Genomic DNA, 72,089 nt, shown 5'->3' with positions numbered 1-72,089 from the left:
CTTCATTTATACATTTCACAGTGGTAGTAAGCACAATACTTTCTACAGTTAAATACATTGTGTTTCAAATGAAATATAGTAATTTTCTGTGTATACAATTACAACAACACTCTCATGGCAATAAATCTGTCATATTTACTACACAAAGAAAGCAATAGTAAGTTCTAGCTTACATGTATAAGAAATTTATATTTCAATTACTACAGAAAAGCAGACTGGTATATTTTACATGCGCCACAATCTAATTATAGGAAAAGTTTTTGTTTTATCAGGTATGTTTTTATATTTTCCAATTTGTTCAAACAGCTAGTTATCACTGGAATTATTTAAAAATTATAAAAAACCAGTACTTCTTTTAGGTGATGTAAGATTCAGCCAAAAAATTAACTTTGAAAATTTACATTGATATATTCTGTATGTATCATATTCTAATGATGCAGACTGACTTTCCTCATTTTACATAAAGTTGTGTATTAGTTATAAAACACTAAAATCTCAAGGCAAAATTAATTATACTTGAAATTCTCATGTTCTTCAAATATATGGTAAAGTAAATGTGTATAGCCATTTTCTTTGATTCTCAAATGAAGGTAATAATGAATCACTATTTGCATCTCTGAAGTGATAACAAAACAAGCAAAAAATTGGATTTGTGTCAACTCTTTAGCTTGAGAGGTTAATATCTATAGCAAAGGAGAGTTGACAAATTTTATATGTGAGCCAAAAGCATGAATTTTTTACTTATTTTAGAAAAACAAATAGCTAACAGCAGAAAGCTTGTGTCATATTTCATGTAGATATTTCTCAAAGAGTTTGTAGGTATTCCATTCTCCATTCACTTATTCATTTACTAACATCTAATATGTACCAAGAACCATGGTAGGCACTATAAAAGTTTTTTTAAAAAGATCTTCAGCTTCTAGTAACCTTGCTGATAAGAATTACAGACTCTAGGCCGGGCGCGGTGGCTCACGCTTGTAATCCCAGCACTTTGGGAGGCCGAGGCGGGCGGATCACGAGGTCAGGAGATCGAGACCACGGTGAAACCCCGTCTCTACTAAAAATACAAAAAATTAGCCGGGCGAGGTGGCGGGCGCCTGTAGTCCCAGCTACTCCGGAGGCTGAGGCAGGAGAATGGCGTGAACCCGGGAGGCGGAGCTTGCAGTGAGCGGAGATCGCGCCACTGCACTCCAGCCTGGGCGACAGAGCGAGACTCCGTCTCAAAAAAAAAAAAAAGAATTACAGACTCTAGACAAAGTGAAATAAAACAAAACTCTTTGAAGGAATGGAAGAATGAATAAAAAGGCAGAAACTTGGCCAGGCACAGTGGCTCACATGTTTAATCTCAGGACTTTGGGAGGCCAAGGCAGGCGGATAACCTGAGGTCGGGATTCGAGACCAGCCTGACCAACATGGAGAAACCCCATCTCTACCAAAAATACAAAAATTAGCCAGGTTTGATGGTGCACGCCTGTAATCCCAGCTACTTGGGAAGCTGAGGCAGGAGAATCGCTTGAACCCAGGAGGCGGAAGTTGCTGTGAGTCAAGATGGCGCCATTGCACTCCAGCCTGGATAACAAGAGTGAAACTCTGTCTCAAAACAAAAACAAAACAAAACAAGGCAGAAACTTGAAGGAGGGGAGTTACACTAGGTGAGATCCACATTTAACCAGCTTGTCAATAAGGACTCTCCTGGTCTATTCCAGGTGTGGAGGATAGAGCTAAAGGAAAAAGTGTCATTCTTATTGGCTGACAAGCCAGAGATTGGAATATGGTGCTTCCAGAATGTCTGGAAACAAACAAACAAACAAAAAATCCCTGCAAAGAGGGATTCATAATGTTGTGAGGCTGAAAAATCTGCAAGCAAATTTTTCCAAGTTTTATTTTGACCATTAAATAGTGAGTGCACATTACAAGACCGAGGAGCCTACACTAAAAACAAAAACAAAAACAAAACAAAGCAAAATAAAAAAAAAACAGCTGGAAGGTTAGTAGAGATGAGCAGACAATTCAGTAGTCACAGTCACATACTATAAAGAGTTTGGAATTAATTCCAACCAAGAGGGACTTGGAAAACACATCACACTTTTGTAAACTGATATGTGTTAGAAGCAAGAATTATGTCATTTTCACTTTTAAAGTTGTGTCCTATAAGTAAGGATAATATTAAAATGGATACATTATATGAGAGTAAAACAAAAGGTAAGTTAAGGTACATTTACTTAATATACAATCAAAAATTAGTAGATATATGAAGAAGCAGAAAAATGTAAGCAATAATCAAGAGGACTATAAATCAGTAGATATTAAAATAATTAGTTGACAAAGAATCTTAAATAACTATGATGGCTAGAGGTTCTGCAGGGAAAAATTGAATAACATGGGTGAAGTGATGGGTAATATCAGTAGAGATAAAAAACTCAAAATGAATGAAATGGAAATAATAGGACCCAAATATATATATGGTATGCTTTGTCTGGGTCCCCACCCAAATCTCATCTTGAACTGTAGCTCCCATAATTCCCACATGTCATGGGAGGGACCCAGTGGGAGATAATTGAATCCTGGGGGCACTTTCCCCCATTACTATTCTTGGGGTAGTAAATAAGCCTCACGAGACCTGATGACTTTATAAAGGGAATCCCCTTTCACTTGGCTCTCATTCTCCTCTCCTGTCTGCTGCCATGTAAGATGTGAATTTCACCTTCTGCCATCATTGTGAGGCTTCCTCAGCCATGTGGACCTGTGAGTCCATTAAAAGTCTTTTTCCTTATAAATTACCCAGTCTCAGGTATGTCTTTATCAGCAGCATGAAAATGGACTAATACAATATATATAGATAAAATTTGCATTAGATTAAAAAATGAAGAAGAAAGGACCAGTGAACTTTAAAACAGTTACACAGAAAGCATTCAAACTGAAGAAAAAAGAAAGAAAATTTACAAATAAACAGCACTTTATCACCTGTGTGACAGTATCAAGTGATCTAAAAACACTTGATTGAAGTCCTAGAGACAGAGGAAGGTATGTGTCAGTTTTTATGGAGTACTGTGCTGTTTTAGTTAATAGAACTTTGTAGTATGTTTTGAAGTCTGGTAGTATGATGGATCCAGTTTTATTCTTTTTGCTCAGGATTGCTTTGACCTTTGAGGTCTTTTCTGGTTCCATACAAATTTTAAGATTTTTATCTATTTCTGTGAAGAAGGCAATTGGTATTTTGATAGGGGTGCATTGAATCTGTAGATTGGGTAGTATGGTCATTTTAACAATATTAATTTTTCTGATTTATGAGCATTGGGTGGATAAATTAATCTATGTGTCTGCAGCTAACTGATTTTTGACAAAGGTGACAGGAACAGTCATCTGGGAAAGACATCTCTTCAATAAATGGTATTGAGAAAACTGGATATTTCATGCAGAAGAATGAAACTAGACCTGCATCTGTCATCCTATACAAAAATCTACTCAAAATAGATCAAAGACCTAAATGTAAGACCCCAAACTATAAAACTGCTGGAAAAAAATATAGGAGAAACACTTTAGGGCATTGGTTTGGGGAAAAATTTTAAATAAGACCTCAAAGTGCAGGCAACAAAAGTAAAAATAAACAAATGATATTGTATCAAACTAAAGAGCTTCTGCAGGGCAAAGAAAACAATCAACACAGAGTGAAAAGGCAACTATAGAATGGGATAAAATATTTGCAAACTATTCATCCAATGGGAAATTAATATCCAGAATATAGAATAAACTCAAACATCTCATCAGTTTAAAAAACCCAACAATCTGATTTAAAAATGGGCAAATGATTTGAACAGACATTTTTGAAAGAATACATACAAATAGTAAACAAATATATGAAAAAAAGCTTAACATCACGAATAATCAGGGAAATGCAAATCAAAACCACAATAAGGTATCATATCACCCCAGTTTGGATGGCTATTATCAAAAAGACAAAAAAAATCCACTAATGTAAAGGAAAGGAAGTCAATATTTCAGAGAGACAACTGCACACCCCATGTTCATTGCAGTGCTACTCACAGTAGTCAAGATATGGAATCAACCTATGTGTCCAACGACAGATGAATAGATTTTTAAACACGTGATACATACATCATGGAATACTATTCAGCCGTAAAAAGGCCGGAATTGTGTCCTTTGTAGCAGCCTCAATGGAACTGGAGAACATTGTGTTAAGTGAAACAAGCATGTTAACAGAAAGCTAAACACTGTATATTCGTATTCATATGCAGAAGTGCAAGTATGTGGATCTCATAGAAGTAAAAAGTATAGTAGGGGATACTAGAGGCTGGGAATTGCCAGGAGAAGGGGAGATAGGGAGAAATTTGTTAAAGGATACGAAATTATAGCCAGATACAAGGAATAAGTTGTAATGATATATAGCACTGGAGGATGAGTGTGCTATCTATCTATCAATCTACCTATCCATCTAGTTTCAAATAATGAGAAAGAAGATATTGAATGTTACCAACACAAAGAAATGATAAATGTTTGAGATAATGGATATGCTAATTACTTGGATCTGATCATTATACAAAATATGTATTAAAACCTCACTATGTACCCCATAAATATGTAGAGTTATTATATGTCAATTTAAAAAGAATAGAAAAGAAAAGAAAGTAGCCAGAGATAGTGGGAGGTACTTATTTCATCCTACCTGCAAGGGAACAATGGTAAGAATTTGGCTGATCTCTCATGAGAAACATTCTATTCAGAATAAAACAGAGCTATATTTTTAAGCTACCACTCTCCAAAAAGCAAACAAAAACCCCAAACAATAAAAAACCCTGTCAACCTATAATTTTATATCCAGAAAAAATATCCTTCAAAAATGAAGAGAGGATGAAGTACCATGTTTGCATTAAAAGAAAAAAATCTAAAGAATTGTTGCACACTTGTACTATAAGAAGTGCTAAAAGGAAATTTTAGGTTAAAAGGAAATTATGTCAGATAAATGTACCAAAAAAGTGAACACTGGAAAGAAAATATTTTTAAACTACTATTTTTTGTTAAATTTCTTAAAAGTTGATTGGCTTATTAAAGCAAAAATAATAACTGTATTTCTAATAAGATATAAACAGAAAAATATGTATATATGTAACACATTTATATATCTGTATATTGATATCTGTATATAGTAGCAAAATATATAACAATAACAGTGAGAATTATAAAAGGGACTATAAATTGATTTATATTGTTTTAATGTTTTTATGTATTTATGAGGTATTACAATATTAATACTGGGTAGACTGTGATAATTTAAGTATGCATGTTGCTCTCCAAGAGAAACAACTGAAAATATAATACACAGTGATATGTCTAAAAAGTCAATAGATAAAAAAGTGGGATTCCAAAAGATGCTGATTATCCTAAGAAAAGAGAAAAAGATTTAAAAAGAGAGGGACAAATTGAAAACCAAAGGCAAGATGTAGATTTAATCCCAATCATATCAATAACTAACTAATAACCAAAATAAATTAATAACTAATGTAAAGAAATTGTTACAATTAAAAGAGATGTCAGTCTGAATATGGGAGCAATATTCAGCTGTATGTTTTCTAAAACAGATATCCTTTTTATATAAAGACATATATAGGTTGAAAGTAAAAAGATAGTAAAATAATTACCATACAAATATCAAGAAAGAAGGAGACATTAAGACAAAAGTATTATCAAAGATAAAGAGAGTCATTTCACAATATTGAAAAGATCAACTCAACAAAATTATTGCAATTTTGACTTGAAAGACATGGGTTTAAACTGTGTGGGTCCACTTCTATGCAGACTTTTTTCCCTCCTCTGCCATCTTTGAGACAGCAAGACAAACTCCTTCTTTTCCTCAGCTGACTCCATATGAAGATGATGAGGATGAAAACCTTTATGAGAATCCACTTCCACTTAATGAATAGTAAATATGCTTTCTCTTCCTTATGATTTTCTTAATATAATTTTCTTTTTTCTAGATTACTTTATTGTAAGAATATAGTTTATAATACATATAACACAAAATACATGTTAATAGACTGTTCATGTTATTGGTAAGGCTTCCAGTCAATAGTAAGTCATTAGTAAAGTTTTGGAGGAGTCAAAATTTATACATGGATATTCACTTGTACTAGGAGTCAGTGTCCCAACCTTCATATTGTTCAAGGGTCAACTGTATAACAAAATAATAGAACTTAAATATATATGAAACAAAATTTACATATCTACAGTTAAACAAATCAACTGTATCTATTAAAGACTTTAGCACCATTCTCTAAGTAATTAGTAGAACAAGAAGAAGAAAAAAGTGGTAGGAATATACAAGATTTGGGTAATGTCATCAACTAATTGAGAATTCCAGAACACTATTGCAACTTTCTTTTTATGTAGATATAGAACATTCGACAAGAAAGACTATATTTAGCTGTTTCAGTAAAATTCAAAAGACTCAAATCATAGAGAGTGAGTTCCCTAAGTTAATAGAATTAACTTAGAATTTAATAACAGTAAGATATATAGAAAATCTTCATGTATTTGCAGATTAGTCAACACACTTCTAAACAATTTACAGATAAAAAAGAAACAATTAAGAAAATTAAAAAATATGATTAACTGAATAATACAAATATACCAAAATTTGCAAGATGAAGCTAAGGCATTACTTAGAAAAAGTATATAGGTTGAAATGTGTATGTTTGAAAAAACAAATGTTCAAAATCAATAATATAAGCTTCCAGTTTATGAAGCTTGGAAAAAAGGAGCAACTTAAACTCAGAGTAAGTAGAAAGAAGGAAATAAAATCCTCACACTAAAACCTTATTAACCTCAATCTCTATTACCTGAAACAACAGATCTAGTTTAAAAAAATTATAAGCATGACAAACGGGAATAAATAAAATGGTCTGAAGAGAAATCAAATATCAGAACCATGCTTTATTATGAAACAGATGTTGCAATTTTCAGGGAGGGAACAAAATAACTAAAGTTAATATAATAAAGAATCTAGTGAAAAAAGTATACAACATGTAAGAACAGGTGGGTAATGTAAGCAGAAATATGTAAACTCAAAGAAAGAATTTTTTAAAATGCTAGAAATAAAAAACACTGTAACAGAAATAAGCGAGGCTGAGGCTAGAGGATTACTTGAGGCCAGAAATTTGAGACCAACCTGGACAACAGAGCAAGACACCATCTTTACAAATAAAAAATAAATTTAAAAAAGTAAAAAATTAAAAAAAAATTAAAAAGAATGTCTTTGATAGGCTCCTTAATAGACTGCACATGGGCAAAGAAAGACTCAATGTGTTTGAAGATATAGTAATGTTAATAAACACTTCCTAAATTGAGAAGAAAAAAAGAAAGACAATAAAACCAGAACAGCATATCCAAAAATTATGAGGCAATTTGAAAGTATAACATATGTATAGTTGAAACACCAAAATAAGAAAGAAGGAGCAGAGTACATATTTGAAGTAAAAATAGATGACAACTTTTCAAAACTAATGATAGACAAAAAACGTGGGTGAAGTATAGGAGATTTTTAAGGGTAGTGAAACTCTTCTGTGTAATACTATAATGGTGAATAAATAGCAATATGCATTTGTCAAAACCCGTATCAACTTAATCTGTGCAAACTTTCAAAGAATAGTTTGATAGGTTGGAGGATACCAGAATGAAATGCAGAATGTGACAAAGCAATCCAACTCCATTGTAAATGTGTAAGACAAACTTACTGAAGTGGGTAAGCAAAAAGGTGCTGACCTGAGTAATTTTGGAACTGAGTAGTATGTGAGAATAAGAGCTAAAGAAACTCTACATAAAGCACTGTACTCTAGTTGATACAGTGGTTTCCTAGGGAAATACAAATGAGGAGTTCTGATACTTTTATACGTATACATTGCAATTGAACAATTAAATAAATGGATAGAAGAGAGTAGGAGCCAGGCTTCTTGCTGTTGGAGTGCAACCTTAAAAATAAGCAAGAGGATGAGGGTATAATCATCTCTGTGGTAATGGATTACAGTTGGAGACAGCAGTATGAAATCATGATTAGCTAATTACAGATACAGATGGTTACACATAGAAATATATATGGGTTGGGGCTAGGTGCGGTGGCTCATGCCTGTAATCCCAGCACTTTGGGAGGCTGAGGCAGGTGGATCATGAGGTCAAGAGATCGAGACCATCCTGGCCAATATGGTGAAACCCCATCTTTACTAAAAATACAAAAGTTAGCTGGACATTGTGGCCCGTGCCTGTAGTCCCAGCTACTAGGGAGGCTAAGGCAGGAGAATTGCTTGAACCCAGGAGGAGGAGGTTGCAGTGAGCTGAGATTGCACCACTGCACTCCAGCCTGGTGACAGAGCGGGACTCTGTCTCAAAAAAAAGAAGAAATATATATGGGTTGGTATACACATGTTTCTCTTACTTTTTCAGCTAAGAGGACTTAGAAGCAATGATACCCCAGTAGAAATAAGCGTACCACCCAGTACCCAGATCTTATTTTTTAATAGCAATTTCCAGTAAAAAGGGAACCAGAGTTCCTTGGTGAAATGACTGTTTACACTGGTGATTCATTTACATTGGTTATTCACAGGACTGGGACAGAAAAATATGCAAGATAAGCCTGGAGCATTTTGTAGTGCCAGAAACAAAAAAGGGCCAAACAAAAGAAAATCCCACAATGATGGAGATATGTCAATGGAGCACAGAAGCCCACTGAAAGAGCTCCAATGGCCAGAGCTGGAACAATTGAAGCAATGAAATAAATGAAAGAGTATTGAATTCTCAAGAAAAGTATAAGATAAATATCTATGAGTCTATACTAATATAAATACATAATTGATAAAATAAGGAATTGGGGAAATTAAACAAACCTGCCATGCAGAATAAGTCCAAATAATTTATATAAAGTAGTTACTCTGACCTCTAGGAAGTGGAGCTTAACTCCCCACTCCTACAGTGTGGGCTGTACATAGACACTTTCTTCTAAATAGTCTAGTATGGAAAGGGGAAAAAATATTAACTTTACAGTGAAAAAGGCAAACTTTACATCAGCCAGGTGGTCAAGATTAACATCAACAGTGAGAATTCACATTAATAGTATATACACTTTATATGATGTAATGAAAAGAAATACTTTAGCTTTTTAATCATTCCTGACAAATCACATAGCGTCAGTCAAAGCATGAGAAAAACAATTTAAATCTTGATTGAAGGACATTCTTCAAATGCCTTCTCAAAACTGTCAAGGTCATCAAAAACAAGGAAAGTCTGAAACACTCTAGAAGCCTAGAGACATGATAACTAAATGTAATGTGACATCCTATATGAGATTGTGGAAAAGAAGGAAGAATACTAGGTAAAAACTAAAGAAAGCCAAATAAAGCATGGACTTTAGTTAATAAAAATGTATTAATATTGGTTTATTAATTGTAATAAATCTACCATTCTAACATAAGATGTTAATAATTAGGGGAATGGCGTGTGGAGTACATTGAACCCTCTGTCCTATCTTCTCAATGCTTCTGTAAGTTCCAATCTATTATAAAATAAAAAGTTTATATAAAAGTGAAAATAAATTATAAGAGGATCTCAGTATCTGGAGTAAATTGATTTTTAAAAATAAAAATTTAAATACATGTATATTATGTTTTTTTTTTTTTTTTTTTTTTTTTTTTTTTTCTTTTTTTTTTATTATACTTTAGGGTTTTAGGGTACATGTGCACAATGTGCAGTTTTGTTACATATGTATCCATGTGCCATGTTGATTTCCTGCACCCATTAACTCGTCATTTAGCATTAGGTGTATCTCCTAATGCTGTCCCTCCCCCCTCCCCCCACCCCACAACAGTCCCCGGAGTGTGATGTTCCCCTTCCTGTGTCCATGAGTTCTCATTGTTCAATTCCCACCTATGAGTGAGAACATGCGGTGTTTGGTTTTTTGTCCTTGCGATAGTTTACTGAGAATGATGTTTTCCAGTTTCATCCATGTCCCTACAAAGGACACGAACTCATCATTTTTTATGGCTGCATAATATTCCATGGTGTATATGTGCCACATTTTCTTAATCCAGTCTATCGTTGTTGGACATTTGGGTTGGTTCCAACTCTTTGCTATTGTGAATAGTGCCGCAATAAACATACGTGTGCATGTGTCTTTATAGCAGCATGATTTATAGTCCTTTGGGTATATACCCAGTAATGGGATGGCTGGGTCAAATGGTATTTCTAGTTCTAGATCCCCGAGGAATCGCCACACTGACTTCCACAATGGTTGAACTAGTTTACAGTCCCACCAACAGTGTAAAAGTGTTCCTATTTCTCCACATCCTCTCCAGCACCTGTTGTTTCCTGATTTTTTAATGATGGCCATTCTAACTGGTGTGAGATGGTATCTCACTGTGGTTTTGATTTGCATTTCTCTGATGGCCAGTGATGAGGAGCATTTCTTCATGTGTTTTTTGGCTGCATAAATGTCTTCTTTTGAGAAGTGTCTGTTCATGTCCTCTGCCCACTTTTTGATGGGGTTGTTTGTTTTTTTCTTGTAAATTTGTTTGAGTTCATTGTAGATTCTGGATATTAGCCCTTTGTCAGATGAGTAGGTTGCAAAAATTTTCTCCCATTGTGTAGGTTGCCTGTTCACTCTGATGATAGTTTCTTTTGCTGTGCAGAAGCTCTTTAGTTTAATGAGATCCCATTTGTCGATTTTGGCTTTTGTTGCCATTGCTTTTGGTGTTTTAGACATGAATTCCTTGCCCACGCCTATGTCCTGAATGGTATTGCCTAGGTTTTCTTGTAGGATTTTAATGGTTTTAGGTCTAACATATAAGTCTTTAATCCATCTTGAATTAATTTTTGTATAAGGTGTAAGGAAGGGATCCAGTTGCAGCTTTCTACATATGGCTAGCCAGTTTTCCCAGCACCATTTATTAAATAGGGAATCCTTTCCCCATTTCTTGTTTTTGTCAGGTTTGTCAAAGATCAGATAGTTGTAGCTATGCGGCATCATTTCTGAGGGCTCTGTTCTGTTCCATTGATCTATGTCTCTGTTGTGGTACCAGTACCATGCTGTTTTGGTTACTGTAGCCTTGTAGTATAGTTTAAAGTCAGGTAGCGTGATGCCTCCAGCTTTGTTCTTTTGGCTTAGGATTGACTTGGCGATGCGGGCTCTTTTTTGGTTCCATATGAACTTTAAAGTAGTTTTTTCCAATTCTGTGAAGAAAGTCATTGGTAGCTTGATGGGGATGGCATTGAATCTATAAATTACCTTGGGCAGTATGGCCATTTTCACGATATTGATTCTTCCAACCCATGAGCATGGAATGTTCTTCCATTTGTTTGTATCCTCTTTTATTTCATTGAGCAGTGGTTTGTAGTTCTCCTTGAAGAGGTCCTTCACATCCCTTGTAAGTTGGATTCCTAGGTATTTTATTCTCTTTGAAGCAATTGTGAATGGGAGTTCACTCATGATTTGGCTCTCTGTTTGTCTGTTATTGGTGTACAAGAATGCTTGTGATTTTTGTACATTAATTTTGTATCCTGAGACTTTGCTGAAGTTGCTAATCAGCTTAAGGAGATTTTGGGCTGAGACAATGGGGTTTTCTAGATATACAATCATGTCATCTGCAAACAGGGACAATTTGACTTCCTCTTTTCCTAATTGAATACCCTTTATTTCCTTCTCCTGCCTGATTGCTCTGGCCAGAACTTCCAGCACTATGTTGAATAGGAGCGGTGAGAGAGGGCATCCCTGTCTTGTGCCAGTTTTCAGAGGGAATGCTTCCAGTTTTTGCCCATTCAGTATGATATTGGCTGTGGGTTTGTCGTAGATAGCTCTTATTATTTTGAGATACGTCCCATCAATACCTAATTTATTGAGAGTTTTTAGCATGAAGGGTTGTTGAATTTTGTCAAAGGCCTTTTCTGCATCTATTGAGATAATCATGTGGTTTTTGTCTTTGGTTCTGTTTATATGCTGGATTACATTTATTGATTTGCGTATGTTGAACCAGCCTTGCATCCCAGGGATGAAGCCCACTTGATCATGGTGGATAAGCTTTTTGATGTGCTGCTGGATTCGGTTTGCCAGTATTTTATTGAGGATTTTTGCATCAATGTTCATCAAGGATATTGGTCTGAAATTCTCTTTTTTGGTTAAGTCTCTGCCAGGTTTTGGTATCAGGACGATGCTGGCTTCGTAAAATGTGTTAGGGAGGATTCCCTCTTTTTCTATCGATTGGAATAGTTTCAGAAGGAATGGGACCAGTTCCTCCTTGTACCTCTGGTAGAATTCAGCTGTGAATCCATCAGGTCCTGGACTCTTTTTGGTTGGTAAGCTATTGATTATTGCCACAATTTCAGAACCTGTTATTGGTCTATTCAGAGATTCAACTTCTTCCTGGTTTAGTCTTGGGAGGGTGTATTTGTCGAGGAATTTATCCATTTCTTCTAGATTTTCTAGTTTATTTGCATAGAGGTGTTTGTAGTATTCTCTGATGGTAGATTGTATTTCTGTGGGATCGGTGGTGATATCCCCTTTTTCGTTTTTTATTGCATCTATTTGATTCTTCTCTCTTTTCTTCTTTATTAGTCTTGCTAGTGGTCCATCAATTTTGTTGATCTTTTCAAAAAACCAGCTCCTGGATTCATTAATTTTTTGAAGGGTTTTTTGTGTCTCTATTTCCTTCAGTTCTGCTCTGATTTTAGTTATTTCTAGCCTTCTGCTAGCTTTTGAATGTGTTTGCTCTTGCTTTTCTAGTTCTTTTAATTGTGATGTTAGGGTGTCAATTTTGGATCTTTCCTGCTTTCTCTTGTGGGCATTTAGTGCTATAAATTTCCCTCTACACACTGCTTTGAACGTGTCCCAGAGATTCTGGTATGTTGTGTCTTTGTTCTCGTTGGTTTCAAAGAACATCTTTATTTCTTCCTTCATTTCATTATGTACCCAATAGTCATTCAGGAGCAGGTTGTTCAGTTTCCATGTAGTTGAGCGGTTTTGACTGAGTTTCTTAATCCTGAGTTCTAGTTTGATTGCACTGTGGTCTGAGAGACAGTTTGTTATAATCTCTGTTCTTTTACATTTGCTGAGAAGAGCTTTACTTCCAACTATGTGGTCAATTTTGGAATAGGTGCGGTGTGGTGCTGAAAAAAATGTATATTCTGTTGATTTGGGGTGGAGAGTTCTGTAGATGTCTATTAGGTCCACTTTATGTAGAGCTGAGTTCAATTCCTGGATATCCTTGTTAACTTTCTGTCTCGTTGATCTGTCTAATGCTGACAGTGGGGTGTTAAAATCTCCCATTATTATTGTGTGGGAGTTTAAGTCCCTTTGTAGGTCACTGAGGACTTGCTTTATGAATCTGGGTGCTCCTGTGTTGGGTGCATATATATTTAGGATAGTTAGCTCTTCTTGTTGAATTGATCCCTTTACCATTATGTAATGGCCTTCTTTGTCTCTTTTGATCTTTGTTGGTTTAAAGTCTATTTTATCAGAGACTAGGATTGCAACCCCTGCCTTTTTTTGTTTTCCAGTTGCTTGATAGATCTTCCTCCATCCCTTTATTTTGAGTCTATGTGTGTCTCTGCACGTGAGATGGGTTTCCTGAATACAGCACACTGATGGGTCCTGACTCCTTATCCAGTTTGCCAGTCTGTGTCTTTTGATTGGAGCATTTAGCCCATTTACATTTAACGTGAATATTGTTATGTGTGAATCTGATCCTGTCATTATGATGTTAGTTGGTTATTTTGCTCGTTAGTTGCTATAGTTTCTTCCTAGCCTCGATGGTCTTTACAATTTGGCATGTTTTTGCAGGGGCTGGTACCGGTTGTTCCTTTCCATGTTTAGTGCTTCCTTCAGGAGCTCTTTTAGGGCAGGCCTGGTGGTGACAAAATCACTCAGCGTTTGCTTGTCTGTAAAGTATTTTATTTCTCCTTCACTTATGAAGCTTAGTTTGGCGGGATAGGAAATTCTGGGCTGAAAATTCTTTTCTTTAAGAATGTTGAATATCGGCCCCCACTCTCTTCTGGCTTGTAGAGTTTCTGCTGAGAGATCAGCTGTTAGTCTGATGGGCTTCCCTTTGTGGGTAACCCGACCTTTCTCTCTGGCTGCCCTTAACATTTTTTCCTTCATTTCAACTTTGGTGAATCTGACAATTATGTGTCTTGGAGTTGCCCTTCTTGAGGAGTATCTTTGTGGCGTTCTCTGTATTTCCTGAATCTGAATGCTGGCCTGCCTTGCTAGATTGGGGAAGTTCTCCTGGATAATATCTTGCAGAGTGTTTTCCAACTTGGTTCCATTCTCCCCATCATTTTCAGGTACACCAATCAGACGTAGGTTTGGACTTTTCACATAGTCCCAAATTTCTTGGAGGCTTTGTTCATTTCTTTTTATTCTTTTTTCTCTAAACTTCCCTTCTCTCTTCATTTCATTCATTTCATCTTCTATCAGCGATACCCTTTCTTCCAGTTGATCGCATCTGCTACTGAGGCTTCTGCATTCTTCACGTAGTTCTCGAAACTTGGCTTTCAGCTCCATCATCTCCTTGAAGCCCTTCTCTCCATTGGTTATTCTAGTTATCCATTCTTCTAATTTTTTTTCAAAGTTTTTAACTTCTTTGCTATTGTTTTGAATTTCCTCTCGTAGCTCAGAGTAGTTTGATCGTCTGAAGCCTTCTTCTCTCAACTCATCAAAGTCATCCTCCATCCAGCTTTGTTCCGTTGCTGGTGAGGAACTGCGTTCCTTTGGAGGAGGAGAGGTGCTCTGTTTTTTAGAGTTTCCAGTTTTTTTGGTCTGTTTTTTCCCCATCTTTGTGGTTTTGTCTACTTTTTGTCTTCGATGATGGTGATGTACAGATGGGTTTTTGGTGTGGATGTCCTTTCTGTTTGTTAATTTTCCTTCTACCAAACAAGACCCTCAGCTGCAGGTCTGTTGGAGTTTACTAGAGGTCCACTCCAGACCCTGTTTGGCTGGGTGTCAGCAGCGGTGGCTGCAGAACAGTGGATTTTCGTGAGACCACAAATTCAGCTGTCTGATAGTTCCTCTGAAAGTTTTGTCTCAGAGGAGTACCCGGTTGAATGAGGTGTCAGTCTGTCCCTACTGGAGGGGTGCCTCCCAGTTAGGCTGCTCAGGGGTGAGGGACCCACTTTAGGAGGCAGTCTGTCCGTTCTCAGATCTCCAGCTGCGTGCTGGGAGAACCACTACTCTCTTCAAAGCTGTCAGTCAGACAGGGACATTTAAGGCTGTGGAGGTTCTCGCTGAGTTTTTGGTTGTCTGTGCCCTGCCCCCAGAGGTGGAGCCTACAGAGGCAGGCAGGCCTCCTTGAGCTGTGGTGGGCTCCACCCAGTTCGAGCTTCCTGGCTGCTTTGTTTACCTAAGCAAGCCTGGGCAATGGCGGGCGCCCCTCCCCCAGCCTCGTTGCCGCCTTGCAGCGTGATCTCAGACTGCTGTGCTAGCAATCAGCGAGACTCCGTGGGCATAGGACCCTCCGAGCCAGGTGCGGGACACAATCTCCTAGTGTGCCGTTTTCCAGGCCCGTTGGAAAAGCGCAGTATTAGGATGGGACTGACCCGATATTCCAGGTGCCGTCTGTTTCCCCTTTCTTTGACTAGGAAAGGGAACTCCCTGACCCCTTGCGCTTCCCGAGTGAGGCAATGCCTCGCCCTGCTTCGGCTCGCGCACAGTGCGCTTCACCGACTGTCCTGCACCCACTGTTAGGCACTCCCTAGTGAGATGAAACCGGTACCTCAAGCAGAAATGCAGAAATCACCCGTCTTCTGTGTCGCTGGGGCTGGGAGCTGGAGACCGGAGCTGTTCCTATTCGGCCATCTTGGCTCCACCCCATATTATGTTAATCTGTCAGGAGTTATATATATGTATCATTTTGGGAATTTCAGGGGATATGAAATCCAACAATAATATTACTTTTACTGAGCACAATACTAGAACTTTGCAGGCATTATCTTACATACCAAAAAGTCTGCAATGCAAATGCTCTTATGCTAAACAAACTGAAGTTAATTTTTTTTGTTCTAATTTCAAAATTAGTGGGAATATACTCACTTCTGGTTTCCTTTATGATGCACCATTTCCAGTTTTGGTTTCTTTTATCCTTGTTTTTCTCCACATAGTAATCACCTTACAGATTATATTATGCATCTGAGAAATATGTAAAGCCTCTATAGTTTCTAAGATCAACAGTAATAGAATTCAACTCAATTAGAAGTATTGTTCGCTACAAATAAAATGTGCTTCCCTTCTTAAAAAAAAAGGAATCTAATTTTCTTTCTCATTCGCTATCCAGTTATATATATTATATATATAAAATAATATACTTTGTCATCAGTGGTTTGCAATAATGCCTTTCTTGATTGCATAAGTGATCAATGTATTGTTTTCTCTGTTACAATGGTCTATGTATTTATGTGCTGATACTGCATTATTTTAACTATAAAGGCTTTGTGATATGCTTTAACAATATTTGGTTAAGTTATTCTTCATTTCTTGCTTTTATTTTTCTGGGATTTCCTAGCTATTCTTGCTTTTTTTATTCTCTCTAATGAACTTTATAGTTTATTTGTCTAGCCCCAAAGGGGAAAGATAAGCTCAATGGCATGTTTAGGGTTGTGTTAACAACAATTTGCTGTATATTTCAAAATAGCAAGAAGAGATTTGTAGTGTTCCCAAAACTAAATATTTGAGGCAACAATATCCCAATTACCCTAATTTGATAATTACACATCCTATACATGTATAAAAATATCATGTGTACCCCCAAAATATTCACACCTAATATATATCAATACACAAAAACTACCAGTCATGGGAAAAGGCACAAAATTACCACATTTAATGAAGATAAACATCAATAAATCAAACTGATAAGGAAAAAATATTTCATTAAATTTGTAAATTAGGAAGACCAGCCTGACCAAAATACTAAATAAATGCCTTCTTTACTAAAAATACAAAATTAGCCAGGCATGGTGGTGCGTGCCTGTAATCCCAGCTACTCGGAAGGCTGAGGCAGGAGAATCGCTTGAACCCAGGAGGTGGAGATTGCGGTGAGCCGAGATCATGCCATTGCACTCCAGCCTGGGCGACAAGAGAGAATGGAGCATTTCTTCCATTATATCTTCTTTCATGGTTTTAATATATTGAAGACTATTAATTTTTGTAATTTTATAACTCCTTATTTTACTACATTATTTTGCTTATATTAGTACTGAATTGATACTTTCAGGTTTTTCTATATATGCCATCATATCATCTGCAAGTAGAGATAATTTTACCTTTTTCTAACTTTTATGCCTTTACTTTCTTTTGGCTATTTACATTAGCTATTACATCTATACAATATTAAATAAAAGTAAATATAATGAACATCCTTATTGTCTTTGACATTATTGGAAAAAAAATCCAGTATCTGTATATTAAATAAGATGTTGGCCTTGTGGTTGAAAAATACATAAATACATACATATACGTATGACACAATGAATGGCACAAAGTAGGCTTGAAGAAATAGACAGGTTAAATATGTTCTTGCACGGTAATACTCAACATCATAAAGACAAAAATTCTTCCTAAATTAATTTACAAATTTAACAAAGTTTTTTTTCTGGATCCGTTTGACTTATTGATGTTTATCCTCATTAACTGTTGTAGTTTTGTACCTTTTTCCATGATTGGTAATTTTCTTTGGTATTGATATATATTAGTTGTGCATATATATACATATGTGCACACATACATAGAATATGTATACACACAAATTAACTCAGCATGTAAAAAAAAGATATATAATTGAACTGAATGCCCTTTTAACATTAATGAATATTCACGTTAAACTCATTTTACGTTGATATGTAAAATATATATTGCATTAATATATATGATTGAATTTTTAACATGAATGTGTACTGAATTTTTGTTAAATGCCTGTTCACATTTATGAATATATCGTATGATCTTTATCCTTGTCTCTGCTAATAAAATTGATTACATTAATGAATTTCCTTAGTTCAAATCACCTTTGCTTTCCTGGAATGAACCCTTCTTAAGTAGAATGTGGGATTCTTGATGTGCTGCTAGTTGTTTGCTAATATTTCACTTAAGATTATCAAATTGATCTTCACATGTGAGACTGGTTTGTAGTTTTCTCTTCCTCAAGGAATGTGTCTGTCACCTTTACTCAACTGGAAGCTCTTGAGGGTATGTTCAACAGTAATTTTCTTATACAGGCTGAGTATCCAACAATTCAATTCAATTCTAACACCAACTACCTGGAGTCAGCACAGACCCCACAGGTTAACGGGCTCAGTCCACCATAAGACTGTCCTCACTTCAAATACTAGCTGCAAGTCCAGCGTCTTTAGGCTATTTGTCATTCTGACCATATTCAAGGGATCCCATGACCTACCTTCGGTTTTGATGATTTCCTAGAAACACTCACAGAACTTACAGAAGTCACTGAAAGCACTGTATCATATAACCAAATGGAAGATACAGATGCGGCAAGATATTTGAGGAAGCAAAGGGGATACACAGCTTCCATGTCTTCTGTAGGCATATCACCTTCCTGGAACATCAATGATTTTACCAACCCAGAGGCTTCCTGAACTTAGTTGTTTCGGAGTTTTATCTGGATGTTTGTTACATAGGCATGATTGGCTAAATTATTGGCCATGTGATTTGAGATCAATCACTAGCCCCCTTCTCTTTCCTGGAGGCCAGAAAGTGGTGCTGAAAGTTTCAACTCTATATTCAAGGGCTTGGCATTATTTCTGGAGTGGCCAGTTTCTCCCTGGAAACTGTCTAAGACCCCACCGTGAGTCAGTTTGATAGCCTAAGCTCAGGTATGTTACAAACAGGGTCACTATGAATGATAGAAGACACTTTTATCACTCAGAAAATTCCAAGTGGTTTAGAAGCTCTGTGCCAGGAACTAGAAACAAAGACCATATATATATATTTTTATTATACCACAGAGATCATACTGTGTATTTTTTTAATGGCTAGCTAATATAGTGACTAGCACCAGTAGTGGGTGCAAATAATTATATATTAAATGAGTGAATACAAGAGTGAATGAGCTATATTAGTTTCAACTAAGCTGTGGTTTATTTCAGGGAGGAAATTTGAACTTGCTCTGTGTACATGATATTTGAGAATGTTAATTCATTAAATATCCTTTAAGAGTTTCCCAAAGAACAGGTCACTGCAATCCAAGGACTTGCAATCCTCATTTAAGAATTACCAATATGAGGCTTTTCATCAAAGTTTTCATTGTAACTTATCAAGTCTACAGTTATTTGAAAGCATGAACCTTGCATTGATTCAAGTAAGAAGACATTCGGGATAGGTCCAAACATCAGATTTTCTTACTGCTTTATTCTTACACAGGTACAGATTAAGAGGGTTTTTTAAATTCGATTTTATTTGGTTATTTTTATTAATTTAGAGATAGGGGTATCAATATGTTGCCCAGGTTGGACTCCAACTCCTAGGCTCCAGCAATCCTCCTGACTCAGCCTCCTGTATAACAAACGTGTCACTGCACCCAGTGGATATTTTAAGCATCTTTAATTGTGTTTTCTTTAAAGGTTTTTAATTCTAGATTCTCTCTCTTTCTCTCCCTCTCTACGTGTATGTATATGTGTATAATCTCCCATGTGTACCAATGTGAAAAGTTCTAGTTTTCAGATCAGTTTGAGAATAAAAACCAATTCAATTTGACAGCCATACCTGATACTCAGTTATTCCTGCACATTTTTAATCATCTGGATTTTGTAATTCTGTTGTGTTTTGCAGGAAAAGCAACTGTGTTATGTGAGAGATAAAACTTTTCAGTTTTCTCATGTTTTATTTTTTCAAGCCTGTCAGAATTTTTCCATCTGGATAAGTAATGCAGAGGGATTTTTTTCTTCCATTGCTATCATCCCTTATGTGAATTATTAATATATGTTTTTCTTTGTAATCCATTATCTTTTTTTTTAAAAAAAAGGAGTCATGGCTGAGCAAGATCCAGCTGCACTTGGGCTCATCAAGTGTCCCTAAGTATTTTTCAAAGTTTCAGCATATTCCCAAACATGTTTCCATGAACATTTTCCCTTTATTTATAATCTCTTATGTGTTTAAGGGAAATGTAAGCCTTATGTTTCTATTTCATTTATACTTAACTCATCAAAATGTTTTGTAAAGCAATTTAAATGTCCAAAAAGATTTTTATTGCTGATTTTCTAAGAAACAGAAAGTCCTATTTTGCCAACAAAACCAATGACTACAGTTTGGGCCAGAACTTGAAATCAACAAGGTTTGAGTAGGTTCTAAACTTGGCGAATGTTTCTCTAAATCACTTGTTAGGAAATCTTCATTTGATAACTACAAAAAGGCAGTTTCATGAGCAAACTGGTCATTACAAGCCTTACTGCTCAATTTCCTTTTGCTAGTATCTAGCTGTGGGCCAAACTATAGGTTTTCAGAAGTATAGAATGATATACAAACTATGTGGGCATATTGTAGAACGCACCTATCAGCTAACATGGAGAGAATAGTATTTAAATTCTAGTTTGTGAGGAAATATTAAGGAACTAAATTATTCCATGTCTTCATAGAGTTTTCCATGGTAATTCAATAAGTGAGTAAGATTGAGGCAACTTAGAGATGCTTCACTTATTTAAAAGCTTAAAATGCTTCTCAAATCTTTTAGCAGATTTTACATAGGCAATCAATACAGCAACTCAGATTAGTCTTGGCTAGTCATTAAAGTAAGATAAGACTGATTTTGCAACAATATTAACAGGTCAAATGAGTATATTGGAGGGTAAAGTAGAAACACTTCCTGAGCTGATTGAAAATTAAAAAATACTGCCTTTTATGAAGCATAATTGATTTATCTTTCAGTTTATTCAAATCAGTAAAATAAATTTTGAATTATTGAACAAGATTCTTAAGCAAGTAGAGAAGAAATGTGTTCTTTCATAAATTTGGGGGTTCAAGTTTGTGGTAACACTGGGAGTTACAGTATCATTTTTTAATGTTGTACATACTTGATTTTAATTACTGGTTCAGCCATTTGAGTACTCTGAGCTAATTTTCCCATCTTTAAATAGGAAAAAAATATCCCCTTTTCAGGGTTGCTGTGTAAAGGCAGGTGTTTTAGAAATGCAAGTTATCATAGCATGAGAGCTCATAGTATCTGGTGGTGTTCAAGCCTGGGGGAGACCACTACCTGAAGGAGATGGTTTTAGCATCATCTGGGTATCGTACTTGATTTCAAGGCATTTTCCAACACTAGTCTATTCCTTTCTGACTCCTTCACCCAGGGATGTATTTTTTAAGTGTGCCCTAGACTCACATGGCATCATTCTGACATATGATCTGTAATCTAACAACCCACTAAATAGCTACTAAAATTCATTTGAGAAACTGCATTTGCCATTTTGACAGAGAAGTTAACACTTCAAGTAAGAGAGTCCTTGTTTTAATAAGACCTGAAAATACCCAGAAAGAGGCTTAGGGAAGTGTATGAGTCTCAAAAAGCCACATATTGAGTACCCCAATGCTGGTTGGAGAAGAGTATAGCTCATGGAAGCTTTTTGATTGTTTGTTTTTGTCTAGGATTTTTAAAAGCATTAATTCATTATAAAACAAAACAAAAACAACTTTTCTTTATAAAACCATAGAAATATAACAGATTCTAAAAGGAACCAATAAGAGGATATCCACTGGGCACACATGCCACTCCCTTACTTCACATTCCCAGGACAACCTTGACAAGTCAGTCACAGCTGTTTTCGCCATGGAACTCTTGCTGAGTCTCAACATTATTTACAATGTCTCATTCCATTAAGTTATTATAAATCTATTGGTGCTAACAAGTGCACTTTTGTTTTTAATCTAGGCCATTCTTTTATTCAAGAACTATTCTTAGACATAGCATTATCAACTTCATTCTTAACATTATTAGAAAAACAAATTGGGGTCTTTCTTTATTATAAAAATTCTCAAAGGAGAAATTCTACAAAGAAATTTATATTTGGAGGTTGACATAGTTTACTCTAATTGGCCACCATAACTAGTAAATATCATGAAGATACTAGCAAGGTGAAAAGAAATCCTGGATCTGTCTTGACAAATATGAACTTACTAATGGAAATGTATGCTTTCTTATTTGTATAAAAATGAGAATTTCTTGTTGTTATATTTGTTGCGTGAGAAACAACTCTTCATGACACTGATGAATTGTGTTGGTTGTTTCTGAGAGGTGGTTAAAACAAGTTTGATGATAAAGGCCACTGAAGCATGGAAAACAGGAAGAAACCACAAAGGAAAGAAAAAAAGAATAGTTTTAACTACCTGAAAATCTAAAACTCACCACCTCAAAAAGACCAAAATCAAAGTTTAAAGACAAAAGGCACTAAAAATATTTTGTAGTATTTAATTGAAAAATAGCAATATGCTTGCTTAATAAATCTCACTGAACAATCAATAAGATAAAACAACACTACTACAGAAAAATGAGCAAGGAACATGAATGACTGCACAATTCACAAGAATGCGTGGTAGAAATACACTCTGAAGTGATTTAACATGTCTAGTTTCTTTAATAATAAAATAATTTCTAATTGAATGATCAGTAAAATACATTTTTCACATATCCAATCAATCAAAAATGTTGATATATGATTGTCACCAGCATTGTTAAATATGGTAAACCAGGCCAGGCGTGGTGGCTCACGCCTGTAATCCCAGCCCTTTGGGAGGCCGAGGCGGGTGGATCACGAGGTCAGGAGATAGAGACCACCCTGGCTAACACGGTGAAACCCCATCTCTACTAAAATACAAAAAATTAGCTAGGCATGGTGGTGAGCGCCTGTAGTCCCAGCTACTCAGGAGGCTGGGGCAGGAGAATGGCGTGAACCCGGGAGGTGGAGCTTGCAGTGAGCCGAGATCACGCCCCTGTACTCCAGCCTGGGCGACAGAGCGAGACTCCGTCTCAAAAAACAAAACAAAACAAAACAAAACAAAACAAAACAAAATATGGTAAACCAGAGACTGTACAGCTTACTGGAGAGGAGAACTTACTTTTGAAAGTCACTTGAGAAATATGTGTCAAGGAGCTTTAAAAGTTTAATCCTTTTAATTCAGTATTTCAAAATATAATAAGTCCCCTTATAATCAGAGATGCTAATCATTGGAGATTCACAACAATACTATTTATAGAAGTGAAAAAATGAAAACTATCTAAAATGTCCAATAAGGGAAATTTTCAACACAGAACACCCATGTAATAGGATATTATAGACCTATTTAAAGTGATGTTCTTAGCATTTTTTAGTTACAGAGACAATGACGGTGATATGTGTTCAATTGGAAAAAAATCAAATTAAAAAGCTTTACTGTAGCTGACACTTGCTGACTGTTTATTACATGACAGATATTTATCTTATTCATTCTGTAAAATATCCTCATGTGATATGTGCTATTTTTATTACCAGTTTACAGGTGAGGAAACTGAAGCTCAGAGAGGTTAAGTGACTGGCCCAAAGACACACATGTAAAAAGAGACAGAATCAGAATTTTTCCCCACGCAGTCCAACTGTAGAACCTGCGTGCTTTTCAACTCACAATCTTGCCTTAACTTTCTAACCATTAACAAAATTGTATGTGTATGTTTAATACAAAAGTATGGGCCGGGCATGGTGGCTCACACCTGTAATCCCAGCACTTTGGGAGGCAGAGGCGGGCGGATCACCTGAGGTCGGGAGTTCGAGACCACCCTGACCAACATGGAGAAACCCCGTCTCTACTAAAAATACAAAATTAGCTGGGAGTGGTGGCACATGCCTGTAATCCCAGCTACTCGGGAGACTGAGGCAGGAGAATTGCTTGAACCACGGAGGCGGAAGTTGTGGTGAGCCGAGATCACGCCGTTGCACTCCAGCCTGGGCAAACAAGAGCAAAACTCCATCTCAAAAAAAAAAAAAAAAGATGTAAATATAGCAAAAAGAGTGGAAGAAAACACAGTATACTATTAATAGTGTATACCTCTCTGCAGCAAGGCTTTTTACTTCTTCTTACATATTTTATATTTTTCAAAATTCTCACATAAATATGTATTAATTTTATATTCAAAGACACAATTAATATTAAATATAAAGAGAAAATTATAACTCCATCTTAACATATTTAGACATTCGTGTAATTGTGAATGTCACATGCTCATTCTTATTCTTTAATTTTAGAGTGATGAAGGAGCAGTTTTTCCATTTCCCTGAAAAGAATTGAGTGAAGCTGACAGCAGGATTGCAGAAGTAGGAGGACCCAAGGTGAGGGAAGCATGGTTGGGAATTTCTGCTATCTGTTTGTCATTAAGATTTGTTTTTCTTTCCCTCTAAGACTTAAATGTCTTTTAATTATAGGTCTGCTGATTCTGTAACTGAAGAGTTGAGTAGCAGATTAAATACAGCCTGCTGTTACTGAAATAAGGAATGATTAGGATCTAGAACAGTTTTCTCTCTTGCATGGAAAAAAAAGCACCAATTAGTATTAATGAATCACTGCTTGTATAAGGCAGCCAGGTTTCTAGTTTCCCCAAAATATGAGAATGACCTAATTTTGCCCAAGAAATTTTGTTTTCTTCTTATTATTATTACTGTAGTTGCACAAATGAAATCTTTGTATAAAGGACTATCTAAAGTTTTTGGATATACTGTTAAGAAATAATGATTAAGGGTATATTTAAATTTCTTACATTAAATATAAATGTACTGAGGCTGAAAACAAGAGCTTATTTTTGGTTACATATCTGAATTAAACCTGTGTACTCTTATTTTGGTAGCTTAGTCAAGGATTGATTTTATTATCTTAATGGAAGGAGAAAGGAGGATACCGTTTGTCAGGGGCTGTTGAAATAGTCATGCTGTTCATTTGTGGTGTGTGATATAAATGTAAACCTTTTGGAAGGTAATTTGGCATATTTGTCCAAAAGCCTGAAAAATGTTTGTACTGTTTGATAATATACAAGCATTTCTAGGAATATATAACTAAGAAATTATTGTAGGCACAGGAAAGATTCATAGTTATAATGTGTAAAGTTGGAAACGGCCCAAAATGATCAACTAGGGATTCCTGTTACAGAGGAAGAAACTTTCTTCTGCTTGTTCAGGGCAGTATCCCAAGTGTCAAAAACAGTGGCTGACTGGCCTGAACACATGCATGGAGGGTGCCAGCCCCACACCTGCCAGTGCTCTGCCCCCGTGCCACCACCACTGCTGGTGCAAACACACCCATGGATGCCAGAAGCCCCACACCCCTCTCCCATGTCACTGTCACCACCGCCACTGCAAACACCCTGATGGAGGCCAGCACCCATGTGCCTGCAAGTGCCACACCTCAGTCAACAAAGGTACACCCTGCCATGCTGCTGCTGTTGGTGGTACTTGCAAATGATCACAGATCCCACTACCATCACTCAATGAAGCACTTTGGCTGGCACCACCCATCAGAATGTTGTGACCAGTGGTCTGGGAACACCTCAGCCTCTACAGTACAGTAGATCCCTAACCTCAAGGGGACAGAGAACAAAGCCAGGTGCCCGATACCAGCTCCCCAGAGTTAGAGGATGCAGCCCAGGAATCCTGAGCTGGGGCTTGGCCCCCTAAACCATTCCAGAAACAAATCCAGTCAACCAACTCACCTTACACCACAGTCAAACCCCCAAGGACATAAAAGAGGTTAAAAAAAAAAAGAACCCATTCAAAGGACAATAACTTCAAAAAATAAAAGAACATCAGCCCACAAAGATGAGAAAGAACCAGCACAAGAACTCTGGCAACTCAAAATGCCAGAGTGTCTTCTTACCTTTAACAACTGCACTAGTTTCTCAGCAATGGTTCTTTACCAGGCTAAAGAGGCTGAAAGGACTGAAAAAGAATTCGAAATATGAATAGGAATGAAGATCATCGAGATTCAGGAGAAAGTTGAAACCCAATACAAGGATTCTAAGGAATAAAAATAAAATGATACAGGACACGAAAGACAAAATTATCATTTTAAAAAAGAACCAACCTGATCTGATATAGCTGAAAAACTTACTCCAAGGATTTCAGAATACAATCAAAGAATTAATAGCAGAATTGACCAAGCTGAGGAAAGAATCTGAGAGAACAAACACTGGATCTCAAAAATAACTCACTCAGGCAAAAATAAAGAAAAAACAGTAAAGAAAAAGGAAAAAAGTCTCTGAGAAACATGGGATTATGTAAAGAGACCACATCTATGACTCATTAGTGTCCCTGAAAGAGAGGGAGAGAAAGCAAGCAACTTGGAAAACATATTTTAAGATATCATCCATGAAAATTTCCCTCATCTCACTAGAAAGGCCAACATTCAAATTCAGGAAATGCAGAGAACCCTTGAAAAACTCTTCACAAGAAGATCATCTCCAAGACACATAGTCATCAGATCCTCCAAGGTCAAAATGAAATAAAAAATGTCAAAGGCAGCCAAAGAGAAGGGGCAGGTCACCTACAAAGGTAACCCCATCAGGCTAACAGCAGATCTGTCAGCAGAAACCCTACAAGCCAGAAGAGATTGGGGGCCTATATTTAGCATTCTTAAATAATATCTTAAATAAAATAATTTCCAACAAATAATTTCATATTCATTGAAACTAAGCTTCATAAGTGAAGCAACAATAAGACCCCTTTCAGGCAAGCAAATGCTAAGGAAAGTTATTACCACTAGATCTGCCTTAAAAGACATCCTGAAGGAAGTACTAAAGGAAGTATTAATATAGAAAGGAAAGACCATTACTAAGCACTACAATAACACACTTAAATACAGAAACCAGTGGAACTATAGAGCAACCACACAAACGGGTCTGCATAATAACCAGCTATTAATAATAACACAATGACAGAATCTAGTCTTCATATATCAATACAAACCTTGAATGTAAATGGGCTAGCCCCAGTTAAAAGGCACAGTGTGGCAAGTTGGATAAAGAAGCAAAATCCAATGGTATGTTGTCTTTAGGAGACCCATCTCACATGCAGTGACACGCATAAGCTCAAAGAAAGAGATGGAGAAAAATATACCAAGGAAATGGAAAATAGAAAAAGCTGGAGCTGCTATTCTAATTTCAGGCAAAACAAACTTTAAAACAATAAACATAAAAAGACAAAGAAGGCCATTATATAATAACAAGGGCTCAATTCAACAAGAAGACCTAACTATGATATACATATGATCTTATATATTATATATATTATATATAATCTTATATATGATATATATCATATAGATTATATATTATATATAAGATTATATATAGTATATAATATATAAGATATATAGATTATATAATCTATAAGATATATAAAATATATAATATACCATATGTATTATGTATATAGTACATAATATATGTATCTTATATAATATAATTAATATATAATATATTATTAATTATATTAATATAATTAATTATAAATATATTCTATATTATTTATATCAAATATATATTATATATCTGATATAGAATATACATAATATATATCTTATATATCATATCTGATATATCTTATATATAATATATAAGATATAAGATATATAATATATGGATCATATATAATATATAGATATATTATAGATCACATATAATAGATATATATTATATAATATATATGATATATAATATAAAATATAAATATATAATATATATCTATATAGATATATATGGGATATATATATCATATATATGGATATATGATATATATATGCTATATTTTTTATATATAATATATCATGGTTCTTTCTTAAAATGATAATATATATATTCCTTAAAATGATATATATATATATATATATATATATATATATCCCATATAGGAGCACCCACATTCGTAAAGCAAGTTCTTAAAGACCTAAGAAGAGACTTAGATAACCACATAATAATAGTGGGAGAATTCAACACCCAACTGACAGCATTAGATCATCAAGGCAGAGAACTAACAAAGATATTCCGTGCCTGAACTCACCACTTGGCCAAATGGACTTATTACACATTTACAAAACTCTCAACCCCAAAACAACATACTATACATTCTTCTCATCTGCATATGGCATGTACTCTAAAATTTAGCACCCAATTGTCATAAAACCATCCTCAGTAAATTAAAAAAAAAAAACTGAAACCATACCAACCACATTTTTGGACCACAGAGCAATAAAAATAGAAATCAATGTTAAGAAAATCACTCAAAACCGTAAAATTACAGGGAAATTAAACAACCTGTTCCTGAATGACTTCTGGGTAAATAATGAAATTAAGGCAGAAATCAAGAACTTCTTGGAAACTAGTGAGAATGAAGAAAAATATATCAGAATCTTTGGGACACAGCTAAAGTAGCGTTAAGAGGGAAGTTTATAGCAGTAAATGTCCACTAACCAAAAAGTTAAAAAAATAAAAAATTAACAACATAACATTTGAACTAGGGGAACTAAAGAAACTAAAGCAAGCCAACCCCAAAGCCAGCAGAATAAAGTTTAATATCCAGAATCCATAAGGAGCTTAAACAAATGTATAAGCAAAAAAAAAAAAAAAATCCCAGAATGTATAAGGAGCTTAAACAAATTTATAAGAAAAAAAACCATTTAAAAGTAGGCAAAAGACATGAACGGATTTTGCAAAAGCATGTGACCAACAAGCATATGAACAAATGCTCAACATCACTAAACTTTAGAGAAATACATATCAAAATCACAATCAGATTCCATCTCACACCAGCCAAATGGCTATTACTAAAAAGTCAAAATTAACAAATGCTGGCAAGGCTGTGGAGAAAAGGGGACTCATAGACTACTGTTGGGAATGTAAATTAGTTTAGCCCTTGTGGAAAGCAGTTTGGCAATTTCTCAAAGAACTTAAAACAGAACTACCATTTGACCCAGCAATCCCATTGCTGGGTATGTACCCAAAGGAATATAAATTGTTCTACCATAGAGACACATGCAAGCGTATGTTCATCACAGCACTTTCCAGAATAGCAAAGACATGGAATCAACCTAGGTGCCTGTCAGTGGTGGACTGGATAAAGAAAATGTGGTGCATAGAGAAAGTTTCTCATGCTGACAAAATGTAATAAATCTCTAGGTTTTATTGGAGAATAGAGAACTGAGGGAAGAGAAGAGATTTAAAAAAAAAAAAAGGTTTTATAGCTTGATACATGTTGGTATCTCTACATCCCTGCTAGATCCACAGCACTTAAGGAACTCTGAACTCTGCTGAGTGCTGTAACAAACGTAGCAGAGTCTGGGCGGGGGACTGAGATTGAGCAAAGTGATGGGAGTGAAAACGGAAATATGGAAGCAGAGTGAAGGTGACAGAATGGTCTGTGGGGGCCATGACCCTAGGGAGACATTATGACCTACTACAGTATTAGTCTATTCTTACACACAGTAATTTGCAAAAGTGTTTTTGTTGATGCTTTTCCAAAATTTCAGGCACTCCAGAGTAATGCATACCTTTGTGCTTCTCTTCTCTAATTATACCTTGATTTATAACATGATATTCAGGCAGGAGGAAATTGGCAGCCTAATTCCCTCATGGGCAGCAAAGTTGCCCTTATGCAAACACTTTGGTGACAGTAAAAATGCTAAATGTTTGTAGTTGTAAATCAGGAAAGATGCAATGGGCTTCATTATTGCTAAGCAAGACCTTCATTGCCTCACCTTTGTCACCTTGCCTTCACTGCTCTGTCAAGTGCACTCTGGCTTCTGGCTTCCCCAAACATCATTCAGCTGCAGCTAATCTCATCCTGGTCTCAATCACCTCTAATTTTCAAGTCAGGAAAATGGCATTTTAAATTCTTCATCTTATTGGATCACTCTGAATAATTTGGCACCACTGACCACTTTCTCATTCATTATATTTTCTTTTTTGAAAATTAAAGAGAGGTATTCCCAAGTGGTCCAATACCAGTTCTTTTTCCATTGTAGATACTTACTCTGGGAAATCTCAAACAGTGAGATGTAACTCCTTTATATCCTTTCAAATCTCCACGGAATCCTAATATCTCTTCTTACTTCAAGGCTCATAGTTCTAAACACATTCTGACAGTGTGATCCAAAAACCTTATAGACATTCAAATCTCATATTTTTAAATTGTGCTAGTTATCTTCTAGTAAATATGCTCCTCTATCTTTATTTCTCTTAATAAATGTAAAAATAATCTAGCCATTCTTCCAAGCTAGAATTGTAGAGGCTTCCTTCTCTCCTCTGTTCCTTTTATCTACTGCCTTACTCTAACCCACCTGTATATCACAAGGGTCACCATCTGGCCTCGTGCCACATCAGCTTACTACCACTACTCCTCTCATAAGAGTTTAAGATTCAGCCCCCCGAAATATCTCTCTGGCCCCTGAAAACAGCACGTTTTGTAATGACACATGATGCCCTTAAATATGTTCTTTTTTCTGCCTAAAATAACATTTGCTGACTTGTTCAAGTGATGGAAACATACTTGTCTCTCCAGAGCTATGCCATGTGTACCTCCTGCCTGATGTCTTCCCAAATGTATACTTCAGGAAGAATGAAATATTCTTGCAATTCTGGTTTCACAAAATATTATATGTAGTTCTATTAATTTCCATTCCATTGTATTTTCATTGCTTCTTTCGTGACTTTATTTCCCATAGTTTCATGAAAACAGGAATTAAATCAACTTGAGAGGTTTTCCAAGAATATAAAATAAAACAAATAGATGAAAGTGATGAAAGAAAATGTGAAAGATGTGGAGGACAGAAAACACACATCTAATATAAGGATTCTGGGTTTTTTATTCTGGACAAGAAATCAAAATAACAGGAAGAGAAGAAATAACATAATTAAAGAAAATTTCGTGGAGCTGAAAAATGTTTGCTTATGCAATTGGAAAACCTCAGCAAATTCTTGGCAATACTAATAAAAAAGAATTTGCATGTTATTTCGGTAAAAATATAAGACAGCAAGAAGAAACAAAAAACAGGCTGGATTTTCATTTTTCTGCCATAGTTATACTTTTTCAAGGAGAAATGTTGAGATATAAGTATTTTATTCACAAATTAGTTTTTCCTATGTGAAAGCAGTAGAAAACTATCATCAGATAGGCAACGGTTCAGAAAATATGTTATAAACATTTTGAAAAAAAAGTCCTAATAGTAGTTCACCTTAACTGTGCTGTGAATGAAAATAAATGCTCAAAATAGGATGAGTCATGATGGCAGGTGGCCCATCAGAAGAAGCCGCTACGGGGACACCAGCTGCAGCAGGGGAGGTGTGGGCCAGGGCTGCATACTCAGTAGAGCTGGCAGGCCAGAGACAACATTACTGAGTTGGTGGGGCGGGAACCCTGCTCTCCCAGCTGCAGCTGCAGACCAGGCATCTGTGTACTCCCAGGGACCCACAAAGCCCCCCATTCCCTGTAGGCACAATAGTGCCTGCTTCCGCTGTCTGACTTCTCCCTGCTCCTGGCACCCACTCCAATTTTGGAGCAAAATTGAGGCCAGTCCAGGGCTGTCATCATCTGACCAGGTGTATCTGTGCTTAGGGCAGTGCTGACATGCCAGCCCCCTTCCACCTAGGACCCCTCTGGACTTTGAGCACTGATAAGCACGGGAGGGAGGCTGAGGGGGTGCTGAGGGCAGCTCGGTGTAGGCCTGCAGGTGCCCCTCAGCACAAACAGCCTGGGTGCCATGTGCGTCATGGATGGCAGGTTGATGGCAACAGGAGGCAGGCAGGCTCCTAGGCGGAAAGGGGCAAGTCCCTAGTCAAGCCCCACCTTCAAGCCAGGGACAGCCTGAAGCCAGGTGGCCGCAATGCCAGTTTCATGGACTGGAGTGAGAACTTACGGTGCTTTTTCCGGGCTGCCCATGGCTGCCCAGGAACCAATCAGCATGCACTTCCTCCCTTCTGAGCCCGTAAAATCCCTAGACTTAGCCAGACTTGGACAGAGATCAGGACTACCAGCTGCGAGAAGGAGCTACCTACTTTGGGTTTCCTTGACTCATCAGGACCAACTGCCTGTGGAAAGCTGCTAGAAGCTACTGACTAGAGGTCTCCTCTCCACTGAGAGCTGGACGCTCTTTGGGACAACCTGCCTGTGGAAAGGAGCTACCCACTTCAGGTCTCCTGAGAGCTGTTCTGTTCCTCAGTGATGCTCCTCTCTGCCTTGCTCACCCTCCAGTTATCTGCAGAACTTATTCTTCCTGGATGTGGGACAGGCTACGGATGATAAGGAAAGAAGAGAAGAGCTGTAGCCCTTTGGGGAGCCCAGACCTTAGGGGCTGTCCAAGCCAGAGTTGTGACACCCTCTTTGGGGCTTTGTGGTTCCTGGCATCTCCAAGTTTCCAGGCGCCACTGCATTCCCCTCCTCCAGATGCAGGTTTCCACAGTAGAAGCTGCATGCAGTACCTCTGGTCCAGCCACAGCCTTGAATGGAGCTGGCACCTGGAGCTGACAACCTCATCGCAGCCACTGGTGTGCCTGGTTGTGTGTAGTGGCAGGACCCTCCACTGCCTTACCCACACACCCCTCACCACTTTGTGCCTGCTGGCCCTTGGCAGGTGTGGGATCCCAGCCAGTAGCACGAGCCAAGTGCAGCCTGCCGGGCTGAGTGGGCAGAAGGAGCCCAGCAGGTGTGAACAATACTCAGGCAGAAGGCACTGCCAGCCACAGAGGTTTCCAGTTGGCAAAGCAACACCCCAAGGATCCCATGACAGTAATATTATAAAAAGTGATAGATTAACCTACAAGATTATCGCCAGCTATGATGCACTATTATCACAAAAGTTATAATAACAATTTGTACCTCAGAGTCACAAATGTTTTATATGATCACCAAAATGAATTTTAAGAAAGTATATAACATGGTAATAGCTTTCATAGTGGTACCTGGATAAAAATTAAACTAAAATAATTGTAATTAATTTATTATTGAAATAAACTGGTGATTTGGTGCAATTATTCCCAATGTAACAGAAACATCTCTGTTAGTCAGAATGTACCTTCAGATCTATGATTTCTACTAAATAATATTATTAAATAATATTACAACTATCTATTTTTTAGTGCTGTGGTAGAGACTGTTTTGCTCAGTGAATCCATGATAACCTTTTCTTAGTCACACAGCAAGATTGTAGTTTCCAGGTTCCTTGCTTTAGGTATTGCCACATGACTGGGTTCCAAAATAAGTAGAATATTCTGGAGCCTGTACTGACACACAGCAGTTCCATGTCTGACCCATATAGAACATGCAATCCTCACTTTCTTTACTCACCTACTGGCTGAACGGAAAGGAATCTAAGCATATAGAAGAGGACAGAGCCTCAAGATATAAGGAAACTTTGTCACTGAATGACTGTGTAGAACAGAGTCCCTCATTCGACTGTGAATTATTGAGAGTTAAACCACTGAAATTATGGAATCACTTGTTAAAGTTTCTGTTTATTCTTATAAATACAAACACTTGAAAAATAAACAATAAAAGTAAGATACCAAGGTGTCATGGTTGTGGGGTTTTCTTTATGCTTTTCTTCTTTCCATTTGTTCTCTATATTCCACAGTTCCTTTTATTAGTAATTTAAGTGAAAAAGTCTAGAGTCTTGCGTATGGTAATAAACTACATCTATTTTATATCATCTCAATTGCTCCATGCTTGAACTTCTTGTCATATGTTTTTCCCATTCTTTAGAGCTCTTACCACAGTGCTAAATATGTGGTAGGAGTTTAGTAATTGATGTTAATTTATCTTATAATTGTCTGTGTGAAAGACTTACATTTTTTGCAACTTGATATCAAAGCTTTGTTTCAGGGATGATAAAGTTTCAACTAACAAATGTTGAGTGTTCACTTTGGGAAAGTACAGTTGTGGCACTGGAGATATGATAGGGAACAAAACAATGTTCCTAGTGTCAAAAAAGTTAACATTCAATGGGAAGACAGAGAAAGGACAGACAACAAATAAACAGATAGCATAATTTCAGGGAGCAATAACATATATAGGACAGAAAAATAAAGCAGAGTTAGGGCACGGAAGAATTCTGGGTGAGTGATAGAGACAATTTTATTTTAGGCAGAAGTGATGTCTGAGCAGAGACTGAAGGGCGATAACTGAGTATATCTTGTGAATTTTGGGAAAAGAATGTCTCACGCAGATGGAGCAGCTGGTGTAAAGTTCTCCAGGCAGGAAGAAGCTCAAAATGTTCATAGTAGAATGAGTTTGACCATAAGTTACGAAAAGAATGGGAGGAGATGATATCAGAGAGACAGTGACTTGTGGGCCATATCAAGGAGTTCAGACTTTATACAAGTACTAAGCAGTGTTAGAGTTTCTTTACACATAAAACCTCATTTGATTGTTACAACACACCTGAAAGTTTCAGGTTACAGTTTCAAATACAAAGGAGAAGGTAGGAGAATTTAAGTAGCATACCCCAAAGAAGAAAATAAATGAGAAACAGAATCTGGATTATATACCAAACTTGATTGGCTCCAAAGCCTGTTGTTCAAATAACTGCTAAGAAATACAACCTCTAGAATTTGGCTAAGCCTTTCAGTGTATGTAAATGTATGTTACACAGCACCTCATATATTCAAGATTGTGAGCAATCCCCTTCTAAATCTTTCTGATACTCTAAACATTTATTCTTCCTTGAGAAAAGTCAAAAGTTTCTACTGAAAAATACAAAAAATTAGCCAGGCGTGGTGGTGGGCGCCTGTAGTCCCAGCTACTCAGGAGGCTGAGGCAGGAGAATGGCCTGAACCCAGGAGGCGGAGCTTGCAGGGAGCCGAGATAGCGCCACTGCACTCCAGCCTGGGAGACAGAGTGAGACTCCGTCTCAAAAAAAAAAAAAAAAAAAGTTTCTCCTCCACACAAGAAGGTTGAAGGAATCTGCTGTGAATCAATGACATCCCATTTCTTTACCTTTTTCACTTGGGCATATGGGGGTTTAGGGGGTGTATTAGTCTGTTCTCACACTGCTATACAGAAATGCCCGAGACTGGGTAATTTACAAAGACAAGAGGTTTAATTGGCTCATGGTTCTGCAGGCTGTACAAGAAGCATGGTGGCATCTGCTTCTGGGGAGGCCTCAGCAAGCTTTTACTAATGGTGTAAGGCAAAGTGGGAGCAGGCATCTTACATGGCAGGAGCAGGAGGAAGAGAGAGAGCGGGGAGGCACCACACACTTTTCAACAGCCAGATCTCATGAGAAGTCTATCACAAGACAGCACCAAATGAATGGTGCTAAACCATTCATAAAGGATCTACCCCCCACGTTCCAATTACCTCCTACCAGGCCCCCCCGCCAACATTGAAGATTACAATTCAAAATGAGATTTGGGTGGGGACACAGATCCAAACAACATCAGGGAGTTTCTTACAAAACTTTAAAAGTTTACATTTTGTTTTTATGCTATTTTTAAAAAAATAATTAACTATATCCTGGGTTATATGACCTCCTTAGACCCAAGAACAACCTGGTGAATTCAGTACCTACATTTGCATTTATATTTAGGATGATGCTGGCACCCAAGCTAAGTTGTGCTACTTTTTTGTTGGGTTAATGGAGGTTGGCGAGTGAGTGGCAGCCAGCACTCAAGTGATGAACACCAGCAAAATGAAGGCTAAGCAATGTTTAGGTGGCCTGTAGGAAAGAATGTTTTTCAGTACTTCAAGCTGAAAAAAGCTTGAGGAGAACAAAGCCATTGCAGGATACACACGGTCTTCCATGTCTGCCTAGTAGGAGGCGAATTTGGCCATCACTCTACAAGCAGCAATTCACTTTTGGCAAAAAAAAAACCACCAGGTGGCATATTAAATAACTATTTGTTTGAATTGCATTGCTCCTGAAGTTTTACCTATTTTGTAAATTCATTTTGGTTTTATAGTTGTATAGAGCTGTAGCATTAATAATTTATACCTACTTTATGTTACTAAATATTAAGAAGGCACTTGATAAACAAAAATTAAACACAAATTGAAGTTTGCAGAAATATTTTCTTTAAAAGAGATTCACATATTTTTTAAATTTAAGAAATACTGGGCCGGGTGCAGTGGCTCATGCCTGTAATCCCAGTACTTTGGGAGGCCAAGACGGGTGGATCACCTGAGGTCAGGAGTTAGAGACCAGCCTGACCAACATGGAGAAACCCCGTCTCTACTAAAAATACAAAATTAGCCGGACATGGTGGCGCATGCCTGTAATCTCAGCTACTCGAGAGGCTAAGGCAGGAGAATCACTTGAACCCGGGAGGCAGAGGTTGTGGTGAGCCAAGATCATGCCATTGCCTGGGCAACAAGAGTGAAACTCTGTCTAAAAAAGGAAGAAATACTGATTTATATTGTACATCACATGTAGAGGAGAGAATTGTGAATATACTTTGATGACTTTGTTAGCATCCAAAATATATACAAAAAATGTGGCTCAAGCTAGATGACATGCAAATTTAACTACAAGATTGTTCATTGCAGTGCATTTTATGACAATAATGATTAAAAACACTTAAAAAATAGAAAATTAAAATGTTTATTATTAGAAAACTAAATAAATGATAAACATTACAGTTGAATACATTTTACACTTCAAAATGATACTATGGATACATTTTTGTGACTGGGAAAAATGTTCACTGTATATTGCTAAGTGAAAAGAAAAAATGTATAGGTAATATAATCATATTTGGTGAAAATATGTATGTTTGTGTGTGTGATGTGTAGTGAAAATTTATGCATGAGAAAAGGCATAGATATACCATGGGATTTAGAGTCATCCTCTCTGGGCTGTGGGATTATGGGACATATTTTCTTTTTTGATTCACCTGTGTTTTCTAACTTTTCCACATTGATCAGAAATTGATTTTGCCATTAAAAAGAATTAAATTTTAAAATGTAGTTTAAACGTTCCAAAAAAAATCAAAATAACCATATGGGTTTGGAAAGAAGCATCAAGGAGAACTTTCAACAGATTACATATGAAAGATTGAAGAGTGGGTGAAGCAAAATCGATTGTGATAATCCTTTGAGAAATATGAAATAACATCAGAAATAGTCATTGGAAATAACAGGATGGGGCATCACAAAACCACCCCTGGGAATAACTCACTTAAACACTGAAATGTGGATAGTTTCTCACAGTTCTGGGATGTAATTGTACTCTTTTATCTTTCCTAAATGAAAATAACAGATACCACTGGAGTCAGGTTGTACTTTTCTACCAAGAAACTAAAATTAAAGAGTAAAACTTTAACCATGATTTCCTGATGATTCATGGTTATAAAAAGAAAAATTATAATCATTTATGTACATCATAATTTTGAGAAATTAAATGACATGCATAACTCCAAAAAAGTAAAACTTGGAAGGATTATACATTTCCTCCCCAATTATTTCTGTAGAGAATTTAGAACGTATAGAACATTTCAAAATGTAAGCCAAAATATTTGCATTTTCCCTACCCAGGGAAATGACTATTAACATTTTAATGCATGCATTTGGTCTTTCACATCATTATATATATTTTAAAACTATTTGGATGTAGTAAGCATACCATTTTATAAACTATTTATGTAAAATATGCTCAGAGCACTTTTCTTCATGGAAAAATCTTAGCAAACAAAAATATTAACTATTTCTAGTAATCTTTTATTAAATAGTTTTCACATTGTTGTAAAGTATTCTAATTTTTATTTTTCTATTACAAACAATACTGAGAGAAACGTAAAACTTTGAGCTTCTCTTTAATTATCACTTTTTAGAATATAGTCCAGAATTAGAGTAAATGGGTTAAGATGTAGACAGTTTAAAACTACTTTAAATGGCAAGAAGCCCATTTTTAAAGAGACGAATTGGCTTGAGATCATGGAATTAAAAGCATCCAACACATCAGGTTAATCTTCATATTACATTATAAATATTTACAGTTTCATCTCCTTAACAAGAAGTGGGAGTAGTTTTATGCTTGTTTGTTTCTTTATTTTCAATGCTGAGAAAGAGAAAACGTGCTCCTCCATTCTCTCATCCTGATTCTGGCCCCACCTGTGGGGTGGTTTTAATGAGAAGCCCTACTATGGAAACATATCTTGTATGCCACATGCATTCCAAAAGACTGGATTCTGGCCTTTCTAGCCCATGTCTACACCACAGGGTTCAGATGAAGAGTTGGGTAATGAATGTGGGTTCTACCTGACAGCTACACCCAAAATCCACCCTATTTTATTTCTATCTGTGTTTGTGATGCTTTCCCCACAGACCTTGAGTTCCATGGGGGCTGGGTCTGTGTTTCTCATTTACTGTTGTATCCTCTACACAGAAATACTGACGAACCAGCAGAGTAGAAGAGTGTCTGCTTTCCCATAATCTTCCATCACAGGGAATTCATTTCAGTTTTTAAGCTTCGCCAATTTGATAGCCAAGAATGGAACTTATTGTGTGGTACTGGTACAGTTGAATTTAAACTCCTATGTTTATTTTCCTTTTGTAATTTGCCTCTTTGTATTCTTTGCCTATTTTTCAATTAAAGAATTCCTCTTTTTCCTGTTGATGTAAAAGAACTTTTTTTATGTATCAGATAGTAACTCTTTGTCTACTATGTACATTGCAAATATTGCATCCTGGTTTCTTATTTATAGTATTTTTAATATACTGAGAATTTTAATTTTTTTCTCAAATATATGAATGTTTTCCTCAATGGTTTTTGCTTTATACTTAGAAAGCCTTTCTCTAATGCTTGTCAAATTTTTGTGGCTTTATTTTTAAAAATTTTAAGCTTGCTAATCTGCAAATGTCATTATGATGAGCATTCAGTACTGGAAGATCTTCTTTTTGGTCCCAAATGCTAAAGAAGAATAACTCTACTTATTATTACTGGGACCCTGCATGACTTCCTCTTTGCATGGAGTTACTTCAAAAAAGTCTTAAAAAATAATGTTGATTTTTTTCCTATAGTTTAAAAGAGTGTAAGCCAGGGGTTTTACTCTGTGCAATATGAGAAAAACTTCCTATAAATACTCCAAACAGTTTTCTCTTTCCCCGAAATTCCATAGTCATAGTGATAGCTCAAAGTAGCTATCATAGTTGTTCGTATTCAAATAGCCCCCTATATTTGCTCTATCCCTGTTCCTTTGAGACTAGGTGCCAGAGAGTCAACTTTCCACTCTGCCACTCACTGACTACCTGGAGAATCTTTTTGTTAGCCAGAACTCAGTGTGACAAAAAAAGCATAAATTACGACATAGCAACCTACAACTCTTCTTTTTGGAGAAATTTGGAAGAAGGAAATCTGCAGATATTGATCCGGTAATAATTTTCAGTGCCACCACAAAGTAAAAGCTACTATTCTTACACAGAAGGTAATGGCCATTTAATGCCATCTATGATAAAAATGGTAAAGCTCATAAGCTTTGCTTGTTAAATCATTAGCTAAAGTCTCTTTAACTCTGATTCTTTTACAATGTCACTATGACCCTTTCCCCAAAGGAAATGCTTCACAATAAGTTTATTGATTGTTTTATAAGCTTCCCTGATTTCATTGTGCTCAAAGGTGAGTTCACTCAGAGGTGGGCCAGGCCCCAGCAAGCTCGTACAGCTCGTTTGATCTAACGAAACAAAAAAAGTGCTCTTCTTCCAGGTGAGTGCCAGGTGAATTCCTGAGTGTAGGACAGATTTCAGACTCAAGGTAGTCTTCAGCCTGTCCCTCTTATGCATGGCACAACCTATACAATTATACAGAGTGGCAGGGTCTTTGATGCCTTTTATTAATATATATGGCATACAATTGAAAAGTGGCAACATGGAGAACAGCCTCCATATTCCTCCATGAAGTTCCTATGCCAGGATCTTGAGCTGGATGAACCATGGCTCTGACGAATAATTTGGGATACTCTTCCATAGAAGACAGATACTTTGAAGAAATTAAATTATCGTTAAAAACTAGTGGTGCCATTTAGGCCCATCTTTTCCTCAACATGTAATTAAAAGCAAAACAAAACTAAACAGAAGTTTCTCGTGAATGTAGTACAACTTTGGTTTTATTTTGCCTGTGATTTTTGCCTGTGCTTTTATATTGAGAGACTGAAAGAGTTGACATTTATTTTTAGTGAGTATTACATGAATTGGAGCTCTACTCATATTAAAATGTACAAAAAGAAAGACAATTAAAAATGTTTATATTTTTGCTTTCTAAGGGAGATGCATGGAGCACCATAATTAATGCAAGTATCTGTGGAGGCAGTGCTCCTAAGACTAGTAGAAACATCTAGCTAAGCTGTAACCAGGGTCTGGTTACTGAAGTCCATTAATTTGGGATGAATTTCTTTGATGCCTGACTCCTATCACATGCCTTTTGCTTGAGATTTGGATAGACTTTGTTTTTTAGGGCCATATAGTCCAAAAACACAAGGTAAATCTTCATGGAAAGAAGATATTCTACATTACTACAATTTTGTCTTTAATATTTTGGGGCAGGTTGATGGGGCAGAGAGAAATTGGAGACAGGTGGGTGAGGCACCAAGCACAACTGTGAGGTATAGGCTGCCTGGGAGCAGTGGGAGGAGCTGGCAGTAGGACATGCTGCACATTTGATGAACTCAGTCACAAGGAACTTTCTTGCATGACTGATGGAAAGACTGCAGGTGTGTTGTGCCAGGAAGAGCCACATCTGTTCCTCTAACCAAATAACCTTTCTCTTGGGCATCGCTTTTAGTGTAAACTTTATCCTATTCACTGATGTCTTAATGGAAGTGTGTGAGTCCTCTTAGGCAACTCACAGCTATTTGAACCCTGACTGATGGCTATGGCAGAACTTCTGGTTAGCAGTGCCTAATTAGCTCTGCTCCAGACTCATCAGTAAAGATGAAATCATTCCCATACAAGGTTTGAAGGGACCATTTAAAACATTTAGTTATAATAGATTGTATTTCCTGAAAGAAGCTTTATGTTCTCAAGGTATTTATTCATATAATCCTTGAGAATGACAAGTATTATCTGTACTCCTCTCACTCTGTCATCATGAGTATGTCATGGTCTATTAGGGGGTCCTGATCCTCAGTTTTAAAACCAATGCAATGCATCTGCATCTCCCAACTTATTTTCTGTTTGAGGTTTGGGTTTGGGTGGGAAGGGTGTATCAGTCCAATATCACACTGCTATAAAGATACTATCCGAGACTGGGTAATTTATAGAGGGAAGAAGTTTAATTGACTCACAGTTCTGCAAGGCTGGGGAGGCCTCAGGAAACTTTCAATCATGGCAAAAAGGGAAGCAGTCACCTTCTTCACAAGGCATTAGGAGAAAGAAGAATGAATGAAGGAGGAACTTGCCAAACACTTATAAAACCATCAGATCTCCTGAGAACTTACTCACTATCATAAGAACAGCATGGGGGGATCTTACCCCATGATCCAATCACCACCAATCAGGTTCCTCCTTCAACACCTGGGGATTACGGGGATTACAATTCAAGATGTGATTTGGGTGGGAACACAAAGGCTAACCATATCATTCTGCCCCAGGCCCCTCCCAAATCTCATGTCCCTTTTACATTTCAAAACCAATCATGCCTTCCCTGCAGTCCCCCTAAGTCTTAATTCATCCCAGCATTAATCCAAAATCCAAGTCCAAAGTCTTATCTGAGACAAGGCAAGTCCCTTCTTCCTTTGAGCCTGTAAAATCAAAAGCAAGCTAGTTACTTGCAAGATAAAATGGGGGTACCAGCACTGGGTAATGCTCTTATTCCAAATGAGAGACATTGGCCAAAACAAAGGGGCTATAGGCCTCATATAAATCCAAAACCCAGCATGGTAGTTATTAAATCTTCAAACTCCAAAATGATCTCCTTTGAGTCTATGTCTCACATCTGGGGCACACTGATGCAATGGCTGGGCTCCCACAGCCTTGGACAGCTTCTTTACAGGCTAGCATTGAGTGCCTGTGGTTTTCCAGGTGCATGGTGCAACCTGTCAGTAGATTACCATTCTGGGGTCTGGAGGATAGTGGCCCTCTTCTCACAGGTCCATTAGGCAATGCCCCAGTGGGGACTCTGTGTGGGGGTTCCATCCCCACATTTCCCTTCTGTACTGCCCTAGCAGAGGTTCTCCATGAGGGCTCTGCCCCTGTAGCACACCTCTGTCTGGACATCCAGTCATTTCCAAACATTTGAAATCTAGGCAGAGGTTTCCAAACCTCAATTCTTGACTTCTATGTACCCACAGGCCCAATGCCATGTGGACATCATCAAAGCTTGGGACTTGCACCCTCTGAAGCAATGGTCCGAGCTGTACCTTGTCCCCTTTAGCCACGGCTAGGACACAGGGCACCAAGTCCAGAGGCTGTACATAGCAGTGGGGTCCCTGGGCCTGGCCCACAAAACCATTTGTCCTCCTAGGCCTCTGGGCCTGTGATGGGAGGGGCTACCACCAAGCTCTCTGACATTCCCTGGAGACATTTTCCCCATTGTCTTGATGATTAACATTTGACTCTTCATTACTTATGCAAATTTCTGTAGCTGGCTTGAATTTCTCCCCAGAAAATTGATTTTTCTTTTCTATCACATTGTCAGGATACAAGTTTTCCAAACGTTTATGCTCTGCTTCTCTTGTAAACATAAGTTCCATTTTCAGATCATCTTCTCAAGTTTAAACTTCCACAGATCTCTAGGGCAGGGGCAAAATGCCACTAGTCTCCTTGCTAAAGTATAGCAAGAGGGACTTTTGCTCCAGTTGCCAATAAGTTCTTTATTTCCATGTGATACCACCTTAGCCTGAACTTCATTGTCCACATCACTATCGGCATTTTGGTCAAAACCATTCAAACAAGTCTCTAGGAAGTTCCAAACTTACCCACATCTTCCTGTCTTCTTCTGAGCCCTCCAAACTGTTGCAATATCTGCCCATTACCCAGTTCCAAAGTTGCTTCCACATTTTCAAGTATCTTTATAGCAGTGCCCCACTACCTCAGTACCAATTTTCTGTATAAATACAATTTCACATTGCTATAAAGATACTACACAAGACCGGGTAATTTATAAAGGAAAGACGTTTAATTGACTCGTGGTTTCTAATGGCTGGGGAGGTCTCAGGAAACTTAAAATCATGGAGGAAGGGAAAGCAGGCACCATCTTCACATGGCAGCAGGAGAGAGAGGAATGAGCAAAGGAAAAGTGTCAAACACTTATACAACCATCAGATCTCATGAGAACTCACTCACTATCCCAAGAACAGCATGGGGGATATCGCTCCCATGATCCAATCACCTCTCACTAGGTTTTTCCTTCAACAACTGGGGATTATGGGAATTGCCATTCAAGATGAGATTTGGGTGAACACACAAAGCCTAACCATATCAGAGGCGAACCTGATTCATGATAAATTCTCTGTTCTAATGATAGCTACTCATTTTTAATAGTGTGTTAGAATATTTATCCCAGTTTAGGTAGTCACATAGGAACATAGATCAATATTGAGCTGGGTGTCAAAGGATGTTAGCTCTGATTCTGGCAAAGTCTCTAATAAACCTTGAGAAAGTCATCTGGCTTTTCTGTTTCAGTTGCTTCACGTGTTGAAGAAAGAAAATAATGCTTGTCTTACCCACTTCAGAGGCTTATCCTGAGAATCTTAAATGTGAGAGTGCTTTGCAAACTACATAGCACTCCCTAAGTGCATGGTTTTTTATTAGGAGGCCCTGCTACCTCCCTACCTGAGGGAGTCTTTCCAGAACCTCCCTGCTCCCACCCCTCACTGGCACTCCTGCTGCTCTGTTTGGAGAAACACATTTTATGGCAGCACAGATACAGACCTGGATCATGGGGTCACTGCTGTGTTTCCATTACAAATACACAGGCTTCAAGCTTCAGCCCTTTCCACATGCTGAACTTCATCGGAGTCCCATGTGTTGAGAGCCTTCTGGAAGAGACCCAACAATTACAGAGGGCTGCACCATACAGACTTGGCCTGCATGTAATTTCAGCCTGAACTTTTGGGGGATTGTTATGGGGTCCCATCCTGCAATCTTTCAACATGGAAAACTCTCCTGGGCCTGGAAGGTTTGGAAATTCTTCAAGAGTGGGAGGTATAGCCTCTAGGATTGAACATCAGGGAGGACCCTGTAACCAGAATGGAACTTAAATCTTATTTCATGAGCCTTCTAATTTTCTGTGTCTGTGTGGCCTTTTACTTGAAATAAATAAGCAAAGGATATAGTTTTAAGTATAGTGGTTTCCACGCTCCTGGGGCTGATTTCTCCTTTGCCCCCCAGGTTGATAGTAGATCACAGTTGTAGAAATGGATCCAAATGGATTTTGCAGAGATAGTCAAAAGCCATGCCAATTTGGCCTCTTTTGTGCAGTAAGTACAGTGTGAGTAGCTGCCAGATAGAGAAGAGAGGACCCCAAGTCAGTTATTAATTACTTTAGCTCCCCTTAGGGTCAGCAAATTGCAGCTGCGCAATGTGCTACAGCACCTAGAGTGTGACCGTGGAGAATTAGGGGCACATGTATATACTATTCTGCAAAAGCAAGGGTGTTAGCCATGGTGTCGAATGAACAATGGAACTAGTCTCTAATCCATGTTTCCATGAATCAGTCTGTTTTTGTCATATTGTTGTCCAGCATCTGTAAGTGGTAGCATTATTCATGAGGCTAAAGTAGACACACAGACCCAGGGAAAGGCTGGAGATGAAAACAAAAGCTGTAGTATTCATTCATCAGCTTGTGGTGACAACACTGCTGCCAGTATACTGAAAGTCAGAGTGGAGGGGCTGAGACCAGAGCCCCTGGTTCATCGCCTCCATTATAGTATCCTTTGCTGATCTTTTCAAAGTTGTGGCTAGCAACGTGTCTCTGTACCTCATAAGCACCCATTCTTTTTCATTTTTAATGAAATCAGTTTCTTTTTCTTCTTTTTTTTAAAGAAAAAGCAGTGCACCAATATCGTCTGGGGGAAAATGGAGCAATCACGTTAAAACATACTCCTCAAAGAAGTCCATAACATCTGAACTAAAGAGTTCTTCAGGAAACCCCGTCCTGAGGCAAGAGTAAATAGGTAACTCAATTTTGTAGGTCAAAAGATGGCAAATTTTTCTGTAAAGGGCCAAGACCAGATAGTAACTATTTTTGGCCTTGTGGGCAATAAAAGGGTCTCTGTTGAAAATACTTAACTCTTCATTGTAGCACAAAAACAGCATAAACAATGCTTAAATAAAAGGGCGGTGGCTCTGTCATAATAAAACTTTACTTATAAAAATAGACAGTAGTCCAAATTTGGCCCACAGGCTGTAGTTTACTGACTTACACAATAGGCTGCTGCTATGTACAATGCTACATGTGTTGACAGTAAAAAATTCTGCAGACAATAATTAGTGTCTCTTACGTGCCACAGTAGATACCAAAATGAGTTAAGATTCAGTTTTATTCATATACATTGCCTATTAACTATGCAATGGGGGCAGAGAATGGTGTTTTTATTCTTAATTAGACAATAGATATATTAATATATGTAACTTCAATTCACAGTGTGTGAGGCACTGTTATATGCCTTCTCTTACTTAATCTTCAAAACAATATAGTGAAGTAAACTCCATTATTCCTAGTTTACGAATGAGACAAATATAAGCCCAGAAAGGTTAAGTCGTGTCCCCCATTAATTTTATACTAGTTGGTAGTGAAGCAAGGGTCCAACCCAGACCACAAGAACATGATCACAGATGTCCTATATGACAGATTTTCTTTGAGCATAAATAGTTTATTTTGAAAAAGAGGAGAAAAAGATAGGAAACATCTTGAATCCGAATAAGGGAGCTGAGAGGAGGGCTTGGTGTCCAAGACCACTTTTAGGGTGGGTTTTTGTTTTGTTTTGTTTTGCTTCGCCTTAACATTAACATTGTGGCTATGTACTGGAAAGGACATGCATTCTTCATTCTTTTTTCATTACTTGAGAATTGTTGCAACCATTATGCAAAACCAATAAAAGGAAAACTTTTCAAAAAACATGTCCTTTGGCAGGCGATGCCCAGCTGAGGAGCATCACAGGTCTCATGGGAAAACAATATGCATTTTGTAAAATTTCTTAAGAGATGATTTATGGTTTTGAGAAAACAAAACAGGAAATTGAATTAAAAGGAGAAACATATTTAAATAATGCTCAAGTGATGACATAACCAACTAAAGTCCAAAAATCACAACCTAGAGTCAGGCATTGTGAGCTACAAGAATTTTCTGGCATCGACTGGTAGTGTCCATAAATGAAGAGAGGTGTTTCATTATTTAGTTGGTGCTACATCATAACTTTTCAATAGATAAAAACTAACTTCTTAAATTGGAAATATGTACCTAAATACAAGGCTCTTGGCATATCTTTGCTGAAAATACTGAAATATTACCTTTATTCTGATGTCACAAATTTTTGTGCCTATCTCTGGATTGACAGAGCTGCACTGCAGGGCACATCAAATGGGTATCTTTCTTCCATGCTCAATACCTCTTGGAGAGTTAGGAATTTAAAAAGTGTCCAGTATAAGAAAACAGAGTTTCTATCAGAAAGAAAGAAAATCAAGAGTCATTTGCTATCATCAGTAGTAAATACATACATAACAAATACACACTCTTTTCCTTGTATTGTGTTCAGTGAATCAAGTTTCAGGAAGAGAAAACTGGATTCCTAATTTGAATCAGTATGCTATCTCTACAATCTTCTCATTTGTTTGTTCAAGATTATTGAATGTTAGGAGGTAAAAGAGAGAAATTCTGGGTACCTGAGTACATTCAAATTCTGAATCTTCACTCAAACATTTCTGAAGAGGGTTTATATTTTTCATTAGTTATAAAATAATGCTTTTATGACTGAAGATGATGATTTTTACATACTTTGTATTTTGTTCTCTGTTCTAAAGTATAAGTAAGTGAGTTAGATTATAAAGCCTTTATTTTACAGTGAGGATACTGAGACACTAGGCTATTTTTTAGACAGCCAAGCTCTTAACTACTACCCCAATCTGCCTCTAAAAAGGGACCTAAAAACTGTGCTGTCATTCAAGTGTGATGACATTGTCACTGATCCAATTTCAGCAAGAAATGTATCTTCACTTACTTGATTCTATTATTTTGTTGCAATGGGGTTGAGTTTACAAACAACACACGTAAACTTTCTTGCTCAGTCCATTTTGTGATGAATGACACACATTTCTGGAATGCCTCACCAGATTCAGCAGTTCAGCTGAACACAACTAACCACATCACATGGTCATTGAGCCACTAACCATCTAGGAAGTCTGTTTATTTTTTATCTTTTCTATCAGATATAAAATCCCCTAGAGTAAGAGCTATATCTTTTTTCTTTTGTATCTCTAGCACCTGTCATACAGTATATAGTTTAAAAGAAAAAGTCATCTAAAAGAATCAGGATGGTAAGTAGAAATTATACGTGACATGATTTATTTTTATAAAGTTTTTATGTGGTATGGTAGATTATTTGCAACATAGCTACTATAATTCCCCTCTAAGTATGCATTACCCCTGGGCTTATCCAGCTGACTTTCATTGACCAATAGAATGCAGCAGAAGTGATGGGATGTGATCCCAAGTCTCAAGAGGCCTTGCAGCTTTCGCTTCTGCACTCTTGGAAACTGACTACCCATCCAGACTATTCTGTTGGAGACATGTGGCCCAGCTGATGGTGACCACAACTCTAGAGACATCTTTGAAGCCAAGTTAGCCCATAAAGCCCCAATTTAGCCACTGGATAACTGCTAACTGCAGCTTTAGAAGTAACCCTACATGATATAAGCAGAAGAACTTCCCAGCTGAGCCCAGCCCCAAATATGAGCAAATAAAATGGTTACTACTTTAAGTCATTAGGTTTTGGGGTAGTTTTTTTTCATAGCAATAGATAACTGATACCTATGAGCTTATGAAAGCTGAATATTTTCATCTATCACATCCTCAAAGTGAATAAAACCATACAATTTAATCATAAGAAACCAACTAGAAACACCCACTTGAAAAACCTCTTACAGCTGAAAACATCTCCATCCCATGAGGTTCATCAAAAGTAAGCAGCAGGGATGCTGTTTCTCTATTCTTATTTTTCTTAGAGGAGTCAGTGATATGAAATTAACTTTACGGGTCAACCTACAGGCATTTCTTCAGAGACTGAGGACACTTGTTTGGTTAGGCCTATGTTTTATATTGTTTGATAATATATTTAGTGAAATCTACTGACATTGTTTTTCTTTGGAATTTGACTTATAACAATAATAGTTTCATGATAATAAACTTAGATTTGAAGAGTTTATGAGCAGTAACCATGTGCTGGAAAGCTAAGGGTCTTGTCCTGAGGGGAAGAAGAAAGGGGTATCCACATTTTACAAAGTTTTATAGGTTTTCTTAGCATGATTACTAAAGGCAGCAGAAAAATCACTCTCTTATTATAAAAACATTTAAAAAGTTGACAATATAACCATAAATATAATGCAATTACCCTATCACTGGCAGTGAGTAAAAACACTTTGGGTGTATTATTTCCATTTTACATTGATTTTATGCCAGAAATATTGTCAAAATTTTATAGATGAGTAAACTGAGGCTCAAGAAAGTCGAGTGACTTGCTAAGTTCAGACAAGTTGCCAAGGGATTACTCAGGACTGAAACCCAGGCTGTCTAACTTCAGAGCATCTTCATTTAACTACAATGCTAAATTTATTACATTCCTTAGAAACTAAAATACGATGAAAGACATGGGGAAGAAAAACACTCAATGAGCTGTGACATCAAGCCATTATAGAACTGCAAGAAATTGTAACTAAATATTATTTTGCTCATATCTTTACCATTATGCCACCTAAATCATTTCAGATGAAAATGTAACTTGTTATGAGGAAGAAATTAATTCTCTCTAGTACCATTTTTTTCCCCTCACAATACCAAGTGGATAGCTTTACTTGAAAAAATCATTTTTCCCAAATTAAACAATGATATTTCCACTTAGGATTTGCCATTGTATAGAAATATGTTTTGTTCATTGTGTAGACTGTAATCAAGATTGAAACAAATTCAAAAATCTGTCCCAGGGATATTGTTCAAAAGTACCAACAGATGTGAATTCTCTAATAATGCAGGACTACTGTTAGATATGTTTTCTGCTTCCAGTGAAATTGGGAAGATTTTATACCTGAGAAAGCAAATTAAGAAAATAAACCCCTTCCTGAACTATCTCCACTAAGAGAACTCTCCATGGAATACCAAATATGTTGAATTCTTTTTGTAATTCAGCTACAAGGTGTAGTGTTCTGTTATATACCTGTGGAATAGAGAATCACATACATAGAAATACAGAGCTGTTACAGATGTCAGATGAATGAGCTGTGTAGAAAACCTTTCTGAACCCCTGTGTACACACCACCAAATAAAGTTGTGAAATCAAACCACTTTAGAGCTCATGAATGAGAATGGAGTTTGGGGAGCTCTGAGAAGTTTCCTTTTAAATTGACATTGCCCACAAAGATAGGAAAGGTTTCCAATGTGAAAGCAGCTACTAATTGAGGTGTTCATGCCCCAACCTGAAAGCAAATCTCTGCTGTAATAGATCCTAAGATATAAAAGGGATAGGATCTATGGTATTAATTAATTGATTCAGGATTCCCCACTAGCATGCCTTTGACATCTACTATCATTTTTTCTCTGTCTCTCAGTTTTTTTTTTTTTTTAATTGCTCCCCTAGGCAAGTACAGATAACTATAGACAGGAACAAAGTAGAGAATACAACTGAGGCCATTTGAAAGTCTTGCATCATGTCATGAAGTGACATCTGTGCTGTGACCACTTCAAGTTACCTTAATAAAAGGAGATTGCAAAGGGGTCTTTCAGTACCAGGCGTACCTGACAAGCTTGACTGTGGAGAACTGGCTGACCCAGCTCAACTTCTCAGTTACTGTCTCAGCTGGCTTTAAAATTTTTCTTACCAAATTTTGTTTCAGTTTGAGTAATCTTTGATCATTTAGAATATACTGCTTAAAGTGTTCCTATCAGACAGGAAAACATGTTTTGGGAACACCTTTCTCACATCACGTTCTCTTTGGTGATTGTTTGGTAAGGAAAGGGAGAAAGCAAGCAATTTGAACATGGACTCTGTTCCAGGTTGAGGGGGTGTGAAACTCAGAAGAAGGGAGATGAAAGCCTAAGATGCTGTGTTTTCTCACCAGCGTGGATAGTGAAATGCACAGAACACCATTGTTTACAGTATCTCTGGGCTGTGAAGCCGCCGTGATTGCAGGTGGCTGGGGCAGACTGAAAGGGTAGCATCACCAAAAACCCAACTCATTTTCGAAAAACACAAACCCTTTTCACTGCCTGTGGACAAAATTACTGACTGACATGCTAAACCTATTAAATATGTATTTTGCAAATTTTGAAATGAGGAAAAATGCTACATAAAAATTTTTACAGATGCTGAATGATTGTAAATGTGGTTAGAGATGTGGGACTTGCTCCAACTTTGTTCTTTCGTGGATTGCTATTAGCTTACATTTGAAATCTCTGTTGGCCACGTATTTCACATTGTTCTTCCAAATGTAATCATTTCTCTCTTTTATCTGATCTCCTACAGTCTCTCTGTTTTCATCAATATCTGACAGCAATTCCCAAAGATCCAATATAGTCCACTCTAATATCCTTATGTGTACTCTCTTCTCTCTTTGAAATCTAATACCTTAGCAGTGAAATAATTTATTGTGCTTTATTTAGACTTTTATTTTTTGCATGTGCTTTGATATTATCCTTTTGAAAGGAGTTATTTGGAAATTTAAACCAACTGTTCACCAAAAGTTATGAAAGCATGATTAAGAATTTTTCTCTCTTTTTAAATCCCCTTTAAACCTTCATTTTTTGTGTGTGCTATGGCAAATGCCACAAAGTCCATGGGTCTGGCAATGATGGGAAAATGAAGACGAATACATTTTAGAGCCCCAGCTAATGGGTAAAGCCATACAGAAGATCCAATGAGCCAGAAAAATCAGTGACATTTTATTTTTCTCAGTAACCCTTAGTTTATGTGGTTATCAGAACCTCGAGATGTTTAATTCACTGAATATGACCTTCTGGTGAAATGAATATGCCACCAATGTGTTTGCTAATAAATAAATGAGAGCTACTTTGTTCCAAATTGCATATACTATATTTCTGTTTATCTTGAGTCTTGAAGACTTGCATTTTATAAGCACCATCTCAGAATAAGTTTTTGTGGGTACAGTACAGTAATATGTGCAGTGTTAAATTAAAGGGAAAGCTTGTTTCAGTGAAATAGTTGGCAGAAAACTATAAAACTTGATGGATAGAAAAATATGCCTTTCAGTGAAAAAGAAAAAGCAGATACAGAAAGCAAGCAATCGGGCCTCTGAGCAGCATCTAGCAATATTCATCCCTTTCCAATGTTTAAGATCAGTCCACTCTCATATCTCCATTTTCTCCTTTGCTCTTCCCTTTTACTCAAGAAAATTGTCCCTTGGTTGTGCCAAAAATTTGAGGCAAGAATGAAAAATATTTTGCTTTATTGCTAACCTGTGAAAATGTGTTTTTTTGCCAGTGTTGTGGTGGTTGGGATTTTTTTTTTCTTTCTGTCTTACATAGCTCTATTCCTGGCAGGGTAGATCCTGACGTACAAATAAAATTCCATCATAAATAAGTAAACTATGGTTGGAATAAATAAGTAAAATTGATTTGGAGTCTGGAAAAAAATCTATTTCTTATTCTTCTGCTCATGCGAGATATACTTTTCACTGCTTATTACTAAAGATTATTCCTCACCACCAGAGTGAGCAAGCAAAGGGAATACCCAGAAAAGAAAAGAAGCTTTCATTCTCTTTTTGTTATGAGACAGAGCCTCGCTGTGTCACCCAGGCTAAAGTGTAGTGGCATGATCACAGCTCTCTGTAACCTCGACCTTATAGGTTCAAGTGATCCTCCCACCTCAGACCCCCAAGTAGCTGGGACTATAGATTTGCACCACCATGCTCACCTAATATCTAAAACTGAGGGAATGGGGGAGTTGCATTCCTTTTTTGGAAAGAGGAGTTCTCACTATGTTGCTCAGGCTGTTCTTGAACACCTGGCCGCAAGTGATCCTCCTACTTTGGCCTCCCAAATTGTTGGGATTACAAGTGTGACCCACTATGCCAGGCCTCCATTCTTCTCTAACCAAGATATGAACATATGAATCAAGCAGTCTCCATAAGTACTGCATGCAGTCCTGAGCATCTTGAAGATAGCTACAGGATGCTCACTCTGTCAATAGAGTTTTATCTGTAAAGACCATGTCTTTTCCATATATACATGAGTGACCATACTCATTCATTCAATAGAAGCATATTAAATGTTTTAGGTGCTCTGGATACAAAGAGTGTACAAGTCAAAGATAGCTGTCTTCACTCAGCTATTCGCATTGGCATAATGTTTAATGGTTTTAATTGTTGAGCCAACCAATTAAATATATAATGTTGATTAAACCTGAATTATGTACCAAAGTTGTGTTACTCTATTAGGCATTAAGACACAAAGACTTGATCCTAATTTGCAAGGAGCTCTCAGTCTAGCAGTGAAGAAAGACGTCTAAGCCAATACATATGGTAAATTACTATAATTGCCCTGTTGAACCATGATAGAGTGAATGCTCAATATTAGTGGGCCACATAATTTTGATAGTCAGTGTTTTTTATCTCCAATAGCCAATATTTTCTCTAGACCTGCCATATCAGAAGTTGGCATCAACTAGATGTGACCTCCCTTTTCTTATGTGTTTACCAATGCTTTACAAAATCTGCACTATGAACATTAGTTGTTCGTCTATGTCAAATTTAATTCATCGCATAAATTCAGACTTTGCCAATTCGAAAATTGTGATGCATCAGATACTTGCTATCATAATTACACTGGAGATTAAATTAGATCAATCTTGGTCCTCATACACTAAAGTTTAGTTATTAAAGGACAAAACTGGTCTTAACAGATATGTTTTTAGCAGCACAGAACTCTCATAATCTGGAGCCCAGAGATGGCTTTGTTAAGTGAGTGCCAGTATAAATTAGACATAGGATATATTGATGCAAGCAAGAATGAATATTTTAAACAAACAAAAATCAACAAGTGTGATGACAATGCTCAAATATAAGCTATTCTAAAGATACAGACTCTTCTGGAAAAAATAAAACAAGATTAAGATTGCTTTTATGGCATTTGATATGCAGCTGTACAAAGATCTCCCTGATCATATCTGGATGAGATACTCCTTCTAAGACTCCTTCTACCACATGACACAGAAATTCCCTGCTTCAATGTCTGTGTCTCCAGCTAGAGTACAAACAATGAGGGACCAGCGATATCTGGTTCTGGCTGCGTGCATAGTAGACACTCAATATTTCTTCATTTTGAATTGACTCACAGGCACAAGTTCCAGCCAAATGTTTAATTATCACTCCATCAACCTATATGGTATTTTCCTTAATCATGATAAAGAAAAGGATAAATTGGACTCCAATATTATTTTGACAAGGGGTGGTACTACATCAAAACGTCCTGCTAGGGCATAACATTAAAAAGAGTTTTAGTATGATGAAGTCTATGTTTTTCTTTTTTAAAACAGATATTGCTTAATCTTCATGCTTGTCAGCTTGTAACTCAAAGGGCCTCAGGAGTTCATGCTAAAATTGAGACATCAAGGAATAAATCTGAGATGTTTGCCACATTTGAGGCAAAGTGAATGTATCAAGCATTGGCAGGGAGGAAATGCCGTCTCTGGTCACCTTGTAGACTACTGACCTCTCAAAATATGTCCAAGGATAAAAATCAAAACAGTTTCCAACAAGGCTCTGTTTAGTGGTCACATTCTTGAATATTTTGTCTTGTCACAATTTTTATCCACGTTATATCTAGAAAGTGATCTCAAAAGTTTTCTTTGTTTTTTTTTCTTTCTGCAAAATGGCAGAATTATTTTTGCTCAACTTGGAGCAGCACAACTTAGTTTTTTTCCTTAAACTTTTTGATAGGCTTTTAAAAAAGTCTCCTTTGTAATGGCCATATCTTCCTTCAAGTAAAGTAGATGGATACAGGAAGAATAAATAATAATTTCTCTATTTATTTATGTAGAAAGAACTGATTGAATACATTCTAGTTATGAGAGAGCAGAAGGAATTACCATAGTAAAAAAGAATCTAAAATGAATAAAACAGGAATCTTTTATAAAAGGCTCACAATATAATCAAGATGATATACAGGCAAACATTATATTGCAATATTATTTGTAATAACAAATAATTATGGTTATTCTAAGTAGCTATATTGCAATTCATTTAGTCAATAAATATTTATTCAGCATCTACTTTGCTAGACATGAGGCTAGGCACCAGGAATGTAATAGTGAACAAGACTCAGCTTACTACCCTCATGGAGCTTGCATTCAATGGGAGAAACAGACAATAAATGAGTGAATACATTAAATAATAAAAAATCTACAATAATAAAGAAGGTGATTTGCTCTAAAAAGGAAAGAAGATGGAGCTGTGATAGAAAATGGCCACGTTTACCATCACAGAGAGTTTACCATTACAGAGGTGTGATCATGAAGACCCCTCTAACTGCGTAACACTCAAACTAATACCTGAAGAAGAGATGTCAGTCATGCAAAAGTGTTAGGGAGAGGATGCCACTGGAAGAAATAATTGCTAATGCTGAGGGTTACAGGTGTAATTCCATTCAAATGTCACATCCTAGGCACATAGATGGAGCTGGAGCCATTATCCTAGCAAACTAACGCAGAAACAGAAAAGCAAATACACGTGTTCTCACTTCTAAGTGGGAGCTAAATGATGAGAACACATGGACCCAGAGAGGGGAACAACACACACTGCAGCCTATTGGAAGGTGGAGGGGGGAGGAGGGAGAGGATCATGGAAAAAAAAACTAATTGACACTATGCTTAATACCTGGGTGATAAGATAATCTGTAAAACAACCCCCCATGACACAAGTTTACGTATGTCACAAACCTGCACTTGTACTCCTGAACTTAAAATATAAGTTTAAAAAAAAAAAAAAACTAGCCTGAAACCCTCCAGGCAAAGCAGCAGAATGAGTGCTCCTTTCCTGGTACTTGATTACATCATAAATCATGCTGCTTTGAGCCATTCCACATTATGTTGAATTATTTGTGTAGCAGCCTGATTTATCACTAGGCTGAGTTTTCATTCACCATTGATTTACTGTACCTATGGCAATACTGTACCTATGGCAATATGTGTCACAATTTTTTTGGGTTTTCTTGCCTCTCCTTTCTTCTCTCAGGTTCAAACACATACCAAAGGGAGGATATGAGAAGGGTGCAGACTCTGTTGCATAATGCCTATCGAATAATTAATCCACATAGTGTGAACGTTTTCTCATTTATCCCACATGCTAAGAGGATAATAGCTTACTTTTCCCATCTACTCTTCTTCACCAAAAAAGAACCTATCATAACCTGGGCCATTGCAGTAGGGAGCCATGGGGGGCAGAACTGATAACCATGCAGAGAAGAACATGGGAACTCAGGGGTGAGAAACAAAAAGGACCTAGAGTAGGTGAAAGAATAGAGGAAGAGACAGGAGATAAATGGGAACAAAGCTTCTCTGTACCTTAAATGATGAGAAGGCATTTGAGGATGGAGGACTGAGGCTCTGAATACATAAAAGAATCTGATCAGTTACCCAAATCCCCAAATTGTCTTGAGAATTTTGTTCTACTTTGTTATATATTTGTTAAAATTTTGCTATAAGAATTTTGTTATATACTTCCCAATTGGAGAACTTACACAAAATTCTTATATCAAAACTTTTTTGTTATAAGAATTCTTCTTTTGTTGTAAGAATTTTGTGTAAGTTCTCCTATTGGGAATTATATAATCCCAATCTGAATAGTTGGACAATTTTATATAATTTTCTAAACTCTATGTGTGTTTTCTCTATTAATAGTTTGGAATATTTGAGCCTCAGGTAGCCCTACTCTTGCTTATCAAAGACAGAAGTAAAATGATGGGTTTGTAAATAGTAGAGGTTTAATGATTTCTCAGTGAATGTTAATTAAATAAAATTCAGAACAAAATCAATTTCATTGTTATTCTAATTCTATTGCATGGTGTGAAATAAAATTAGCTTTCTCAATCCAGACTCCTACAACTGGAGGGTGTAAATACACATCGATTGTAAAAACACAGGGGAGAAAAGGCAGACAATATTCTATAATAAAATAAAACGCATATACGAAGAATTAACTAGTTTGGATACAATGTTTAAGTCTTAAAAGCACAATATGGGGAAATATAAAATGTCTAGAATAATTTAAATTGTAAGGAAAAATTTTCTTTAGGATGTCTCAAGGGGATCTTCATAGGCAGGAGGGTATGGTACTAATTAGGAAAACCAGTGACGAATTATATAATTTTTCACACTTTGCAAGTGTTACTTTTCTAAAAAGTACCATAACTGACAAAATTTATTTTTTCAAGATCAATGACCTACAGAAAATTTATGAAAGTCAACAAAAATAGCATTTTATTTTTATACACCATCGTAAAAGCTCAAGAGGCTCTGCTTCTAAAACAAACTGAGTATTTTAAAATCAAAAAAAATGCTTCACTTGGTAACTAATGTTAATCAAGATAGGCTAAATCATGCTGTAGTAACAAATCACTTCCAAATACCAGTGGCTAACCACATAAAGCTTATTCCTCAATTATGGTGGGGTTTGGTTCTGGTAATCGCTCCTATTGGACTAATCCTCCAGCAGGTAATATTTGCAAACACAAAATATAAAGAATAAATACCTGGAGGCCTTTGAAAGTGACCAAACCAGGCAAGTACCCAAGAAAAGTCAATAGTAGGAGAAGGGAACAGCACTGGATAAGTTTCTGAATTTTAAAAGCACCGTAGCCTGATGGCAGGCCCCAACCTGATCTCTCAGGGCTGAGAAAACAGAAAAAGCATTCGTCTATGTAGCTTCAAGAACTAGGCTCCAAGCAGCATAGCAAAGGCTAAAAGAACAGAAATGAGAGTCTGCTATTGTTAAGTACAGGGCAGACAGAGTTTGTATTTTGAGTTCAGCCAACTTAACTGTCTTCCATAAACAAATGAATACTCTTTGAAGGAAATAATAATTGAGTGTCTCCACAACAAAACATCCACAATATCCAGAAAAGATGCAAAATTATTTTACATTCAAATAAAAACCAGAAAACAATCCAAATTTAAAATTAGCAGGCAAGAATTTTAAAATAGTGATTACAACTATGCTTAAGAATATAAAGAAAAATAGGTTCAGAATCAATTAAAATGTTCAAAACTCTAATAGAGAAGTAGAAAGTGCAAAAAAAAAAGAAAAGAAAGAACAAATGGAACTTCTAGAACTAAAAATACAATATCAGGGAAAAAAAAGTTCACTGGCTGGGCTTAACAGCAGATTGGAAATGATAGAGCAAAAAGATAGTAAACGTGAAAATAGATGAATAGAAATTATCCAAACTTAAAAACAGTGAAAACAACATGTTTTAAAATAATAAAAATGTCTTAGGGACATTTTGAACAAATTTCAAGCGGTAATTATAGCCCCATAAGAAAAGATAGATAAATTTTTGAGGAAATAATTACTGAAATTACGTAAGTTAATACAAATTAAAAGAAATTAATTTCAGATTCAAAAAGTTCTATGTTTAAGACAGATATATATATGTAAATAAAATTGACTAGGCACATTATAGTCAAACTGCTCAAAACCAAGTATAAGGAAAAAATCTTGAAAACAGGCAGAGGAAAAAAGTCACATCACGTGTAAGAGAGCAAATATTTGATTAAAGCTGTTTGTAACTTCTCATCAGTCACAATGGAGGCCAGAAAATATTGAAACAACATCTTTAATGGCAAAATTGAAAAAATAACCAACAAGCTCTCAACCCAGAAATTTTTATATAAGAAAAATTTTATTAAAAAATATATATTAAAAATTTTTATAAGAAAATAAGAGAATTTGTCACCAGCAAACCTATACTATAAAAAGTAATAAAGGGGATACTTCAGGCTAAAGAAAAATCATGCCAGATAAAAAGTCAGACCTTTATAAAAGAATAAAGAGCCCTGGAAATCATAAATATAAAGCTCTACATTTTACTCTTAACTTTTTAATACAATTTTTTAAAGCAAAAACAAGAATAATTTGTTGTGGCACTTTATAATGTATGTAGATGCAATATATGTAACAAATCTAGCATATATAGGCGAAGAAAAGAGGTAAATAGCCATATATAGTTGCAAGTTTGTTATATTTCACAGGAAGTGATGCAATATTAATGCTAAATAGACTCAAACTGAAAGATATATATTATAATCTCTTAACCGTTAAAAATTAATGCAAAGGAGTATAGCTAAAATGCCAATAGGTACGTTAGAATAGAATTTTAAAAACACTCAGTTAATCTAAAATAAGTCAGGACAGGAGAAACTGAGGAACAAAAATTGAAGGGACAATTATAAAAAAATAATGTTAGACCTAAAGCCAACTATCTCAAAAATGATATTAACTATAAATGCTCTAACACTCCAAGCAAAAGGCAGAGATTGTTCGATTAAATTTTTAAAAGGAAGACTCAACTACATTCTATCAATAAGACATGCATTTTAAATATAAATGCACAGATACGTTGAAAGCACACAAGAAGGCCAAAATGGCTATATCAAGATCAGACAAATAATATTTCAAGACAAAGAGATAACCAGAGATAGGGATATTTCTAATGATGCAAGGATCACTTCCTCTGCATAACACATCAACACAAAAATCATAGATATAGGCCGGACGCAGTGGCTCACACCTGTAATCCCAGCACTTTGGGAGGCTGAGGTGGACGGATCACGACGAGGTCAGGAGATCGAGATCATCCTGGCTAACATGGTGAAACCCCATCTCTACTAAAAATACAAAAAATTAGCCAGGGATGGTGGCAGGCACCTGTAGTCCCAGCTACTTGGGAGGCTGAGAGAGGAGAATCGCTTGAATCTGGGAGGCAAAGGTTGCAGTGAGCCGAGACTAGGCCACTGCACTTCAGCCTGAGCGACACAGCGAGACTTCATCTAAAAAAAAAAAAAAAAATCAGAGATGTATATTAATATCTACCTAATTATAGAACTTCATAATACATGAAATGAAAATCGGTAGAATTAAAGGGAGAAATAGAAAAATCCAAAATTGTAGTGAGAGGTTTTAGGAGCCCTCTCTAAGCAATCAATAGAACAACTTGAGGAAAAAAAAATTAAAGATATAGAATATTTCAATGAACAGTGCCATCAACCATTTTGACCTAATTGGTACTCATAAAGTGTTCCAGCCAACAATTACAAAGTGCATTTTCTTTTCCAGTGCACATGGAACATTAAATGCTTATATTCCAAAAAAGGCCTAAAATCAATGACCAGAATAGTCCTTAAAAGCTTTTCCAATTCAGGAATCTGGAAAAAAAAAAAACAAATCCAAAATAAGTAGTAAGGAAAAAATGATAAGTATGAGTAAAAGTCAATGAAAAATATGAAGGACTGAAAATAGAGATAAATTAACAAAGTTCCTGTATAAACCTATTGGTTAGTGACTGACTGAATTAAGACTTGTTGAGACAAAGTGAGCCAGAGAATGAAGTCCTGAAATACACAGTGTGAACATCAGTAATACTTTAATTTCAAGATGTTCCTATATCTGACCAAGTTCAGATATATCTGACCAGGTCCTTTCGAAAGAAAACAGCAGGACCAAATGGCTTTCCTATTGAATTATATTCCTCACTCACACAAAACCTGCTGTAGGTTTAGGTCACTCTCCAGGATGACTTTTTCCATGACTCAACAATGCAGCCTATTTTATGTCTCTACCATCTCAATAAGAGACCCCCTGGATCACTGAGGTAGGGAAAAAAATTGAATTTCCTTTTGGTAGTCTCATTCTGGAAGTGACTCGTCACTCCTATTCACAGTTTATTGGCTAGAACTCATCATTTGACTTCACTTACCTTCAAAAGATTGAAAAATGTAGCTTTTTAAAAAATATTTCTAGGAGTGAGGACTATGAAACAGGATTTGGTGAACATTTAGCACTGCCACTTTCAAAGCTCTTTTCTATTATCATTTTTTGTCAATTCGTCAGAAAGTATCATAATAGGTCAAACCAACTTTTTTATAAAAAAACAATTTGGATTGGACTCTGAAGTTTGTGTATTGTTTTCCAGTTAGCCTTCTTACTATTTTTACTTTTGTAAGTCTCTACAAAATGTCCGATCATTAAAAAAAAAGTATTACTTAAGGGCCATTTGGCTGAGTTGGAACTTCAAGTCTTGTATCTATATTCTGAAAGAATGAGGCATAAAAAACATCTACTCTGTGTTTGCATACTTCCAGGGACTTACTCGAGTTCGGCGATGAAGAAGGGAAGGATGTGCAGCAATCATTTTTTCCCTGTTCTTTTAAGTAAATAGAATAAAATTAAATTTTAATATACTGATACAAAAAGTTTTTCTTTAAACTACAGTAGGTAAATCCAACCATATTTGCTATAGTTATATTTGCTATAGTTATATTTGCTATTTGCTATAGTTAGCAAATGAGTCCTGTGTTTTGCAGGTTGAACAGGAGTCTTAGCAGAGAGTTTGTGCAATCATTCTGCTCTGAAAAGGCTGCAGGAAAAACCATTGTTTGCTGTAAGTACAATCCCACTGGAGAAAGCATTGAAATCAAATGTGTGTGAGATTAAGCCCGGGTTGCATTTTGTGATTTGATTCTTTAAAAATCTTTAATCTGAGAAAAATAAATCTATGCAGCTAGTCCTCAATACATTGAAACTACATCTACAGAATATTAACAAGCACTAAGTGGGAGGAAAGGCATTGAGCAGGGCAAGGTGGACATCATCAGCTAGAGGGGTCAAGTACAGAGGGGAAAAGTAATAACTTTCAAGTCTGACAAACAGCGGCTCAAATCTTGTTCCTTCCTCTGAGTAGCTTCGTTAGCTGGGAACAATTATTCCACTTTTGGAAGCTCAGTTTCCACCTCTCCAAAATGGAGATAGTCATATTTATTTTATAAAACTATGATGGGGCTTGACCGTAACTGTGTCTGGGACATAGGAAATGCTCAAAAATCTAGTGATGGTTATTGACAAGGAGGCAGGGGGATTCAGAAAGCTTTTGGCTGAAAAATGTTTTAGAGTTGTGGTGGCTTAATTATAGTCACAATTTATTTCACTTCACTTAATATAAATGGACATCACCAGAAGCAAAAATATTATATTATACTTTTTGTAGTTTTTCCTATTTCTAATTTAATTACACTTTTAATGTACACACACACACGCAGAAAGAAAGAGAGAGATCTCCATCTTTTTTGCTTTCTCTGTGCTGGTTAGCACATGATTGAACTGAGACTTGTTGAGACAAAGTGAGACAGAGTGAAGTCCTGAAATAAACAGTGTGAACATCAGTAATGCTTTAATTTCCATGTTTCATGGTTATGCAAGCCCACTGCGTTGGAATTTCAACATAACCTTGAACCATCACCAACTTTAATTTTCTTCACACTTCAACCAGTAGTAATTGGGCCCTCCCTCCCTCCTGCTGCTGCTGCTGCTGCTGGCATTTTTGTTATTGCCTTTCCTTCGCTTTCATTGACTTTGTTTAATTCTTTTTGGCAGCTGTGAGAGCTGGATGCCAAACCCCTGTGCTTGTCACATCAGAGCTATGATTCCCACTCTTGCTGCACGGCGGGCTGAATTGTGCCTCCAATTCCTAAAGAAAGAGGCCTTGGTGAGATCTCTGGACTTACCAAGAGCTTTTCCCTCAAGCTGCCATTGGGAGCAGGGGCTTTAGGGTCCAGTACAACTGGATTCAAATTCTGGCTCAGTTTCCCATTGTTGGAGCAATATTGGGCAAGTTATGTGATCTATGGGAGCCTCAGCTTCCTCTTTTCTAAATTGGAGATTAAAATAGTATTTGCCTCAAAGGGTTGTTTGGGATTCAACTAACTAGCGTAGGTAAAGTGTGCCTGGATGGTATTAAGCTCAATAAATGTTAGCTACTACTATTTCCCTTTTCCACGCTAGCTTCCCCCTTCAATTCATCCTTAGTTGCAGTGTTTGCCACCCATGAACAGCTTTTCATGGTGGATCTAGAGGGCTCTGGGGTCATTCTTAGCACAGTGCTGAGACTTATTCCCATATGTATAGTGGGACCTAGGTTTGTCATAGCAAGGTACCACAAGCTAGGTGGCTTAAAACAACAGAAATCTAATTTAACAGTTCTGAAGACCCAAGTGCAAAATTAAGATGTCAGCGGGACCACACTCCCTCTGAAACCTGTTGGAGAGAATCCTTGTCTCTTAGCTTTTGTAGTTTGCCAGAAATCCTTGGTGTTCTTTGGGTTTTAGCTGCATCACTCCAATATTGGTTCCTATTGCCATGTGGCCATCTTCTCCCCATGTGTCTCTGTGTCATCACATGGCATTCTCTTATTTGTGTCTCTCCCTCTCCTCTTCTTATAAGAACACTCGGCCAGGTGCAGTGGCTCACACCTATAATCTCAGCACTTTGGGAGGCCAAGGCAGGCAGATCACCTGAGGTCAGGAGTTCGAGACCAGCCTGACCAACATGGAGAAACCCCGTCTCTTCTAAAAATACAAAATAGTAGCTGGGCTTGGTGGCGCATGCCTGTAATCCCAGCTCTACTCAGGAGGTTGAGGCAGGAGAATCGCTTGAACCCGGGAGGCAGAGGTTGCTGTCAGCCAAGATCACGCCATTGCCCTCCAGCCTGGGCAACAAGAGTTAAATTCCTTCTCCAAAAAAAGAAAAAAAATTATTCATAATGGATTAAGGGTAAACCCTACTCTAGTGTGACCCTATCTTAACCAATTATATTGATAATAACCCTATTTCTATTAAGGTTACATTCTGAGGTTCTGGGAGTTAAGACGTCAACACATCTCTTTTGGGGAGAAAATTCAACTCATAGTATGTGGGCTCTTTTTGTTTTGACCAGTGCCAGTTACCATTTGCATCTGCTCACACTTCATGGTAGGTGAGTTGCTGTCAGGATGTGGTAATGGGAAGTGGCCGGTGTGGCCTTCTGGTTGGCTCCGCTAGAAAGGACTGCATTGGGTTAGCACCAGAACAGTTATTCTTAAACTTGGGAAGATGTTGGAATTGGCTGGGGAGTTTACGATGCCTAGGTCCCATCCCGAGTGATTCTAATTTGGTCTGAGATGAAGCCTAGGTATTAGGATTTTCAAAAGCTTCCTAGGTGATTGCAATGTTCAGGCATGTCTGAGAACCACTGGACTAGAAAAACTCAAAGCTAGTAGTGGCAGCTTTTCTGCTTGATTTAAGTAACCCAAATTGAAAAAAATAGGCCTGTATTTGCTTATCCAAAATCCTTAAAGTCATATGTATTTGAGAATTCATATGTATTTGAGAATTCATATTTAGGATTCTCTTTGTAGAATTTTAAAAAGTAATACAGAGCATACATGGCATAGTAGCTTATATAGTATACAAAACTCCTAGTGGGGTCAGGATAGAACCCCTAATCAAACAATACTTTTGTAGTGAAACATATAAACATTTACATTATAAAGAAAGCTATGTCAGTTCAAGTCAGATTTTGACACCAAAGAAGAATTGGTGTCATGTTTAGACAAAAATAAAATAAAATAAAATAAATCAGTTCTTTATAGATTCTGGAACTGAGGATAAGGAATTGTGAATGTAATTATAAAACGCATCATTAAAGAGTCCAGTTATTATGTATCAACACTGTAATCTTGGCTGAAGTAGTCGTAGGTGTAAGTAAAGAAAGAGTTCTGCTGTAGGGCCAGAAAATCACTACTGATCACCTAGTTCTTTTTTTTTTTTTTTTTTTGAGACAGAGCCTTGCTGTCGCCCAGGCTAGAGTGCAGTGGCGCGATCTTGGCTCACTGCAGGCTCCACCCCCTGGGGTTCACGCCATTCTCTTGCCTCAGCCTCCCGAGTAGCTGGGACTACAGGCGCCCGCCACCTCGCCCGGCTAATTTTTTGTATTTTTAGTAGAGACGGGGTTTCACTGTGTTAGCCAGGATGGTCTCGATCTCCTGACCTCCTGATCCGCTCGCCTCGGCCTCCGAAAGTGCTGGGATTACAGGCATGAGCCACCGCGCCCAGCCCACCTAGTTCTTTCTAGCAGGACCTACTCCCAAAGCCGTTTTCACTTCTACAGAGTTATGTTAGTTATTTTTAAACTGACCAACAAAGCAACAAAGAAATTCCAGGTGTTCATTTCTGGCTGCTGCCTCATTTGAAACCTGTGCTAGATTGAATTATGCTGCCCCAAAATTTATGCCCTTCCTCAAATTTGAGAATGTGAACTTATTTTGAAATAGAGTTGTAGAAGGTATAATTTAAGATGAGGGCATATTAGAGAAGAGTGAGTCTTTAATTCAATATAATAATCACCCTTATAAGAAGAGGAGAAAAGACACAGAGATAGACACATACAGAGGGAAGACAAGGTGAAGACACATGGAAATCACCATATGATGATGGAGACAGGATTGGTTTACACAGCTGCAAGCCAAGGAAGGCCAAGGATTGTTGGTAACACCAGAAACTAAGAGAAAGACATGGAGGAAGTTCTCCCTTAGAGCCTTCAGGGAAAGCATGGCTCTGCTCACTCAGATTTTGGAATTCTTTTTTTTTTTTTTTTTTTTATTATACTTTAGGGTTTTAGGGTACATGTGCACAATGTGCAGGTTTGTTACATATGTATCCATGTGCCATGTTGATTTCCTGCACCCATTAACTCGTCATTTAGCATTAGGTGTATCTCCTAATGCTGTCCCTCCCCCCTCCCCCCACCCCACAACAGTCCCCGGAGCGTGATGTTCCCCTTCCTGTGTCCATGAGGTCTCATTGTTCAATTCCCACCTATGAGTGAGAACATGTGGTGTTTGGTTTTTTGTCTTTGTGATAGTTTACTGAGAATGATGTTTTCCAGTTTCATCCATGTCCCTACAAAGGACACGAACTCATCATTTTTTATGGCTGCATAGTATTCCATGGTGTATATGTGCCACATTTTCTTAATCCAGTCTATCGTTGTTGGACATTTGGGTTGGTTCCAACTCTTTGCTATTGTGAATAGTGCCGCAATAAACATATGTGTGCATGTGTCTTTATAGCAGCATGATTTATAGTCCTTTGGGTATATACCCAGTAATGGGATGGCTGGGTCAAATGGTATTTCTAGTTCTAGATCCCTGAGGAATCGCCACACTGACTTCCACAATGGTTGAACTAGTTTACAGTCCCACCAACAGTGTAAAAGTGTTCCTATTTCTCCACATCCTCTCCAGCACCTGTTGTTTCCTGATTTTTTAATGATGGCCATTCTAACTGGTGTGAGATGGTATCTCACTGTGGTTTTGATTTGCATTTCTCTGATGGCCAGTGATGAGGAGCATTTCTTCATGTGTTTTTTGGCTGCATAAATGTCTTCTTTTGAGAAGTGTCTGTTCATGTCCTCTGCCCACTTTTTGATGGGGTTGTTTGTTTTTTTCTTGTAAATTTGTTTGAGTTCATTGTAGATTCTGGATATTAGCCCTTTGTCAGATGAGTAGGTTGCAAAAATTTTCTCCCGTTGTGTAGGTTGCCTGTTCACTCTGATGGTAGTTTCTTTTGCTGTGCAGAAGCTCTTTAGTTTAATGAGATCCCATTTGTCGATTTTGGCTTTTGTTGCCATTGCTTTTGGTGTTTTAGACATGAAGTCCTTGCCCACGCCTATGTCCTGAATGGTATTGCCTAGGTTTTCTTGTAGGATTTTAATGGTTTTAGGTCTAACATATAAGTCTTTAATCCATCTTGAATTAATTTTTGTATAAGGTGTAAGGAAGGGATCCAGTTTCAGCTTTCTACATATGGCTAGCCAGTTTTCCCAGCACCATTTATTAAATAGGGAATCCTTTCCCCATTTCTTGTTTTTGTCAGGTTTGTCAAAGATCAGATAGTTGTAGCTATGCGGCATCATTTCTGAGGGCTCTGTTCTGTTCCATTGATCTATGTCTCTGTTGTGGTACCAGTACCATGCTGTTTTGGTTACTGTAGCCTTGTAGTATAGTTTAAAGTCAGGTAGTGTGATGCCTCCAGCTTTGTGCTTTTGGCTTAGGACTGACTTGGCGATGCGGGCTCTCTTCTGAAACTATTCCAATCGATAGAAAAAGAGGGAATCCTCCCTAACACATTTTACGAAGCCAGCATCGTCCTGATACCAAAACCTGGCAGAGACATAACCAAAAAAGAGAATTTCAGACAAATATCCTTGATGAACATTGATGCAAAAATCTTCAATAAAATACTGGCAAACCAAATCCAGCAGCACATCAAAAAGCTTATCCACCATGATCAAGTGGGCTTCATCCCTGGGATGCAAGGCTGGTTCAACATACGCAAATCAATAAATGTAATCCAGCATATAAACAGAACCAAAGACAAAAACCACATGATTATCTCAATAGATGCAGAAAAGGCCTTTGACAAAATTCAACAACCCTTCATGCTAAAAACTCTCAATAAATTAGGTATTGATGGGACGTATCTCAAAATAATAAGAGCTATCTACAACAAACCCACAGCCAATATCATACTGAATGGGCAAAAACTGGAAGCATTCCCTCTGAAAACTGGCACAAGACAGGGATGCCCTCTCTCACTGCTCCTATTCAACATAGTGCTGGAAGTTCTGGCCAGAGCAGTCAGGCAGGAGAAGGAAATAAAGGGTATTCAATTAGGAAAAGAGGAAGTCAAATTGTCCCTGTTTGCAGATGACATGATTGTATATCTAGAAAACCCCATTGTCTCAGCCCAAAATCTCCTTAAGCTGATTAGCAACTTCAGCAAAGTCTCAGGATACAAAATTAATGTACAAAAATCACAAGCATTCTTGTACACCAATCACAGACAAACAGAGAGCCAAATCATGAGTGAACTCCCATTCACAATTGCTTCAAAGAGAATAAAATACCTAGGAATCCAACTTACAAGGGATATGAAGGACCTCTTCAAGGAGAACTACAAACCACTGCTCAATGAAATAAAAGAGGATACAAACAAATGGAAGAACATTCCATGCTCATGGGTTGGAAGAATCAATATCGTGAAAATGGCCATACTGCCCAAGGTAATTTATAGATTCAATGCCATCCCCATCAAGCTACCAATGACTTTCTTCACAGAATCAGATTTTGGAATTCTATCCCCTTGAATGGTGAGAGAATAAATTTCCATTGTCTTAAGCCACCAAGTTTGCAGTAATTTGTTAGGGCAGCCCTTGGGAAATAATATAAAACCCTAAGAATAGTACTCATGAGAGAGAGAAAACCTAGCTTGTGCTTTGTTTGATAAGACTCTTCTTTACTATTGTTCTTTGATAAGCTGCACAATGAGGATAATCATAATACAACTATTATTTGTGTATGTGGAGTGGGGGGTGGGAGAGAGAGAATGGGAGTATATTTTCCTCCAATAGGGAAAAAGGGGGTCTTAAGGCACACTAGGACACTAGAAATATTTATTACTCCAAGACTTTTTTTTCTTTTTTAGTAGTATTTCCCTTAGTTTCTAACTGTAAAACCAGAAAACGGACCATAGAAATGTTTGTGTAATCCAAGAAATGAATTCATTCAAAAGATGTTTATTGAACTGATCAGTATAAGCAAGTCACAGGAACAGATGATTGTCAATGTAGAATGTATAAGAAGGGGAATAGACAAATAAGTCAGAGAAGAAAGCAATCACTTGTTGTGCTAATGATTACGTATCTTGGGAACACTGGACAGGTAAAGTGACTAATAGAAAGAGATGGATGAAAATAACACAGATAAAGGAAAACCTGGTCATGTATTTATTTTAAGAGACGTAAGTCAAAGCTACATCAGTTGGCCTTCCCACCTTCTTCAGTCCGTGCCTCTCAACAACACATACACACCTCCCTACACATTCTAGAATTCCTGTCAGCAACACCCAGCAGTCATAAACTCTAAAATTCTCCACTGCCTTCTCTCTCTAAGGGAGAGTGCACTAATCATGTAAAATATGTATGTGACATGAATGGGTGGATTAGGGTCAGGAAGGTCTTTTATATCAGGCTCAAGATGAGTTCTGAGAGTAAGGCACTCCAATAAATGATAGGCCTCATTTCCACCCTTAAGGAGCTTCTACCCATTTTTAGACATATTATTTGCATTAAAAAGTGACTTAAGAATGCTTACAAAGTCACATAATGCCAAGTATTTAACTGTACTTTGCAGCTTTGAAAACATTTCCCATGTTATTTAATTTGATTTCTGATAAGAAAGGTAAAGTTATTATTATTAATATCCACTTAATATATGAGGAAGTTAGGTCACTTGCCACAAATGGCAAGTGAAAGAGAACAGCCTTGGAACCAGGTCTTGTGACTTCAGATCCAAGCTTTTAGCTTTTAGCACTTTTACCAATAACAGCACACAGAGAAACACATTGTAGTATAAGAAGTGAACTCTATAACTTTGAATTTAAGAGGTTGGACTTTAGAATTAGACACATGTAGGTTTGAAAAATAGTTCAGTCTCTTAACTTCCTGGGTAACTTCAAGTAAGTAATTTATTTCAGCCTCTGTTTTCTCAGCAGAAAATTGAGGTGTCTTTTATCTACCCAAAGATGTTGGTAAGGATTAATGACCTAATAACCACAAAGCTTGTGATTGGAAGATGGTACAGTATTAATAATTGAAAAATTACATGGAACCTTTTTAGAGGCATTGAGCATATACAAAATAGCCAGGTGAGAAACACTGGGACAGAAAGCTGATTGTTCCTCCTTCTGTGGCATCCATTACCAGATATTTGCTTTCATTTTGGCCACAACGAATGCTCTTTTGCCCACTTTACCATCCAATTCAGAGAGAGGAGGGGGTTTGAGATAAGATATATGAGTATCTCTATAGAGTTATTAAAGTGTTGTTATTGTCATCCGCAGCCCTGTAATCATGTGTAGGTGACCAATAAATAGCAGTTCTTCCAAGGTAGCATCAGGGTGGATGCCCACAATTTCTCCTATGACTTTTGTAATCAATAGCTCTGTCTGAACCCGACGGTTATGGCCTTTGTTATTTTGGTGAAAGTTACTCTCTAATTACTAATTTCGCAACTTATCACAGGATATGTGACTTGCTCATAGGAAATAATAAATAACCATAGTCATGAGAAATAATTTCCTGAAACATTAATTGCAATGAAGAAGCACTGCCCAGTGAAAGGAAGCGATTTACTCAAAGAACAGGACTGTTCCTGGCCTAATGATTAACTTGGAGTTTCAGGAAGTGTGGTACCTAACTCCAGCAGGTAGAGGAAAGCATTCCACAGATGCCTTCAAGGTGGAGACCTCCATTTTGGGGCAAACAAAATTAATGATCGGATTTCCAAGGGCATTTAACCAGTCTTGGTCCATGAAAAAAAAATAAAAAAGTGAACATAGAAATGGAAAAGTAAGATACAAAATACAGCTACTATATAGTTTATGAAAATGCAAAAAAAAAAAAAAAAAAAGGTTTAGGAAAAGCTGCCAGAGTATTTTTTGAAAGCTAAAGACAAAAAAAAACCCAGTATTTTATTTTTCTTTTTTTGCTAGCAGTAACCAGTACAGAAGAAATCATATGATTCAGGTCAGGGAAAAGAAGGGTAAGGAGAGGAAGGGAGTCATTTATATTATCTGTCGGCAGAGTGAGGCATGAAAGAGCACAATCTCTAGACTCAACACTGTTTTGAGAGGAGGATTAACTAGGAGGAAACATTTCCGAGAGAGCCATCGGGCCTGTATCAGCAGGAAGAAAAGGAGGTGGTTCTGGCAACTGGAAGAATGAAAAGCTAATTATGCATTTAACCTACAGTAATCTCTGTTTTCATCTTTCAATTAGAAGGAGGAAAAACCTTTCTGAATTGTTGGGATGTGTGTCTTAAAGAATGTGTTTAAAGGTAGCAGAGATGCTTGGGCCCATGAACAGCTTCTAGAATATCTTTGTGCAAATGTGAAGAAGGTACCTCTTCTGGGGGGCCACAGCCCCATGGGCACAGGGTTGGCTTGGCTAATCCTTGGCACTCATGCTCAAAGAAGACAGAAAGGTGCCTTTGCCTTGGGAAGGGCACAGCTTCACACTGGGACACATGGCCTGGAAAGTGGAGTGTGGGATGAATTGTAGTCCCCAATGTCCCCTCTATCAGGCACTTTGATGCAATACACAATCCATACAACTGCATGTGGTAGCCCTGGAGATGTGTCATTGTCAGTCAACCAAATGACACAAAAAGTAAAGCTTCTGCTTTAGTGAGTCAAAAATATTTATTATGAGCACCGTCTGTATACTGGAAACAAACAGGACAAAACCATTTAACTGTGTGTTTTATACAAACTTGTTCTGCAGTTATGTTTAGACTGTTCTTTTACCCTGTTCCCCGTTAAGAGTTAAAAGATAAGCTTCAATCTAAGTCAAAAATAATGTGTGTGATAATTAATTTTTGTGTCACTTGGGTAGGCTATGGTGCCCATTTGTTTGATCAAACACCAGTCTAGATATTGATGTAAAGATACATTTTAGAGGTGCTTAACATTTAAATCAGTAGATCCATAGTAAAGTAGATTACTATCCAAAATCTGGATGGGCTGTATCTGATCAGTTGTCTTTAAGAGCAAAGACTGGTATTTTCCAAGGAAGGAATTCTCTTCAAGACTGAAACAGAAATCTTGCTTGAATATCCAGCCTGTTGACCCAAACTGTACATTTCAAACTTGCTAACCCACACAACTGTGTGAGATAATTCCTTAACATTTATCTGTGTCTCTCTGCTGTCTCTCTCCATGTCTCTCTGTCTCTGTCTCACTTTGCCTCTCTCTCTCTAAATATATATATACAGATGGATATGTATGTGCATGTATGTATGAATATATCTTACTTGTTCTGTTTCTCTGGAGAACCCTGAATAACACAATGAATTTGTCAAATAGGAGAAACATCTTCTATTTTGTCTCTAGCTAGTGTTTACCAGGATTCAGAGCCCTGGCCGAGGACATGGTTGGTTTAGCTAAGGTTCAGGCCCACTAATCAAATATAAGTAGCCTTTCATTCCTGGAAGGAAATATCAGTCTTTCGATTGATTTCTGATACCTCTCTCTCCTGGGTGAAGAGCACTCTCAAAAACATTGGCTTCTACCAATACTAAAAAAAAAAAAAATTAAAGCAGGTAGTCATGACATAATGAGCAAGATTGCAATGCATGCCATAGACCAGGATAACCTATTCCTTCTTAAAATGTGTGATACATTTTCCACTTTTTTTTTTTTGTTATTCCAATATACTCGCCCTGGGATGTGCTTGTGGTATTTTAGGATCCTTGTAGTAATTTGGTCCTAGGTAAGTGTGGGAGGTAACAATGCTTAATTTGCTTGGAAATGGAAGGGATCTTGACTATTCAGTGCCCCGGGTTATCAAGGACTCTGGAAGACAAACAGCAAAAGGTAAAGACCTTGTGTGTTAGTCACTAAGTACACTGTCATTTATGGCCTAATTTAATGTGCAAAAATGAGCAATACCCTCGCTTACCCTAGGAAGTGGGAGTTCATTACAAGGTCATTTGAGAAGAAAGAGAAATGACTGGTCCTCACAGAAAACAGGACACAGCAGGAGTTCTGAATTGATAGTAACCTTAATGATCAATGGGAACTCTGGTGGTTGCTTCCTCAAATTTTTAAAATTTACCATTGTTGTTACTTAATCACTTAATTTTTGCTTTCAAACTAACTCTTTGTATATGTACATATTCCCAAGATATACTCTATGAGTTCATACTCTGAAGAAATCCAATGAGTGCAGCCATTAATAATCCAAGAGAAAATGTATGAGTTCCCCAAGCTCTCATATCATCCCACTTAATAGGCTACTGATC

This window comes from Symphalangus syndactylus, chromosome 19, assembly GCF_028878055.3.
Source record: "Symphalangus syndactylus isolate Jambi chromosome 19, NHGRI_mSymSyn1-v2.1_pri, whole genome shotgun sequence".
Taxonomy (NCBI): domain Eukaryota; kingdom Metazoa; phylum Chordata; class Mammalia; order Primates; family Hylobatidae; genus Symphalangus; species Symphalangus syndactylus.
Note: the sequence above shows the minus strand (reverse complement) of the source record.